The sequence below is a fragment of the Gymnodraco acuticeps genome, unplaced genomic scaffold, assembly GCF_902827175.1.
Source record: "Gymnodraco acuticeps unplaced genomic scaffold, fGymAcu1.1, whole genome shotgun sequence".
NCBI lineage: Eukaryota > Metazoa > Chordata > Actinopteri > Perciformes > Bathydraconidae > Gymnodraco > Gymnodraco acuticeps.
In genome coordinates, this window is record NW_022990909.1 from 13,646 (window position 1) to 85,734 (window position 72,089).

The following is a 72,089-nucleotide window of genomic DNA, read 5'->3' on the forward strand; positions in this document are numbered from 1 at the left end:
TCGGTCCTGCGGTAGTGACCCGGAAATTAATTTCAGCGCGCCATGTTGAAGGACATCTCATTTCTCTAAATGCACTTCACGGACCGAGGATCGAGCGTCGAGGAGGCTCTCTGGAGGAGCTATAACCGAGGATACACTGATGGGTCCTCCACGGTCCTCCACAGCTCCTTCGCGGATGCATTTCCGGGAACAGAGATGTTTCAAAGAGTCGTGACACACGGCCGGACTTATCTCAGCCAATGACAGCTCTGCATGCATCCCCTAGATATTATTTTAGTAACTGCTCTCATGTTTACAGTGAGAACAGCTGTGGGGTCCGTGCAGAAAGCAGAGCCGTGTGTATAATATATATCACTCAGTAGAACAGGCCTACTCTCTTTATTTGCTTTAGTTTAGTAGATATCTACAAACAAAGAGTCCAGATATTTCTAAGACCATTTAGTGCTTCACAAAATAAAATACACAACGGCTGCAGCCTGATGATGCTTTAGGAGCTGTAGGTGTGTGTGTGTTGTACAGTGTGTGCGTAGATGCAGCGGACAGACAGGTCTTAGTTGGTTTGGTGTCCACTGCTTACTTTCAATACTTGTAAATAAAACTTTTGGCCCGTAATTTATTTTCCTCATTGCAGCGACCAGAGAGGGGGGGGGGGGTATATCCAGTCTCTGATAGTGTTACGTTATTATGAGAGTGCTCTGTTTGATTCTGAAATTGTATATATTTATATAAATATATATATGTGTGTCTGTGTGTGTGTGTGTGTGTGTGTGTCCTCATCTGCAGCCTGTTATTGTCTCATTATACCGCACTGTGAATGAATCAAAGTAAATATATAAGTGGTCATGAACACATCTGTCCATCAGACAGAGGGCTGCTGCCTCCTGTCATCATTAATGGACGTCTCTTTAAAATGACCGCTCAGAGGAGAGGAGTTCTCATTTCTCTAACCGCCTGCTGCTTCCCCTCCTCTCTCCTCGGTTCCCCTCCTCGGCTCCTCCGCTCGCATCTCCTGTGGGCGGGACTAAGTATCGAGGATAGGAGTCGAGGATAGGAGTCGAGGATAGGAGTCGAGGAGGGGAGTTAGAGAAATGAGAAAGGGCCCTGGTGTTCGTTGTCTCGCATTCTTGCAGCCTGCGCACACACACATTTTCTGCATAGACTTCCTTCTCTCCGGCCCCCTCCCCCATCAGTTCAATACACACAGCTCCACACACCCTTGGCATGTTTAAGATATAGCTGTTTATAGTTGGCTAATACAAGTAATACATGTAAGTTACTTTAATATCAATAATAACGAGGAAAACATTACCTCTGCTCTTAAGCAGTCTCACAGCCATGCTTCTGAAATAGTAGAACTTTACACAAACAATAGGACTCTTTGACAGAACTAATAGTTAGCTAAAGGCAATACAGTTGAACTAGTTAGCTCATTATTAGCTAAAGGTACTGGATATACGGTTAGGAGTTGTTGGTTAAGAGTTATAATAAACAACCCAAAACGTTGGCTTAAGTAAGGGATGAACAAGTGCACTGTTAGATAAAGTTAATTGATTAATGGTCAGAGTTGTTAGCTGAATGTTAGCTAAGAGTATTAGATAAACAGTTAAAACAGTTAGTTAGCCATTAGTTAGCTAAAATAAACGTTAGCTCATTATCGGCTAAAGGTTTAGGTTCAAAGATTCAAAGGCTTTATCATCATATGCACAGTAGAGCAGTGGTTCCCAAACTTGTTGTGCCCAAGGCACACCAAAGGACAAGTAAAAATCTCAAGGCACACCTATTGTGCAAAATAGCCCTTATAACCAGGGCTGCACATAACTGGTGCGCAGGTGCGCATGCGCACCTCCGCCAAAAAAAGAGCACCGGGTCATTTGAAACAAAGCGCATTTGCATACCAACATTGAGAGAGGGAGAGAGAGAAGGGAGAAGAGAAAAGAGAAAATAGAGGAGAGAGAGAGAAGAGAGAGAGTTGCATATGAACCATGATATGAACTCAGGGCCGGCCCGTAGCGCTGGCTAGATGTTCGCCTAGGGCGCCAGATCTGGGGAGTCGCTGCGCTGGCAGTTCTGGGAGGGAAAAAAACATTTTGACTGTTGGGGCTCTTCCTAATTTTCGGCCTTGATGTAACAATATTCATAATTAAGTAAATGTAACACCCTTTTCACCCCGGTTACACGTTTCATTTGCCCTGTACGATGGGTGCTGTAAGTGATGAAAATGGGGGATGTTGGCTTATCTGGCGCCCGCAGCTCACAGCCAAACTGCGAGTGAGCGAGGGAGAGAGGGAGGGTGCACCGGTACCAGCGCTGTTGTTATTAGAATCTGGTGCCATGCTAGCTGCTCTAACGGATATAAGAAGAAGATGTTTCTACAATAATGTGGAGGGAGAGTCCTCTCCAGTCAGACTGAGAGGCTGATAAGTTAACTACAGCTCAGTGAGGTAAAGGACTCTGAGTCTAAGTTCAAACGGTTTGGTCACAATTTATGTAAACACATATTTCCAAGGCACTCCTTTATAATTATTGGGATAAACAGGTTTGAAATCATTCCAATGTATACTATAGGACAGTAACCAAAAATATCCTTTAAAACTGGAGATTAAAAAAATGCATAAATAAATAAATGTTAAGGTAAAATAAGATATGAATGAACAACACAAATAAAATAAGTTACATTAATTTGTTATTGGCTATGGTAGGTTATTGGTTATGTTCACATACTTATTTGATTACATCCACTTTTCTAAGATGACAACAGAGACTTTCGACCCAAACCCAGCTGTTGACTTGTGGATGCAAGCAGCTAATCGCAGACTCAACCAGAGAGGAAGAAGTAGGCCTACATCTTCAGCTACATGTCTGACAGAGAGGAAGACAGTGAGGAGAGCAGTCAGGAGGGTAGTGATGACAGCTTGTAGGATTACTGCTCGTGCTAATGTTGTCGTGTGTTCGCCTCTGCATGTGTGTTCTGTGTTCACCTCTGCATGGGTGTTTAGTGCCGTGTGTCTGGCAAATAAAGACCCCCTCAAAAGTTACGGTTTATTTCATTTTAAGGATGAGCACCAAGCAACATCTCCAGGTGCTCCTTTGAGAACCAGGGCAAAAAAGTTATGTGCACCCCTGCTTATAACACGTGTTATCACTCATATCATGTAAAATATCTGTAAATGTGCATAATTATTTACTAATGCTAAATAAAATGTGACAAAGACAACTATATTAATCATGAAATATTTATTAACGAAATATTTCAGAAATTAATTTGAAACTTTATCAAATTAGGCTTCATCAAAGCAGCAACACACTCATTTAAACCAGACAGGTCACAAAATAAAAAATGAGGCAAAGGAAACTCAGCAGAAATTCAGCACAGAGAACTGTCAATGCAAGGAAGCTGCACTGCATGGTCCTGAACTACAAATTATAAATGTAACATTTCAGCAATCAGCATATTTTGCCGATATATTACACTTCTTCGTTACTATCTACATAAAGTAACTCGTTACTTTACTCGCCGAGCACATGCCTGAGTGGCAATAACTTTCCTTACCAGCAGGCGGCGGTAGTGTGTATTTGTCATTCAAAACAGCAACCGGAAGACAGAGAAGAAGAACAGACTACGTGATATCAACAAACAACAAATAGCGTGTGCGGTAGCTTCACCTTAGCATGTGTTCTTTGCAGGTGCTTGTTGAGGTTTGACCACGTGGTGTTTCCAGCAGTGGAGAACAGCTTCTGGCCTGGACACAGTTTGCACCTCACCGTCACATTCCTGTCTATTCGTCGGACGAACTTAAAGTAATGGGCATACCTCCACCCCTCGAAAGTTATCGCTGACTCAGCCATGTTTATGCAGCACTGCACGTTGAGATGTGGACGCGCAAGTCGCACAGATTACGTACATATAAACCTACAAAGTACTGATATAGTACATTAAAAAATAATTATTTTTGTGTAGTTGTATATTGCAATAATAATGTATGGTTGTCACAAAATCCCACGGCACACCCGAACTTGCCTCACGGCACACCAGTGTGCCGCGGCACACCCTTTGGGAACCACTGCAGTAGAGCAGTGTTTCCCAACCGGGGGTACGTGTACCCCTAGTGGTACGTGGGTGGTCCCCAGGGGGTACGTGAAAAGATTTTGAAAAGTAAAACATTTTCTTTTTTTTTTTCTTAACATTTTTACAGGAAAACTGTACGCAAATGATGAATAATGCATAATCTGTAATAATGTAACCAAAATTGGGCTATATATTATTATTGGCGCGGCGTTCAGCTTCCCACCGGACTATCAGGTGTTACATCATCATCATCATTGTAGTGGCGCGCTGGTTTTCTTGCTAGCTAGCAAAATATCAACATCCTATCAAGTGAATGCGCTGGTGTTTATTGAGATCAACATTTATGTTAACATAATCATTATGGATCAATGGCTGAGTCGAGCTGGTTCATCCAGAAACAACAGCACAGGTGATACTGCTGAATCAGGAGAACCCGTTCTCAAGAAAATGAAAACAGAGAAGGTGAAGAATCGTCAGTTTGGTGAACATTATGTGCTCTCCGGGTTTACGGTCACAACTACAGAGCCACCGCAGCCAATGTGTTTCATCTGTGGCGACGTGCTTTCTAATAATAGCATGAAACCATCCCATTTACATCGGCACCTTAGTACTAGACATCCCGCCTGTGTGGGTAAGCCTGCAGAGTTTTTCCACCAAAAGCTGGCTGAATTTAAGGGAAGCCAAGAAAAACTAAAGAAAGCGACATCGGTCTCAACCAAGTCCTTGGAGGCATCTTATGCCGTGTCGCTACTCGTTGCTAAATCGAAAAAGCCATTTACCATAGCCGAAGAGCTAATCTTGCCTGCTGCTATAATTCTCGCAGAAACTATGCTCGATAAGAAAGCAGCTGATGTCATGAAGAAAGTGCCGTTGTCAAATAATACTGTGTGCCATCGGATCGACGACATGGGAATTGAGATTATTGACCAAGTGGTGGAAAAATGTAAAGCGTCTGGTACGTTCGCTTTGCAGTTGGACGAATCAACGGATGTCAGTAGGGAAGCACAACTGATTGCGTTTGTGCGTTACAAAGACACTTTGGAGATGAACGAGCACATTCTGTTTTGCAAGAAACTCACGGGGAGAACTACCGGACAGGACGTTTATTCCTGTCGGAGCACACACACCCACTTGTGGCTATGTTCGACGACGCTGACTGGGTAGCTCGGCTGGGATACCTCTCTGATATTTTCAGCAAACTCAATCAGCTGAATCTCTCTCTTCAAGGTAAAGACACAAATGTTCTTAGCTTGTTGACAAAGTGTGTGGATTCATGATCAAGCTCTGGCAGAGCAAATGTGAAAAAGGGGATACAAGTTGTTTCCTGCAGCTGAACGCATACATTTCTACTGGTGAATGTGACAGAGCTCCAATTGTGAAAATAGTACACACACATTTGTCCAAGCTCAAGAATGAGTTCAACTCCTACTTCCCTGATATTGACAACAAGTCATCCACACTGGACTGGGTGCGTAATCCATTTGTGACGTGCATTAACAGCAGCATTCCCGCCAGACTGCAAGAAGACCTCATAGATGTGTCCTCAGATAGGAGCCTGAAGATGAGGTACTCAAACACACCACTGACACAGTTCTGGTGTGGTGTGGAGAAGGAGTATCCTGAATTGGGGAAACATGCCCTGAATGAACTGTTGCCTTTTGGGTCCACATACCTGAGTGAGGTGACATTCTCCGCCATGATCCACATCAAGACTAAACACAGGAACAGACTTAACTTGGAGAATAACCTGGTCACAGCTGTTGCAACAATCTCCCCCAGACTCACAAAACTGATGAGGGAGAAACAGGCTCAAGTGTCACATTAATTGGTGAGTTACCTTACTTTTTAAAAAAAGTCTTTAAACAATGGCTATTATAATGTATATGATTGAATATCATATATGGTTGATGTCGCCAGGGAAAAGAAAGTTTGGGGCTCTCTGCTGGAACTGCTACCCCCGCGACCCGACCACGGATAAGCGGGAGAAGATGGATGGATGGATGATTGAATATGATTTAAGTGTCACATTAATTGTCGCATTGGGTCACACAGACAAAAATATCCTCCTCTTCTCTATCTCTCCTCGTCACTTCTCTCCTTCTTCCACTCCCAGGTTTCACCTTAGCTACACACAGGGCCGTATCCAGGCCCCGCCCCCCGGCCCGGGTCTGATATGTGCTGCCACTGCACACACACGCAGACACACACGCAGAACACACACACACACACACACACACACACACACACACACACACACACACACACACACACACACACACACACACACACACACACACACACACACACACACCACACACACACACATTTGATTATTACGGTATATGGTTATTATATCCCTCTCACATTTTTCTCATCTTTTTATATTCAGATCTAATTTTATATTTCTTTCTTTCTGCTATTACCCTGCCCATACCTATACCCCCCTCCCCCATGCTATTGATGATATTATTTTAAAATGTTTTCCGGATTTCATATCATATAAACACCAAATCCCAGCATGTATTGCGGCTAAAACATCCAATAAACGAGCTTAAAACCATAGCTGAGGATCTTGGGTAATCGCTCGAAATGCATACGTCTGTTTCCGGTTATTTTTATTTTGAAATTCAGTTCCTGACGGACGCCAAAAAAGCCAGAGATTATGGAATTAAACCAATAAATAAAAGCAAGGATAATTGTGTGTTATTGGTGAGTAAATAACAGTGTGTTATTTTGAAAAGAATATCGAATTAGAAGGAAAAAAAGATTTAAAAATACAGATTTCCGTATTCTGAGGCTCTGAGCCCCATTTATTTTCCTCACAGACGGCAACAAAAGTCCGAAATTATACGATTTAAAATAAAAGCAATAACTGTGGCTTGATATTGAGTAAGAACATGTTTTTATGAACCACACAGCTTCAGGTCTTCCTCGACCCGACCAGAGAAAAAGACGTGCTGCAGGCATAGACTGTATATATAAATGGACGTAGGGTCCGTGACGTCACCCATAGGATTCTGCAGAGTTGCCGTGAAGCCCTTAGTAGGCGGAGTCGGCCACTAACGGCTCGACAGTGACGCCAGAGTTCAACTCCCACCTTCTCCAGCCTGCTCCAAATAAGGGCAAAGAGAAGGAGCCGAGGCGGGACCTCCTGCCACCGAGCTGGAAGTTCCAGAGCTAGCTGAAGCTACCAAGCTAAGCTAACATGCTCCCCATCTGCACGCTGCCGTCGCATTTTACGTTTCTAAGGTAAGCGGACATGAAACTATTCAGCAAAACTATAAATAATAATCTAAGTTATTGAGTTTTTAGCATAATACTTCAGAATCTTAAAACCCCTTAACGTTTGTATGCAATTGTGCTAAATTCAACACTGGAATCAAGCAAATATTAATATGTTTGCATGACATTAGTTATTTATATTTTGATATCACTTAACTATACGTTTAATACATTTAAGTCAAGCTAAGGTACATGTGATGGTAGCTAGTTAGCGCTCTTACCTGTGAGGCCTCCTCCAAACAGCATAATAACCAGACTATCATTAAAACTAAGTACCAGTTCTAGATCCTTGACTTTAGACAAACAATTCAAAAGACAAAATGTATTTAAAGACCAATCTTTATTTGAATGTGCCTCTTAACCTGAGATATTAGTTATACAGTAATAGTATTGACAATCTAAAAAAACTGAGCAACTCAACAGTCAACTTTATGTTTCTTATTGTCTAAAGCATTTATTATTTTCATTTTCCCCCTCTCATATTCAGTGTGGACGGATTGAGACAGCCTGGTGTCCAGAGAGCTGCAGAGACTTCAGGGAGAAACCTCCGTGTGATGTCCAGTCTGTTGGTTTGGAGAGGACTGAGGGTCTTTCCTCAGCGAGGAGGACCAGGCCTGATGGAGGAGCCCATGCTGGGCAAAGCTGATACCAATTGCACGGGCCTAGTCTGTCACTTTATTTGACTAAATGTGTTTAATACATTTAGTAGGTTTACACCTTCTGTCCATATGTGCTTTTTATTTAAAACATTTGATTAACTTTTGGTTCACATTTCAATAAATTGTATTTGCACTCCTTTTGTCCATTATTCTTACTGAAAATGTTAGATTACACATTCACATCTGACTGAAGATTGGCCCCATTTATTTGTGACGTTGCAAAACAAGGTACATGTTGTGAAGCTCATAAAGTGAGGCAAATAGAAATAATCAGGTGATGGAGTGTAGATGTGGAAATAGCTGCATTCAATCAGCTGACTGTTTTTACAATAAAAGTAGTTTCTTAGTGAATGTCCTGTACTGGTCTTAAAATCTCATAACATCAGCTTTTAATGTTCCTCTTGGATGTTCTTCTTGACCCTCAGAGAAGGAGAACATGTCGTGTCTTTCAGGCATGTCCTTTCCTAACAAAAATGACAGGAAACATAAAACATATTATTGCAGAACAAGTGTGTTATTTATGAAAGCGGTGTGTTTGTGTGTTTAGGGGCTGTAGATATAATTATTTTGTAATTGTAATGGTTTTTTTAAATTTCAACAATGAGCTACAAAGACAATCAGATTATGAATAAACAGTATGAAGTTCATCAACATTGAAATATGTTATTATCAAAATAATATGTAACTGTTATCAAAACGTAGTGCAACTGTAGAAGCTTGCTCTGTTGTCTCACTGAAAGAATCACTTTTACCACGTTTTTTACAGACAATATTGAGAGATAAATAGCAGCAGTTCTCACTATGTGTTAAATATCTTTGCCTTCAATACATTAAATTAGAAAGCTGACAAAGTCATATTGCTTGTTAACATCTAAATGTAACTTTTTGCATGGAAAAAACCCTCAACTTAACTGATGTGTAGGTGATCTAGTATTTAGTATTGTTTAATGGAATGTATATCAGTGTATTCAAGTCAATACTTCATTCATTTAAACCAATATCTTCTTGATTCTTGTACAGTATGAAAAAAGAGTCTTTGTACCTGAGCTGAAGTTCACTGCTGTGAGGAGTCCAGTTCTGTCTCTCACTCTCTGGTCCAGCCTGTCTGCATCACCTGGACACCTTAAACAAACAGATATATATGTAAAGTACCATGTGTACAAACAATATAACTGATTCTCTTCTGTTGAACATGTTGGATTGTGTATTGTCCGAGTCCTTTTTATTTTACTGTAACTTTGGAAGTTGTGTTACCAATGCTTACTGTTTATTTGATACCCATTTGGTAATGCAATTAATAAAAACAACAAGGTTTGGGTTCGTTCTTCAGATGACTGTGACGTTAACGTGTAAGCTCAATAATGCTCCAGCTCAACCAACCATATTGTAATATCTAAGTAATCATCTTGAAATATGACATTAATAATTGTAATATACACACATCTTATTGTGAGGTTGATTTCACATACACTACTTCGACATTAGCTTGTCTACATACTTGAGCATAGCCAATTTAAATTAACCTTAGATGCATACAGTTCTACCTACATAATAAAATATCTCTAAGTTACAAGGATGACCTTATTTTATCAACCTCAAACAGAAGCCGTTTGTTCAACAGTATTATCCCACTTAACACTTGTCTATTTCGTTTTAACCTTTATATATACAGTCTATTATTTGAACTTGGAGGCTACGATTACAATCGTTAGCACCGATGTAGCTACCACTAGCTTACATGCTAACCCAAGCCTTACCATTCATTACGTAGCTGATTAAAATCATTAACACATAAATAAAGCACTCGAATTTCACTTACCGCAAAACCGCATTCATGCACCGTCTGTTTTAACCGCAGAGCGAGTCACAATAGTCCGATATATAAGCATGAAGAACAAACAACCACGGCCGGCTACAAGTTGTGTTTCCTGGATGAGCTGAGCAGGCAGAGTCCCTGTAGCTTCACGGAGCAGCTAGCAGAGAGACAAGAAGCTAACAGCGGCAGGCACTTGACAGAGCCGTCACTCAATGTGACCACGCCCTAATTTATGCAAAAACGTTAAGACCTAATATAAATAAAAGGGTCGTGTTAGAAAACAATTCACTCACAGATTCATAATCATGAAGGTGGAATCTAACTATATCGACAATAATATTTATTGCATCCATGGGTAGAAACATGTTTTTTTCTGCTGTAAAGTTGGGCATTTTAACATGGGGGTCTATGGAAATTGCTCCTTTCTGCAGCCAGTCCCTAGCGGCCCATGTATGAACTGCAGTGTGTGGCACTTCCGTATTGGCGTCCCGGCTGTTCCCCAGAGTTTGCCGCTTGGCTGCAGGCAGTAGAAATACATTGCTTTTAAAATCGTGCTGTGCAACACGAAAAAAAGGGGCAAATCGTGTTGGTGAACACGAATCAATAGATTAAAAATCGTGTTGGTGAACACGAAATGCCGTGAGACTGGGTTGGGATATACAGTTGTAATTCTTAGCTACAGATAATTGATAAGGCCTAACGGTTAGAGCAGTGATTCTCAAATGGGGGTACGCGGACCCCTGGGGGTACGTTGGGGTACTGCAGGGGGTACGTGACATTAAAAAAAGAAAGAAAAGTTAATTAAAAAAATAATCTTAGTAAAATAAGTTAAATAGAAAACACAATTTTTTATAAAACACTCCTAGAACCACCAAGGGGGTCCTCATATAAACATGTCAAATGTGTGTATTGTATTTTATAGTTTTTCACAATAACATATTACTTACATTTATAAAACAATCTGTTATGTTATTTTTTTTCATGCATAAAATGAAAATATCCTTAGTTTGTTGTAATGCATACCACGAAGGAGTTAATACATCACACACTGAGGGAACATCACTATATTGTAATTATTTATATAGGCTTTTTCGATCAATTTTTTTTCGGGATTTACCAGAAATCAAAGAGGGAGTAACTTTCAGCGACAGGGAGCGGCTGCTGTCGTGTTTTCTGCTTCACTTGGAGAATAAATGGCTTCCAGATTAGAGGAAGGTTTCTGCTGTTCTGTCTGCCATGAAGTCTTTAAAGATCCTGTCCTCCTGTCCTGCAGCCACAGCTTCTGTAGAGACTGTCTGCAAAGCTGGTGGAGAGAGAAACCATTACGTGAGTGTCCACTTTGTAAGAGACGATCTTCACGGTCAAAGCCTCCTTCTAACCTGGTGCTAAATAACCTGTGTGAGAGTTTCCTACAGGAGAGAGATCAGAGATCTCCAGAGGCTCTCTGCAGTCTGCACTCTGAGAAACTCAAACTCTTCTGTCTGGACCATCAGCAGCCAGTGTGTGTCGTCTGCAGAGATTCAAAAACACACACCAACCACAGATTCAGACCCATCGATGAAGCTGCTCAGGATCTCAGAGCGAAGCTCCAGAAAGCTCTGCAGCCCTTTCAGGAGAAGTTAGAAGAATTTGAAGAACATAAAGGGAGGTTTGATTACACATTAAGACACATGGAGTTTGAGGCCCGAGACATAGAAAATCAGATTAAGGAGCAGTTTCAGAAGCTTCACCAGTTTCTAGAAGAGGAAGAGGAGGCCAGGATGGCTGCACTGAGGGAGGAAGAGGAGCAGAAGAGGAGGGTGATGGAGGAGAAGATGAAGGAGAAGATGGAGGCTGTGAGCAGAGAGATAGCAGCTCTTGAGAGCTGAAGACGTCTCCTTCCTGCTCAACTACAAGGCAGCAGTGGAGAGGCTGCAGCGCCCCCTGCTGGAGGCTCCACAGCTGCCCTCAGGAGCTCTGATAGACCAGGCCAAACACCTGGGCAACCTCAGCTTCAACATCTGGAGCAAGATGAAGGACATGGTGTCCTATTACCCTGTGATCCTGGACCCAAACACTGCCGGTCCAATGCTCGTCCTGTCTGAAGATCTGACCAGCGTGAAGGAAGGAGAGAGAGGGCAACGTCCTTATTATTTTGAGAGATTTGATCATTTTTCAATTGTCCTGGGCTCTGAGGGCTTCAACTCAGGGACTCACAGCTGGGACGTCCAGGTTGGAGACTATACAGCCTGGGGACTGGGAGTGTTAGTGGAGTCTGTCAAGTGGCAGAAGATATAGAGCCTGGATTATGGAGAATACGTCCTGATGGTGGTAAATACTCTGCGCTTTCCCCGTCACATCCAGAAACTCCTCTCCCATTAGAGAAGAAGCTCCGGAGGGTCAGAGTGAATCTGGACTGGGACGGAGGAAACACTGTCGTTCTCTGATCCTGAGACTAACACACACATACACACCTTCACACACACTTTCACTGAGAGGCTGTTTCCATACATTTACAATGACGATACTCGTCCGGTGCCGATTTTTACCAATGACGGTCTCAGTGAGGGTAGCACAGGAATATAAAATACACACAGCTGTTTATCATGTAATTCATAATGTAAGGTGTTTTTCGGTCATGTCAAAGTGTATTCTTCTGAATGTCTCACACACGTTTTAAACGGGGAAATAAAAGGCCTGAACACTGTTATTACTGTCATAATAAATACTTCATATCTTTGAAGACTTTATGTTATTAATGAACTTTGTGGGGTTTGGTTTCTACAGAAAGTAAAACAATAAAAAATGTTTAATTCTTATTTTGATGATGTATTAATAAATAACATAAAAACATTCCTTAAGGTTGATGAGCAATTAGAAAATGTGCTTTCTAATTAAAAACTAAAAGACAATCAATGCATTTCATCTTTTTAAATCATGTTTATTTTATTGAGGTATACCCTGGCACTTTAATATTTATTATAATAATAATAATAGGGAGAAAGGCAAAGGCACTTAAATAGGAAACATCTCAGAAAAACAACATAAACAAATTAAATATATGAAATAAAACACAATCCCTAATTAAAGCAGTTCTGAAAAGGAGAGTTTTGACCACAGGCTGTTTGGTTTTTACTAGTGCTGTCAAAATTATCGCGGTAATTAATTTTTGGAATTAATTGCGTTAAAATATTTAACGCATTTAACGCATGTGCAGAATGGCCCGCCCATACATGCCACCAGTGGCAGCGCCAGGGTATGGCTGGGGTAGGCTACAGCCATACCAAGAAATGGCTTAGCCCCACCATGAAAAATGATGTTAAAGTAAGCAAAATAAAGTCTGCCAACTCGCGGAGTAAATTGCACAGACAGCAGTTAGTAAGATTGATTTCAGTAGCCACGGTTTTCAAAACTTTTGTCACGTAGTGATCGTCTTCTCAATAGAACATCTTTGATAACGGCGTGGTGATGTTGCAGGAAGTCCCGACGGAGAATACTTTTGCTGTAGTACAGTGCGTAATCTGAAATGCGTACCGTCACTTGTGTCACAAAGCGCATTTGCGTACCGACGTAGGCTACTTGTGAAGCTTTTCCAGAAGGCGGTTAGATCACCGGACGACAGAGTCGGTCTCCGTGTGCACAGACAGGGCTGCTGTTAACGTCGGTCTGTACAACGGAATTGTGCCAAAACTACACCCACCCGGCTGCGGAGGGAGACTCCCCCCTTCACTGGAGAACTGCGCTAAAACAGCTGATCACAACGTTCACACTCTGTGGTCACGAAGTACTCCACTAGCCCCCCCCCCCCGTCGACTTTCCTGAAGTACTCCCCCGTTGATAGAAATCAACACGTAATGAATTAAGACCCCACGGTTTGATGATTGATAGGTGTGTGGGCTGTCTTTCATTTTGACACGCAGAAAAATGTTATAATAAACATAGATACTGTATGTTAAATGGATATATCCGCCTTCTTTCATTTATCTTTCCATTCCCACAACAATATACATAAATAAATGGCATATTTTGGACATAGTTCGAATGGTGATTAATCATGATTAATTAATTATTAAGCTGTGATTAATCTGATTAAAAATTGTAATCGTTTGACAGCCCTAGTTTTTACCTGATTTGATGTTCCTTTAAACTTTGATGCACCTTTTCTCTTTGTGAAGATGCACACGTGTCCTCCGGCCAGCAGGGGGCAGTGGGCAGAAATGTATTTGGATTGTCATCAAAGTAAAGATCTTTGTTGACATTTGGAATATAAATGATGTCTTTGGTTAGGACCAGAGCCATATAATAGAAGAGTTACGACAACGGAAGTCCAAAAACGGTTATCGTCACGTGGTTCATGTAGAAGAGGATCGTTCCCCGGAAGTTCATGGCGGGCAATGTGAATGCATTGATAACAGGAGATAGAACTACGATTTTTGGTAATTATTAGTGAATAAAGGTTTTGATTTGCAATATTTATACAACAAATCGATATGTGTATGTATTTACATCAATATGTTTTAAAAAATAAAATAGAATTTGCTAATATTAAGTGATAATATTAGGATTAGTGTGAACAACTAGTTTACATGTTAGGCTAACAGTGCCTTGGTTAAAGAGCCTGTTGCTGTTTATTTATAGCTTTGAATTCTTTAAAACCAATATTATCTTCTTAAACTTGTATGGTAGTCAGGAGCATCACTTTCTAATGTGTATTGATATATTTAGAGGGAGGGGATCTAAAGTAATGCTTTAAAATTCAGATTAGATTAATGTCTACCATTTTCTTAAAGTCATGGTAGTTTCAGTAACCATGGTAATTGAGGACACAAATTATCTAAATGACTAATGTCATCTTTATGGCTTTCAGAAAGGACAGGAGACCGACAGGTGACTATCAAAGGACTAGCAGCAGCAGCATGATGATGATGATGATGATGATGTTAAATGTGTTGTTTTAGGAACATCCATTGCAAATACATGGAATTCAATAAACATTGAATAGCATATCATACAGTTTGTCTGTGCCTTTTCCTCCGTGTTGTCCTGGTTTGCTGTGCTGCCTCCTAGTCTCCACCATGGTTTGCTGTGCTGCCTCCTAGTCTCCACCATGGTTAGCTGTGCTGCCTCCTAGTCTCCACCATGGTTAGCTGTGCTGCCTCCTAGTCGCCACCATGGTTTGCTGTGCTGCCTCCTAGTCTCCACCATGGTTTGCTGTGCTGCCTCCTAGTCGCCACCATGGTTTGCTGTGCTGCCTCCTAGTCTGCACCATGGTTTTGCTGTGCTGCCTCCTAGTCACCACCATGGTTTGCTGTGCTGCCTCCTAGTCTCCACCATGGTTTGCTGTGCTGGCCTCCTAGTCACCACCATGGTTTGCTGTGCTGCCTCCTAGTCTGCACCATGGTTTGCTGTGCTGCCTCCTAGTCGCCACCATGGTTTGCTGTGCTGCCTCCTAGTCTCCACCATGGTTTGCTGTGCTGCCTCCTAGTCACCACCATGGTTTGCTGTGCTGCCTCCTAGTCGCCCACCATGGTTTGCTGTGCTGCCTCCTAGTCTCCACCATGGTTGCTGTGCTGCCTCCTAGTCTCCACCATGGTTTGCTGTGCTGCCTCCTAGTCCCACCATGGTTTGCTGTGCTGCCTCCTAGTCCACCATGGTTTGCTGTGCTGCCTCCTAGTCCACCATGGTTGCTGTGCTGCCTCCTAGTCGCCACCATGGTTTGCTGTGCTGCCTCCTAGTCTCCACCATGGTTGCTGTGCTGCCTCCTAGTCTCCACCATGGTTTGCTGTGCTGCCTCCTAGTCGCCACCATGGTTTGCTGTGCTGCCTCCTAGTCGCCACCATGGTTTGCTGTGCTGCCTCCTAGTCACCACCATGGTTTGCTGTGCTGCCTCCTAGTCGCACCATGGTTTGCTGTGCTGCCTCCTAGTCCACCATGGTTTGCTGTGCTGCCTCCTAGTCGCCACCATGGTTTGCTGTGCTGCCTCCTAGTCGCCACCATGGTTTGCTGTGCTGCCTCCTAGTCACCACCATGGTTTGCTGTGCTGCCTCCTAGTCTCCACCATGGTTTGCTGTGCTGCCTCCTAGTCGCCACCATGGTGTGCTGTGCTGCCTCCTAGTCACCACCATGGTTTGCTGTGCTGCCTCCTAGTCTCCACCATGGTTTGCTGTGCTGCCTCCTAGTCGCCACCATGGTTAGCTGTGCTGCCTCCTAGTCGCCACCATGGTTTGCTGTGCTGCCTCCTAGTCGCCACCTTGGTTTGCTGTGCTGCCTGGGGATGCTCCAATCGCTCAGAGAAAGGAGTACGAATGTACAGCTTCCCCACTGACACAGAGCGGAGGAAGCAGGAGCAATTTCACGACCAACAGCAACAAAATATGTGATTTATATACAAACACTGCATTTGCACTTTTTCACAAAACGAAAACCACACCATTGGGAAAGCTTAATGTTTTGTTTAATACAAAAAACAGGGAAAGGCTTGAAAAACACTGAGAGTTGAGACTCAGGGTGCAGGGTGAGGGTCTCAGTGCAGGTATTCAGGCTCCATTGAATCCCCCTCTGGTTCTTGTGCTGAAAGAGGGAGTAACAGACAGGAGAAAGGGTTATACACACCTATATAGCACACCTATTGGATGGGAAATGGCCTTGGGGAGATAAGGTGTGGTCTTTGTTCCCAACTGAAGTTATGGAACTTTATTATTTGTGAGTTTAACAAAGTATGACAAATGGCATCAGTAACAGATGTGATATGAATTTCTATAAAGTTGTCTCACATTCTTGGTCATATTGTATATACAGTATGTAATGAGTATAACATGTCCAGTAAGTATAAAGTGTTTCCTAATACTGTGTATTCAACCACTATGGAATATGTATGTGGGCAGACAAGATTCAGACACAGTTGTTCTGTGTGTGAAGTAACCTCAAGTCACTCCGCAGGCACATTTTGATGCAGACCAGTTTGTCAAGACAAAAAAGGGCAAGACTAGGCTGAGAGCAGAGGCTATACCCACCATCTTCGTGCATCGCCCTGTGGTCAAAAAGAGACACCACGATTCACCCCGGGACCTGTATCTACAAAGCCCATAGCTCATGATCACAGCGATAGTGTGAAAGGTGACATAGGTATAATAAGTATGAACTCTTAGTAACAAAAGTAATATTTCTTATTTTTAAGTGGTATAATATTTTAAATGTTCGAACATTTACAGTGCCATGTCTTCTACTTACATTAGTCTCAAAGATTGAGGGAAGAAGGGAAGGGATCACTGCCCTCCACCTGCCAGCACCCAGCCAGAGGAGCGCAAACAACAAAAACAAGCAAGGTGTCCCGTCATGTACCTGGAAGTTTGGGTTGGCAAAATGGAGTAAGAGAGGGACTTGAAAACCCTTGGTGGCTCTCTACTCATGTTGTTACAGTTGTCTTGGTTACAGCTCTCACGTGTTTTTTGTGCCATTTCCACATCTTTAGAAAATATGAAAAAATTGAAGTGAAATCAACCTCATCTCTGGAGAACAAACTTTGATTTCTCTGTCTTGTGAGTTTGCAGTCTTGCAGTCTTGCTCCTCCACCTGTAACATCACTGCCCCTCCACCTGCCATACAGTAGGTTACTAACAAGATTACTTATATAATACAGTGATAGAATACATGTTTAGTATGCTTACTTATATAAAACAGTATTAAACTTACCTTGTGTTTTCACGCTCACTTAAGTCCCTCTCCCTTTGCCATCAATCCAAAATCAGCTGAGCTGCAACATTATACAGGCAGGTAATAATCAACATAATCACAAGGACACAATATGGCTCTGCTAAAAACACTCACTCTTACACGCACCAAAGTTATATTTATCTAATATTTAACTCCCTCCACCCCCGCATACAATCCCGTTTAGAAGCCCCTCTTCTCTAATTCAACAACGTTGGACCAAATGACATTAAGAGAACGGAATTTACAATTAAAAGGCTGTTCAACGTGTGTTGCTAACTTGCTTCGGTATCCTAGCTTGATCTGTTATCTGTAAACGTTCCCTAAATCTACTGATTTAGGGATAATCCACTGACATCCTTTAATACAAATGTTCATTTGAATCAGATGTACTGATAATATCCGCAATATAAATCTTTAAACTTCTGCTTACCTTTAAAAGTCCGTCACGAACGGTCTATTATGCTGCAACTCCACAGCTCTGCTAGCCTTGGCGCTAACTTCCGGGGAACGATTGAGAGGCTCCACGATCCGCCATTGCTGTAAAAAAGTGGTCCATTGGAGTGAACGGAGATGTCATAACTCTTCTATTATATGGCTCTGGTTAGGACCATCAGAGAGGAGAGTCCTGTTCCTTTCTGTGACTTAAGGACCATTTCTACAGCCCTATGATATTTCAGAATAACTTGTATTCTGACATGAAATGTTCTGGAACAGAATACAGCTTTGTGGAAGAGAGGAGGATATGTTTTGGGGGAAAGGGAAGCACTTTGGTAAATAAGGAAAAGTATATTTGGTTATTTATTTAAACGTGTGTGTGAGAGGAGTGTCTGGTGTTAGCGTCTCTGCAGCTCAACTAAATATAACACATTTTGACTTTAAAGGTCCCATGTCATGGCCATTTCCACTGATCATAATTCCATTGTTGAGGTCTACTAGAATATATTTACATTGTTCAATTTTCCAAACTCACATTGGTTTCGCATACAGCATCTCTGTATATGTATTCAGCAGTATTCACTCTCTCCACTAAACGGCTGGTTGCGGCTCTTCCCCCCCCCCCCTGTGAGCCCAGTGTGCTCCGATTGCGCGCTGAGCTCCGTGGAGGTGTGATTTCCTTGTTTAGTGATACACAGCGAACGCAGCCAAACTCATCCTGAGCACACACAAAGTCACAGCCGAAGTAAAAACAATAAGTGTGGCTTGATATTGAGTAAGAAAAGGTTGCTAAACGCTGTGAGAATGGGTCTGCAGAGAGAATGGGTCTGCAGAGAGAACGGGTCTGTAGAGAGAATGGGTCTGCAGAGAGAATGGGTCTGCAGAGAGAATGGGTCTGCAGAGAGAATGGGTCTGCAGAGAGAATGGGTCTGCAGAGAGAATGGGTCTGCAGAGAGAATGGGTCTGCAGAGAGAATGGGTCTGCAGAGAGAATGGGTCTGCAGAGAGAACGGGTCTGCAGAGAGAATGGGTCTGCAGAGAGAATGGGTCTGCAGAGAGAATTTCGCCGCGATCCCAACTGTCTGTTATCAGCCTGCAGACAGGGAGGAGAGATCAGCAGAGCTGCAGCACTGAGTGTGTGAGGAAGTCCGTGGATTGGTCAATTTGGACCAATCAGCGGGGGCTTAACATAACGGCTCCGCGGACGTAACGTAACGGCTCCACGGATTGGTCCATTTGCGGCCAATCCCGCTACTGGCCATTCCTAGATACGGTACCCAGGAAGTAAACAATGGACAATGACGTATCTCAAACGAGGCGTTTTGGGGAGGTATTTCTGTGTTAGTGTTTTACTCGCTACAGGGTGTACTTTGAGGGTTTTGACTCTGCACACCGTTTACATACAAACCTTCATAACACACAAGGGGAAGGGGAATAACCAGAAAAGCATGACATGGGACCTTTAACAAATACTTCAACATTTGGAAAACTATTAAAAACAATATTTAGGAAAAAGAGGATTTGGGGGAAAATAAGGACATTTTTCTCGTGTTGTAATAAGAATAATTGTGTGTGTGAGTGTGCTTGTGTGTGTGTGGCCTAGCATTACTATCCTTGTGGGGACCTAAATCTGTTCACACAGTCACGTGTGGGGACTGGCTCCCCTTATGGGGACAAAATTGAGGTCCCTATAAGGGGAATCATTCATTTTAGGGTGAAGACTTGTTTAGGGTTAGGGTCAGGTTATGGAAGAGCGTAGGGCTCCGGAGGATGAGTGTGTTACAAAACTCCATAAACATAAAAACCCTTTTATAAGTAACTCACAGTCTGCTGTTGGGCTCTAAGTGTGTGTGTGTGTGTGTGTGTGTGTGTGTGTGTGTGTGTGTCTGCTGTTGGGCTCTAAGTGTGTGGGTGTAGTTTTCTGTTCGTCCACTAGATGGTAGTCCAAGCTCTGTTTTCTCCTCAAGTCTTTTCTGTGATTTCCACCTGAGTGATGAACAGAGGTGGAAGAAGTACTCAGATCTTGTTCTTGTAGTAACAGTATAAGTATTCAGGTCCAATGAGGCTTCTGCAAACTCTTTTTATTTCCTGTTTGCTGATCCATCAGAGTTAGAGTCAAAATGGAGAGCCAGAGTGATCAGAAACAGCTGTGCAGAGACTCTCATCTGTACAGTAACCGCAGCTGTCTGATAAGTGTCGTGCAGTATAAAGTACAACATATACGTCTGAGATGAGTACAAGTATCACATAGCACAACATGGAAGTACTCATAGTTGAGTAAATGTATGAAGTGTTGGACACGTTGCAGACAGAGACGTTGATGCTGTCAGAGATGAGGATCTGCTCTCAGCTGTCAGAGTGCAGCAGGGAGCGGCTGGGGGTTCATCTTTAACTACAATATAAAGTCATATAGAGTTTGAAGTGAGAGCTGCAGCGTCACACTGCTTCATCAGAGTGCTGGACACAGAGGACTGATGAAGAAGCAGAGGAGTCACTGCTGATGGAGCACATGGTCAGATCAGCAGGAAACTCTTCTTCTTCACAGACCTGGTCCTCACAGCTGATGGAGTTCATGAGAAGAAACTGAGTGAGTGGGACTTTGATTCATTCAGTGTCTAATGTTTCAAACAGCTGCTCTTTGTGGGTTCATGTGTTCACCTCCTGTCTTTAGAATGACAGCTCTCAGTTTATCTGACAGCTGATGTTAGAGACTACAGCTCACTGTCTTTAAAGTCTACATGTAGAAACAGTTTGTATTTCCTGATCACAAACAAATATGAATGATATTAAAGTAATAATGAAGCTGTGTGTCTGTCTCCATCAGGTGGCTGCAGGCTATCACCAACATGGAAAGGTATCACACTCAACACTTCACATGATGTTTGAAACTGTTTCTGCTTCAACATGTTCTCTCTCACTGACTGGCTGTTTGCTGTCTCTGCTCTTTCTCCTGAACATTGACTCATAACAAACCTGTAAATTTATAAAACACATTCAGATTGAATTCTGATTCTGGACTGCAGTTTGGACTTTGATGCTTCTCTTATCTTATGAAGGCTTATATTCCATATTTATTGAGGCCTCTGTGGGTCAAAGTGCTCTCATAGAAAGAAGGATAATTTCTACTCTGTTGATTAATAACTCAGAAACAGTGTTTTATTATTATTATTATGGTTGAATAACAAGTGTTTGAAAAAAGTACCAATCAATGCAGAGAGATCTAAGGACTAGTTGCAGAAGTCTTTGGGACTAGTTACCAAGTTACGAGCTAGCCTCAGAGATCTAGGGCCACGATCCAGGGGTCCATGGAATAGATGCAGAAGTACCTTGGACCCATTGCTTGGATCTAGGGACTAGTTCAAGAGATCCTTGGGACTAGTAGCAGAGCACTAGAGACTAGTAGCAAATATGTTTCACTTTTCCTCCTGAATATTGACTCACAATAACAGGCTTCCCGTGGGGTCTTAACAAGTCTTACATTTGATAATCAGAATTTAAGGCCTTAAAAAGTCTTAATTATGATCATACAAATTAGAAAGGTCTTAAATATGATTTAAAAGGTCTTTGAAATCGGATTTGAAAGGTACTTCTGTGTTGCGATCACGTCTAAATGTGTTTTGGGGGAAATGTCCGGGCTGCAAAGTAACCAGTACGGTAAGAGCCTTTCAGTTCCCCCCAACAATTTGTATTGAAATAAATCAACATGGAACCAGTCATGGGACTAGTTCAAGAGGTCATTGGGACTAGTAGCAGAGCACTAGAGACTAGTTGCAAATATGTGTTTCCCTACTTTTCCTCCTGAATATTGACTCACAATAAACCTGTAAATCTATAAAACACATTCAGATTTAATCCTGATACCGGACTGCAGTTTGGACTTTGATACTTCTTATTTTACGAAGGCTCATATTCCATATTTAATGAGGGTCAAAGTGCTCTCATAGAAAGAAGGATCATTTCTAGTCTGTTAATGAATAACTCAGAAACAGTGTTTTATTATTATGGTGGAATAACTTGTCTCTGAAGTTAGAACCAATCAATACAGACAGATCTGAGGACTGGATAAGATGTCAAAGGAGTAGTTTCAGAGATCTATAGAGAACTAGATGGGTTTCTGGGACCCATTGGATGGATCTAGGTGTTAATTCAAGAGGTCCTGGGGACTAGTTGAAGAGCGCTAGAGAATAGTTGCAAAGACTACTTTCCCTACTTTTTCTCCTGAACATTGACTCATAACGTTGATACTTCTCTTATCTTACGAAGGCTCATATTCCATATGTATTGAGGCCTCTGTTGGTCAAAGTGCTCTGATAGATATAATGTTAATTTCTTCTCTGTTAATATTAACTCAATGACGAGGTGTTATTATAGTCAACGTTTTTTTTAAAAGGAACCAATGTTTGCAGAGAGGTCTTCGTAATTGCTGCAGGGATTTAGGTATTAGTTGGAGAGTTTCAGGCACAACTGCAGATATCTGGGAGGTCGCTGAAGTGGTCTAGGGTTTAGTTGCAGAGATCTCGGGACTAGTTGTGAGATCAAGGGTCTTTAACTGTCTGAAAACCACTGAAAGCAGAGATATAATCTTGTTGCTTCTGTGCATTTTCGTCTTTCTATTAGCTCGAAGCAGCAGAGAGAAGAGTCTCCTGAACCCAGCTGCGTGTCCCTGAAGAGTGATCGGTCCATAGGTCGTCTGATGGACTTCAAAGATGGACGTCCCTCCAATGACCCAGTGTAAGTATTTAAAGCCAATGATTTGTTGGCATCTGGTTTTAAATATGATGAATCATGATAGTATATTTCCCTCCTAGCCAATGAGCTTACAGGGTACGGCCATATGGCATTATTAATATGCCGTTTAGACCAATTATTTTAATTTGTTTAAACTGCATCATGTAAGTTGCGCTGACAGGTGAAACTTACATGGCACACTGATCACACATTTTTCTTTTTCAATGGCACTTCATATCAAAAAGGTTGCCGACCCCTGCTCTACATCATCATCAAATAGTTCTCTCTCCCCAGAATCATTTGAAGGCCCTCTGAGCAGAGAACCTTTTGGCCATCTTGATCAGTTGTGATAAGAACCCAAACTGGCAAAGCTTTATTTATTGTGTCTCGCCCTAAATTTGCAGCTGGGATAGAATGTGAAAAAAATTAAAACTGGTTCCCGCAAGACATGAAGCGGGAAAGTGAGAGCAGACAGGAGTCCGTGCTTGAATGTATCAACAATGTTGCAACCTGGTGCGGAAACGTCAGGGGGCAGAAACACAAAAGACACACACGGCCCAGACAGGTACACAGGACCTAGCATTTCCACAGTTTTGTTAGCCGCGATGCAAGGGGGGAGGGGGGGGGGGGGGGGGGGGTACAGTGAGTTTGAAAAAATAATTGATGATACCATTTTTCTTTCGACAAATAATAAAAACGGGTCCCACAGACCCGAACACCATATATTAAGATGTTTATTAATAATAGTGATGACCTGATGAGCTGGTTGTGTTTAGCATTAGCAGATATAACAGAGTTTTGTTACAGTGTTATTATAATGTGTGTGTGTGTGTGTGTATCTCTCAGACTGGAGAAGATGAGTGGTTTAAAAGATGAGGAAGAGGACAGACCTTCAGTCTCCGGCTGTCTGTCACTGAAGAGTGACCGTTCTAAAGGAATAGGTGAATACTTCAGAAATGAACCTGGACCCTCAGACACAAAGTAAGAGTTTCTGCTGTAAACTGACCTGAAGAGGATTCAGCTTTTATACAACCTAATATATTAAGGATATTTCAATATGCAATTATATTATCATTGTATATGTGGCATACAATCATTTTAAATGGCACAAATATTGATAAATACTAACTAAAAACTAAATATATATCGTCCAAAACATTATTCACTTCTTGGGCATGTTTATGATATGTATTATTAAGATGTTTATTAATAATAGTGATAACCTGATGAGCTGGTTGTGTTTAGCATTAGCAGATATAACAGAGTGTTGTGTGATTACATGTAGAGTCAATGCAAAGACCCAGATCTGTGCCTGGCAACACGAAGGAAGTGAAGAAGTGAAGTTCATGTCACCTGCGTTTCGTGCAGCGTGACACATTTCATCTTTGAGTGTAAAGTGACGCTCTGCCCATTGGAGAGAATCAGCTCCACTAATGCAAAGTGCTATAAAGGATGTGTTCATCTCCACAGAGGGCAGAGGAGAAGTGCTGCCAGTCAGACCAGAACTGTACGAGGTAAGAGGAACTCATGCAGCGTTTTATTCCTCTTCCTGGTTCATTTGTTTTTGATTAGGTATACTGTTGTAGAGCGTAGACATTAAGCTGTTTATAAAACATTACAACTCTGTTTCCTTCTCTTCCAGCAGAACGTGGTCTGCAGGAGGTTTTAGATGAACATAGGCTCAGTCTGAGGAGGAGATGTGAACGTGTGACTGAAGGAACTGATGAAAGTGAAACCCTCCTCAACAGCATCTTCACTGAGCTCTACATCACACAAGGCCAGAGTGAAGAGGTTAATACCCAACATGAGGTGAGGCAGCTGGAGACAGCTTCCAAGAAGAAGACCCTCCATGACACTCCAATCAAGTGCCAGGACATCTTTAAAGCCTTACCTGACCAACAGACTCACATCAGAGCGGTCCTGACCAACGGAGTCGCTGGAGTTGGAAAAACCTTCTCAGTGCAGAAGTTCACTCTGGACTGGGCCGAGGGTTTGGGGAACCAAGATGTCAGTCTGGTGATCCCGCTCTCCTTCAGGGAGCTGAACCTGATCAAAGGAGAGCAGTACAGTCTTCTCAGGCTGCTCCATGTTTTCCATCCAACCTTACAGAAGGTCACAGCAGAGCAGCTGGCTGTCTGCAAAGTGCTGCTCATCTTTGACGGCCTGGATGAAAGCAGACTTTCTCTGGACTTCAGAAACAGTGAGGTTGTGTCTGATGTCTCACAGCAGTCCTCAGTCAACGTGCTGCTGACAAACCTCATCAGGGGGAAGCTGCTTCCCTCGGCTCTCGTCTGGATAACTTCCAGACCTGCAGCGGCCAATCAGATCCCTCCTGAGTGTGTGGACAGGGTGACAGAAGTACGAGGCTTCACTGACGCCCAGAAGGAGGAGTACTTCAGGAGGAGATCGAGTGATGAAGACCTGTCCAGCAGAATCATCTCTCACATCAAGAACTCCAGGAGCCTCCACATCATGTGTCAGGTCCCAGTCTTCTGCTGGATCACTGCTGCAGTTCTGGACCACATGTTGACTACAGACCAGAGAGGAGAGCTGCCCAAGACCCTCACTGAGATGTACTCACACTTCCTGCTGGTCCAGACCAAGAGGAAGAAGCAGAAGTATGAAGAGGGACATGAGACGAGTCCACAGCAGCTGACGGAGGCTGACAGGGAGCTTCTTCTGAAGCTGGGGAGGCTGGCGTTTGAACATCTGGAGAAAGGAGACATCATGTTCTACCAAGAAGACCTGCAGCGCTGTGGTCTTGGTGTCACCGAGGCCTTGGTGCACTCAGGAGTTTGTACAGAGATCTTCAAAAGAGAGAGTGTGATCTTCCAGAAAACAGTCTACTGCTTTGTTCATCTGAGCATTCAGGAGTTTCTGGCTGCAGTCTACTTGTTCCACTGTTACACCAACAGAGACACAGGGGTACTGAAGGACTTCCTGAAGAGAGACTGGGACTATAAGAACAGATATAGCAGTGATCAGGATTACCGATCCCTGGATGTTCTCCTAAAGGGAGCCATGGAGAAATCCCTCAGAAGTAAAAATGGCCACCTGGACCTGTTTGCCCGCTTCCTCCACGGCCTCTCTCTGGAGTCCAACCAGAGACTGTTAGGAGGCCTGCTGGGTCGCACAGACAACCGTCCAACAATTATTCAGAGAGCCATCAACAACCTGAAGAAGATGAGCAGTTCTAGATCCTCTCCTGAGAGGAGCATCAACATCTTCCACTGTCTGACAGAGATGAAGGACCACTCAGTACATCAGGAGATCACAGAGTTCCTGAAGTCAGGGAACAGATCAGAGAAGAATCTCTCTGAGATCCACTGCTCTGCTCTGGCCTACATGCTGCAGATGTCAGAGGAGGTTCTGGATGAGTTGGACCTCAAGAAGTACAACACATCAGAGGAGGGACGATGGAGACTGATTCCAGCTGTGAGGAACTGCAGGAAGGCCAAGTGAGTCCAGATGTGATTAACTTTATAAACTAATGTGGATCAGGAGTTTAATTATTAAAATAAACACAATAACATGTCTGCTGTTTAAATACTGAGAGCAAAATAAACCGACACTGTTCTTCTATTTATTTATAATAATAGTTCAATTGAACCGTTTCTTTCTTCATATTGAGTGATGGAGGCGACATGTCAAACACATGAAGGACTTTAGAGGTTTCTCAGCATGTGATCACACCACACAGCAGGACTTACAGTTATCAGAGAAAGCTGTTATTACTTTCTTTATCATTGAACAGACACATTTTTGTCACAATGTGTTAGTTTAAAATCATATCTATATCATTTCCCACCAATAACAGAGTTATGTGTTAATGCTGATATACTGGGAACATCTGATGGTATTCAGTTGAAAATATTGAAACTTTATTGGTTTGTTAATTGTGTGTTTACATGTTCAGATGCTCAGAGAAGCCAAAACATCCTTCATCCACATCCAAATATGAATTAACATTTTAATATGTACATCTCTAATATTGTTTTATTTAATTTCTGTTTCTTTTGGTAACAGTCAGCGACAGCAGGAGCACAGACATGTGATCAGATCACCCTAACACATTATACTCTATTATTATCTTAAATGGACCAACAGCAAATGTCAATCAGAACATATGTCAAATCTTTTTTCATCAAATGCTTGAGTTTAATATAATGTTTCCTCTTTTTAACACATGTTGTAATGTATGTGTTATTATAGACTTACTGGCTGTAGACTCTCAGAGACTGACTGTGAAGTCGTGGCCTCAGCTCTGAAGTCTGACCCCTCCCATCTGAGAGATCTGGACCTCAGTTACAACGAGCTGCAGGGTTCAGGAGTGGAGCTGCTGAGTTCTGGACTAAAGAGTCCAAACTGCAGACTGAAGTCTCTCAGGTCAGTTCACTGACTGCAGTTCATATTGATCTGTTTGTGTTTATGATTTTCTGAATTTGAACAAATACAATGTTATTTTTATTTGTTCCGTTTTTGCTAATGACTGAATATTGATCAGAGTAACAGAGAGAAGGTGAATGTGTGAGGGAGAGTGTTTGAGCTTCCACAGACTCACTCTGCGCTCCATGAGTCAGTGGAGATGCTGTCAGTACTGATGAGCTGTGAGGGAGATGAAGGAGTTGTTAAACATCTGATCAAAGTTACAGGAACATTGTTTTATAAACTTACATCATGTTTTCTTTATTCAGTCTGAGGAAATGCAGTTTGTCAGAGATCAGCTGTTCTGCTCTGGCCTCAGCTCTGAGGTCCAACATCCATCTGAGAGATCTGAACCTGAGTGAGAATGATCTGAAGGATTCAGGAGAGAAGCTGCTGAGAGATCTTCTGGAGAGTCCAGACTGCAGACTGGAGACCCTCAGGTCAGTAAGGGGTCTCTGCTGGTTCAGCAGTATTGTATGAAACTCAGGGAGGTGTTTCTCTCACTGGGGAAACAGATCAGTGATGTTACCCACTGACTGCAGGCTCTTCCATTCTTCCATCAACTATAGAAGGCCAGCTGGAAATTGTAGAGTTATATTTGTATTTATTCATGTTAGCAAACTATGGATAAGCTTAAAATGGGAATAATTTGGGTAAAACTGTGAGCTGGATTTGGGGCCTGTTGACATGTGTTTTTGAGGACAAAGGAAGATGGGGGAAGGTGAGAGCATGTCCTGATTTGCATTCGACTTAGAACGAGCTACAGTGGTTGTGATATTAAGGGAGGTCCCTTGGGTTTCTCTGGTGGTTATCAACAGTAGCAGTTAAGTGAATACTGTTCAAACAATACCTGTGTTTGTGTTTTGTATTGATTTCTCTGTTTTATCCTTTCATAAATGTAAGGACTACAAATGGCTATAAACATTCTGGGCTGGTTGGAGTAAACAGGGTTTTATGGCTCTGTGGGGGAGGTGTAGGTATGCAGGCCTTGAGACCTTTTGTTGGAAAGTGAGCCTGTTTGGTTTCCTGCTGCGTTTCCTGCAGCGTTGCGTCTCCCAATGAGATGACCTGAAAAGATGACCAGCTGACCTAACACCAAACCCCTCCTTCTTACTCTGGTATATATCCGGTGGATCCCTGGCGTTCGGCCTCTTCTTCACATGCTGCCCTCGGGTGAAAGTAGCTCTGTAGTATGCGGACTAGAGCAGGAGTAAGCCGGCATTACTCCTTAAGCATTGCAATATAACTGTAATATATCATGTTGTATTGTAATGATTGTATTGCATTGTCATATTGCCATTAAAGTAGATTATTGTTAACGGTTACTTTGTAGATATGGAGTCCTTCCTGTATTATAACCAGCTTCATAGGAACGCGCGGAGATTTGAAAAGCGGACCAGTTATCCCTCCAAATCCCTAACAAAATGGTGACCCGACGTCTAGAGATAACGAAGCTGAGGAAGAATTCAGACGCTTTCAAACATCTCAGACAATCAGCAGGACTCTGCAACTTTGCAAATAAGGTAAGCAGACGATGAAAGTCGCCTGTCTGTAATTGGATACGCTAAAACTTTAGGATTGTCTGTAGGCGTTTCACAGTGTTTTTATAGTTTAAATGGAATATACAATGCATATTTTACTATGTTAGGAAAGTTATATACAAAACGTAAACGTGGATCGACAGGTAGACGAAAGTCCTGCGTGACGTAAAATAGAGCAGTTTGGCGCGGATCTGCAGGTGTTTATTCCTGAGTGGCGTAGAAATGGTGCAGTTTGTGTGAATGCGAGGTTTGAATCCTGCACGGCAAAACCTGAAAACTCGATATATCAGATCGAGTCGCCGTTTAAAACTGGGGTTTAAATAACAGACCAATGCTAAAAGCTTAAAGCCAGAGGTCTGTTATATATTAAACCAAGGTAGAGCGTTTCCCTTTGTCTGGAAACTTCTGCTGCTGCCATCTAGTGGCTGAAAGGGGGTATCACACCCTTGAAACTTCTGCTGCTGCCATCTAGTGGCTGAAAGGGGGTATCACACCCTTGAAACTTATGCGAGCTTAGAGTTTAATCATTACATTGCTGGCCGGTATTGTTTGGTAAACTGGTACAAAACAATAAGGGATTGAACATTTTTTACAACGACAGCACCAGGAGATGAGTAAACTCAAGAATCTGTAGAGTGTAAATACATTGTGCAAAACACATTTTACACTCGAACTGTTTGCAAATGTAGACAATATAAATAAATGTTCAGAAAGAAGACATAGGCCTACACTTGATTCAAATTTCATTACTGTGATCCGATTGGTGTGCTCTGCAGGTTTACTATTGTTCGAAGTAACAGTGGGATTTAAAATGAGAGAAGATATGGAGATGTTCTTTCATAGTGTGTGGAATATGTGATGCTGGAAACATGTAAGTATTTCAGAGTTGTGTTGGGTAAATATGTAACAATGGATGAAACAATTTTTGGAGTGAGTTTTTGTAATATCATAAGTATACATTAATTATGTTGTTTAGATGGCATTTAACAACTAAGACAGATAGTATGATTAGAAAGAGACAGAGTGGAAAGGGTTGGATTTATTTAACATCAGTGGGCTAGACTTCTTATAGGTAATGTGTACCGGGACCTGGACTCCCCCTCTGAGTTAGAAAGGCTTTGATCCCGACCCTCCAAGCAGACAACGAGACCTAACCCAACAGGAGACTCCTCCTTCTCCATCGTACAGACAGAGAACCAGAGCTGAACCAACAACAACAACAAGACTACATCAAGACTGCAGCCAGAACTATCTCCACCTGTGGCATCCAGAACCAAACCAGCATGCTGACATACAGAGAGATACTCTCATCGGTCCCTCAAACAGGACATGAAGTTCCAAACTGCGCCGCGAGATTTGGCACAATAGACATGAGAGCAGAATCCGCCCTCCATAAAAACAGCAGAGAGACTGTAAAGGAGGAGTGCAACAACAGTGGCATGATGGGGCTGCAGATGTGACTGGGCCAATGGCTGCCTACAAAAGTTACAGCGGATGGATTCAACAGCTGATGGACTGAAGAGAAGACAGAATCAGAGGAGTTGGCATGGTCGATTAGAAGTGAGGAGGCCGGGGTCACGGCTTGAGAAAACCAGGGGAGGAGAAAAGGAGAACGGGAATGAGTGAGTTACACATAAACACACTTATTCACGAAACGCACATTTAAATAACTTGAATTAACTTCATAAAGACAGAAAGATTTATTAATCATTTGGTAAATTAAAAATAGCAGTAAAGAGGAAAATATTAAAGTAAAATGATAATCATCCTAAAACACACTGACAGAGTAGAACCATATTCTTCAATATTTTCATCATGTTAACAATTCATTCTTTAAGACATTTGTATTCACGTGTGAATAAAGTAGTGATCTCATTGGTTACAATATTGATCACCATTAAAAGGATAGTTTTAGGAACCACTCTATAGGACAAATCTTTGTTTGTATTAATGGCTAGTGCCAAGCCACATATTAAATTCCAATCTAAAGTGTTGATTTCACCATTGTGGCATAGTTATTACCAGACTTCGGTTTTAAATCCTTGATAAAGGAGGGAGTAATTGTTGCATGTTCGGACACCCAAGGTTCCACACACTGCTAAAGAGTTTAACATCGTTTTTTAAGTAGACCAGAATTATAATGAGCTATGAAATGCAGAGCGACACAGATCCTAGTAATGTTTTGACTCAAGATAATAGTTATTGTACAAAAGTTTCTGAAATAGATCATTAGACATTTTAATTAGTAGTGGTACTCGAAGGAAGTGAGTTTTGTACCAAGTTTCAGGAAAAGTGGGAGGCGGAAGTCCCAATGACAAGTGAGAATCATCTTGAAAATTATAGTTGAAATCGTGACATATTTTTGTAGACAAAGGATACTGGCCTATGCTGAAATGTCAAAGTCTCTGCAGAGCACGACACATGGCCAAAAAAGACGGAGACCAACTGACCTTTGACCCTGACCGACAGTGTAACTTGACAAGGCACTGTGGATGACTGACTCTGGGGTGAACCTGACCAAACTTGACATGACAACCAGACAGTGTGAGTGTGAATGTATGCCGGCATGTGATCAGTGTAACTGCATGATTCTAAAACAATAACTAACCAAGCATGTTTTTGGACTAACATATTATTTTGGAGCTCCAAGGGAAACGAGAGGTTTCCTAAAAATTCCACAAAAAGGGGAAACCGCACATGTGATATTTTCCTCTCACATGAGTTGGCGGTTTGCAAATGTAAAACTACAATCTGAAGATTCTGTTTCTTTTAGGCCTGAAGGACGGAGAGGAACACTTCTTTTCACTGAAGTGTTCACTGTGGAAATAATGATAATAATGTTCGTTATGTCGCTAACCAATTACCTGACAGTTTTTGTTCCCCTCCCATTACAGGCTTTTGTTACACATGATTTCATGTGTAAAAGGGGGGAGTGAGTATAATGTATAAATGTTAACATGGCTGTAAAATTCAATTTACATTTTTATTTTAAGGATTGAGCATTGAATGTAATTAACCTGCTCCATATCTGGGGATAAGATACTGTTTGATGAATGTTGAGATGTTTCTAAATATTGATTTTAATTATAACAGGTAACACAGAAGCAGTGGCCAAGGGGCTACTGTGAAACCGAAGAAGTTGACCTGTGATGGTTAAACAATGTTGTAATATTTTAACAGACATTAGAGTAACTGAGGTTTGAAATGTAGAAAGAACATATTACAGTTAAAGCTAAAACATAGTAGTGTATTGAGACAGAATTTAATTTAGACACCATCATGTAACTAGCCTGGTAAAGAAGTAAAAGCCATAGACTTTATTGTTTAGGTCATTATGGGGATATACATTTCATCTAAATTTAGAATAGAAAGACATTTGATGACAGTTTGTTGGAATTCTGTATTCATTTTTTCAGCGTGATAATATCTAAGCACTGACAGGTAAGAGCAGTATCACCAGGAAATCATTCACTTTGTTAGTATTGTGATTTTGGTTGTTTTTGAATCCATAACATTAGTGTGTTTCTTTACCAGAAACATTAGCAGTTCATATTATGTTTGGATTTTAAATAGGATTTCATTTAAAAATAAACACAGATGCTTGTCAGAAATTCAGAGCTATTGAAATATGTTATTTAGTTTACCTAAAGATGTTGGGGGTTCTTATTTAGTTGGCACAATCCAAGTATTAAGATTCTGAAGCTGCACTGGCAGATAGGAGGTCTACAATTAATTTAGAAAACCTGTTCACAGACGTCTGTTGTTTCAAGACACCCCACCAAGAGGCTCCAAGTGGGGCAAAACAGCTGAGCGTAGGCTTGAGGGAGTTGTATCAGATTTCTCCACACAGGTCACTGGCGCCAAAAGGGGGACCCGAGAAGCACGAGGACAAAGTGGCTCAACCCCAGGCTCTCCGACCCCGACCGAGTGACCCAGCGGACCTCTTATGCCGTCTGCCTGGGAGAAAAGGGGGACAGCTCGTACCACGGGAGCCAGTGTGCGGCGGGGAAACCACCTACTAGGACCAGGGGACGACATCAGGACGGACGTGGCCCTGGCAGACGTGGACTACTCGGAAGCAGCAGACTGGAGGAGCAGGACCCTGGAGACATCCTTACAGCAGACGACCCGGGAGGCATCATCAGCGGGCCGGAGAAGGAGGACCCTGGAGACATCTCTACAGCATCGACCTGGAAGCCGCCATCAGCGGGCCGGAGGACGAGGAGGAGGAAGACATCTCTCTAGCAGGCAGCCCAGAAGCTGCTGTCAGCGGATTTGGGGGACAAAGACACGGCAAGCCAGGACGGCACAGGGAACTTGTCGAGGCAGCAGAGGAGTCTACTTCGCTCTGATCAGTTCTACCCGTGAAGGGCAAGCTGCATCTCCCCCTCCCTATTAGCTGTCCTTGTGGGCTATTCCTCCGGGGGGGGGGGCTGATGATTCTAGCACTCAGCTACCCCCTCATGGTTCCTTCACTGCCATGGAAAGTGGTGTTCTGTCTCCATGAAGGTTTCAAGTACTCTAAATACCAGCTTCGGATGGATTTACGGACACAGTAGAAAATAATGACAGTGGGTATATTTCAAAATGCCTTGTCTAAGTTTATCTCTGGAGAAGGAGATAAAAAGGGGGATTTGTAGAGTTATATTTGTATTTATTCATGTTAGCAAACTATGGATAAGCTTAAAATGGGAATAATTTGGGTAAAACTGTGAGCTGGATTTGGGGCCTGTTGACATGTGTTTTTGAGGACAAAGGAAGATGGGGGAAGGTGAGAGCATGTCCTGATTTGCATTCGACTTAGAACGAGCTACAGTGGTTGTGATATTAAGGGAGGTCCCTTGGGTTTCTCTGGTGGTTATCAACAGTAGCAGTTAAGTGAATACTGTTCAAACAATACCTGTGTTTGTGTTTTGTATTGATTTCTCTGTTTTATCCTTTCATAAATGTAAGGACTACAAATGGCTATAAACATTCTGGGCTGGTTGGAGTAAACAGGGTTTTATGGCTCTGTGGGGGAGGTGTAGGTATGCAGGCCTTGAGACCTTTTGTTGGAAAGTGAGCCTGTTTGGTTTCCTGCTGCGTTTCCTGCAGCGTTGCGTCTCCCAATGAGATGACCTGAAAAGATGACCAGCTGACCTAACACCAAACCCCTCCTTCTTACTCTGGTATATATCCGGTGGATCCCTGGCGTTCGGTCTCTCTTCACATGCTGCCCCGAGCGAAAGGATCTCCGCAGCATGCGAACCAGGGCAGGAGTAAGCCGGCATTACTCCTTAAGCATTGCAATATAACTGTAATATATCATGTTGTATTGTAATGATTGTATTGCATTGTCATATTGCCATTAAAGTAGATTATTGTTAACGGTTACTTTGTAGATATGGAGTCCTTCCTGTATTATAACCAGCTTCATAGGAACGCGCGGAGATTTGAAAAGCGGACCAGTTATCCCTCCAAATCCCTAACAAAATGCAAAGCCACACTTTAGTAATCAGCTCTCTAACAGACAGATGGGGTTTACAGAAGAGAGGGAAAGGTAGTCTGTTTTTTATGTGATGTTTTTTAGTTGTAAACTAATGACTGGTACATCATCACATCTGTATGTCATCATGCTACCATGAGCAGCTGGTTAGCAAACAGATGGGGGAAAACAGCTGGCCTGGCTTGGTCTGTTTTTTGTTCTTTATACTTCAATTTTCACACAATTGTTAATTTGAGCAATGCAAACTTTAAAAATATGAAAATTAGGATCACAAGAGAAACAGACAAGCTGACTTTCCTCCAAAATATGGCTTTCTATCCATTATGAATAATCACACAAACATAACATCCAGTAAAATGATGTTCTCCTCAAATGCATGGGTCTATCCCCCAGAGAAGGACTTCTAGCAGCTCTGCAGTCACAGTGCAGAATAAGGGAAACCATGCCTCCCACGTAGCCTACCACAGTTTGCCTATGGTGTGTGATTGCGTATTGAAGTTATTCCCCTTTTGGTTATGGACCAATCTTGGTGCTCCTTAATATTCAATAAACTATGAATGTTTTATATCCATGTAACGGGAAGAAACTCAGCTAACTAATCTTTTTTTTTTTTTTAAACCCCACAAAGCTAATGCTGAGCCTCGGAATTAGCCATGAGCGGAAAAATGCTAACGCATTACTGCACAGAAACTCACTCATAACACCCGTATTACTTATCGTAGCTGCACGTCCAACACATCGACTAGCATCGTGAGAAGACACAGAATCGACCGGTACCTACCTTATCACTCCATGATAAGAACTCGCAACTTTATAAACAAAAACAGACATCAAAACATATGGCGCAAGGTAGCTAAAACGGCAAAATGGCTTACCTGTGTCGTAGTCTGGTCAAAAGTGGTCTTCAATTGCATTAAAACGATAACAACGCTGCCGAAGTTAATCCAGAGGTTAATCCAATGTGTCTGTGTCCCTTTGAAATGATTTCTGATAATCCATAAGCAATAAACCTGCTTTTCCGTTTCTAGATGTCAGAGCGTGAGCTAGGTTCGCTCTCATGCAAAACTGCATGCGCAAAGCCCCCACTTTTTTTTGTTAACGTGTGTGTCTATGTGGAAATTCCCCTTCGATTCTATTGGCTCTAACGGTTAAAAAGAGATGTCAATCACCAACATCGACCAATGGGTTCCAGAGAAACGGTAAAAACGCCCATTTCCACCCAAATCACCTCAGAGATGAAGTTATTTTTGCTAAACCTCTCTAAAAAGGTCAAATGTCACTTGTTTTGCATCAATATTGATTGGGCACTTATTATATGTTGTACTTTGGATTCCTAAAGCTTTTAGCTACCATACCATCATCCAAGGGCAGGGACGTGCACAGACATTTGGAGGGGCTATTGCTCTAAACTGGAAAAAGCCCCCCCCCCCCCAAAAAATAAATAAGACCAAAACGATTATTACATTAACTAATTTGAACAGTAATTCACATCATCATCTCATAACAAAATAAGCTAAGGCAATTACTTGCATTCGGTGACTTGATTTTTAAAATGAAAACCAGTGACATTTTTTGTTTTGCGGTCCATATCTCATTAAAATATCTAATGTTAGTAGCTAAAGCAAAAATGGGGACAATTCAATGTAGTTTGACCATTGTAACTGCAGTGCAGACATTCTGATAAAATAGGGCTTCTATAGTTATTAATGAAACCAGTTCAATACGCATTATTCTTATTCTTCTCATTCTTTATGAGCAGAGTAACGGTAAGGTATCTAATTACTTATTTATTTAGTATTCCATAACTTAATAACAGAGGTGGCCAAATTTAAAGTAGAGACATGGCAGAAATCCTACAATGAAGCGGGACAGTGAAGTGTTCTCCTGTGAGAGGGCGATCAAGAGAAGAGAGCGAGCGGTGAGGGAGTTTACAGATGAAAAGACACAGAAAGACAGAAGCACAATAACAAGTATATGTAGGTGTTTTTTTGTAAATAACCGACGGTGTCAAGAGGAAGTAAAGTCCCTGCCATGAGAAAACTCAAAATCCATTTTCCAAAATCCGACACTAGAGGTGGTCTTAACGCACCGGCACCAGCCTATAATAAATATTATATATATAATACGTAACATGTGTAATCACACACTTAGCGATATAGAACATAAATAATAAAAACGTAGGCCTACGTGGTTTAAAACAGTTTTGTGGTGTCTGAAAACGAGTTCTTCATTGAAAATGTCGCAGGCAATTACGAAGAAGAAGAAGAAGAAGAAGAAGAAGAAGAAGAAGAAGAAGAAGTGTTTCCCGCAGCGAGACACTAAAATACTAATTGTGGGCTTATCATGTTGATTTGACAACAGAAAGAAAAGAAAACCTCTCGCTCTCTCCAGAGGGACAGGTCAGCCAAAAAGGGAAAACGGGCTGTTGCCCGGGCAACAATAGCCCGTACATGTGCACGTCCCTGTCCAAGGGTAGTTTTCACTATAAGTAAAACATATTTTTTGGACGGACACTATAATTTAAAGTTTTTTACTATGTTCAATCTGAATTTTCTTTAAAATAAAAAACATCTATATTGATTCTAACTTTTCTACATCCAACTCAAAGGTTTATCATTACTTTCAGAAAAAAGATTATTAATGTAACCCTTTTAGAAGGGAAGATATGGTCATTTGTTCTGGGAATGTCATTTTCGAGCCTGAGACCTGAAAAACAGGCTCGGGGTTTACCAGGTTTAGAGGTAAGATGAGATATAACAGACTCACTCTGTGCTCCATGAGTCAGTGGAGATGCTGTCAGTACTGATGAGCTGTGAGGGAGATGAAGGAGTTGTTAAACATCTGATCAAAGTTAAAGTTCCACATTATCAATGGATTGTTTCTACATCATCTCTGACATTAAAACCCTGTTTAACTGATCAGATTATTAAACCTGGAGTTATTTCAAACAGGAACTTTGTTTTCTAAACTTACATGTTTTCTTTATTCAGACTGAGTGGCTGCAGTTTGTCAGAGATCAGCTGTTCTGCTCTGGCCTCAGCTCTGAAGTCCAACATCCATCTGAGAGATCTGGACCTGAGACAGAACGATCTGCTGTTTTCAGATGAGAAGCTGCTGAGAGATCTTCTGGAGAGTCCAGACTGCAGACTGGAGACTCTCAGGTCAGTAAGGGGTCTCTGCTGGTTCAGCAGTATTGTATTAAACTCAGGGAGGTGTTTCTCTCACTGGGGAACAGATCAGTGATGTTACCCACTGACTGCAGGCTCTTCCATTCTTCCATCAACTATAGAAGGCCAGCTGGAAATGCAAAGCCACACTTTGTAATCAACTCTCTAACAGACAGATGGGGGTTTACAGAAGAGAGTGAAAGGTAGTCTGTTTTTAATTGTAATGTTTTATGTGATGTTTTTTAGTTGTAGACTAATGACTGGTACATCATCACATCTGTATGTCATCATGCTACCATGAGCAGCTGGTTAGCTTGACTTAGCAAACAGATGGGGAAAACAGCTGGCCTTGCTTGGTCAGGTTTTTGTTCTTTATCCTTTAATTTTCACACAATTGTTCATTTGAGCAATGCAAATGTGACCGCGGCCGTGCACACGGTCTAAAGTTTAGCTGTTCTAATGATCAAATTTCCCCTTTAACTCAAATGTATCAAACAGCAAAAACTCCACAGATTCAATTAAAAAACACGATACAGTTGGCAGTCAACAAAAAGGTTCAAGACAATGATTTACTCCCAAGAGTATGATATGTAACCATCAATATTACATTACATTACATTGCATTTAGCTGATGCTTTTATCCAAAGCGACTTACAATAAGTGCGTTCGACCAACAAAATACAAACTTGAAGAAAACAGAATCATATAAGTACATCAGGTTTCATAGAGCAAAAACATTTAAGTGCTACTCAACTGGCTTTAGATAAGCCAGTCCTTTATTAGTATATAAGTGCTTTGTTAATAGTTCTATCGCTCGAAGTGGAGTCGAAAGAGATGAGTTTTCAGTCTGCGCCAGAAGGTGTGTAAGCTTTCTGCTGTCCTGATGTCAATGGGGAGCTCATTCCACCATTTAGGAGCCAGGACAGCAAACCCACGTGTTTTTGCTGATGGGAACTTGGGTCCCCCTCGCAGCGAGGGCGCAGCGAGTCATTTGGCTGATGGAGAGCGTAGTGCACGCGCTGGGGTGTACGGTTTAACCATGTCCTGGATGTAGGAAGGGCCAGATCCATTCGCAGCATGGTACGCAAGTACCAGTGTCTTGAAGTGGATTCTAGCAGTTACCGGAAGCCAGTGAAGGGAGCGGAGGAGCGGAGTGGTGTGGGAGAATTTAGGAAGGTTGAAGACCAGACGAGCCGCTGCATTCTGGGTGAGCTGCAGAGGTCGGATGGCACATGCAGGTAGACTAGCCAGGAGGGAGTTGCAGTAGTCTAGGCGTGAGATGACGAGAGCCTGGACCAGAACCTGCGTCGCTTTCTGGGTCAGCTGGGGAAGTATCCTCCTGATGTTGTAAAGCGTGTATCTGCAGCAACGGGTTGTAGCAGCGATGTTTGCAGTGAAGGACAGGTTGTTATCTAGGGTCACACCCAGATTCCTTGCAGTCTGAGTCGGGGAAACAACTGAGGTGCCGATGTTGATAGTCAGGTCAAGAGTGGGACAATCTTTTCCCGGAAGGAAAAGCAGCTCAGTCTTGTCAAGGTTGAGCTTGAGGTGATGAGCAGACATCCACTGAGAGATGTCAGCTAGACAAGCAGAGATGCGTGCGACGACCTGGGTCTCTGAGCGGGGAAAGGACAGAATTAATTGGGTGTCGTCAGCGTAGCAGTGGTATGAAAAACCATGCGGGCTAATGACTGATCCGAGCGAGTTTGTGTACAGGGAGAAGAGGAGTGGACCAAGAACAGAGCCCTGAGGGACCCCTGTAGTTAATTGACAAGGGTCGGACTCAGACCCTCTCCAAGTTACCCTGTAGGTACGGTCTTTCAGGTATGAGGTGAGGAGGGAAAGTGCAGAGCCTGAAACCCCAAGTTTTTGGAGAGTGCGAAGGAGGATCTGATTGTTCACTGTGTCGAATGCAGCAGACAGGTCCAACAGGATGATGACAGAGGAGAGGGATGCAGTTTTGGCAGTGTGCAGTTCCTCAGTGACAGCAATGAGAGCAGTTTCTGTGGAGTGACCTGCCTTGAAACCAGACTGGTGCGGATCCAGAAGGTTGTTCTGATGGAGATAACAGGAGAGTTGTTTAAAGACAGCGCGTTCAAGTGTTTTAGACAGGAACTGGAGTAGAGAGACAGGCCTATAGTTTATAACATCAGACGGGTTGAGAGTGGGTTTCTTTAGGAGAGGGTTTACTCTTGCCTCCTTGAGACTGTTTGGAAAGTGACCAGAAGTTAGATAAGTGTTGATGAACTGGGAGAGAAACGGTAGAATCAGGAGCGATAGTCTGAAGGAGGTTTGAAGGGATAGGGTCCAGAGGACAGGTGGTAGGGCGGGCAGAGGTAATGAGGGTAAGAACCTCACTTGGAGAGAGAGGGGAAAAGGAGGTTAGTGTGTTGGTGGAAGGAGGGTCTGGTGACCCAGCGGTGAGTAAAGGTGAGTCAGAAAAAGATGAGCGAATATCATCAACCTTTTTTTCAAAGTGGATAACAAAGTCGCTTGACAGAAGTGAGGAGGGGGGAGGGGCTTTTGGAGGGTCCAAGAGGGTGGAGAAGATGGAAAATAGTTTTTTGGGATTGGAATAGGAAGATTGGATCTTATCTTGAAAGAAAGTGCTTTTTGCCTGAGAGATCGAAGCAGAGAAAGAGGAGAGGAGAGCTTGATAGGTTAGGAGGTCGTCACGGTGTTTGGATTTCCACCGTTTACGCTCTGCTGCCCTAAGGACGGTTCTATTAGCACGCAGTGCGTCATTTAGCCAGGGAGCAGGAGGGGACTGACGAGCCTGCCGAGATGTGAGAGGACAGAGAGAGTCCAGAGAGGATGAAAGAGTAGAGAGGAGAGTTTCTGCAGCAGAGTTTGGAGGCAGCAGTTGGAACAAGTCAGAGGAAGGGAGGGCTGAGAGCACCGATGAGGCAAAGGTAGAGGGGGAGAGGGAACGAAGGTTACGGCGGACAGGTGCAGGATGAGAAGAGATTAGTTTGTTATGTTTGGAAAGGGATAGAGAGAATGAAATGAAGAAGTGATCGGATGTGTGGAGCGGGTTTACAGAGAGGTTAGAAGTAGCGCAGTTCCTTGAGAATATGAGATCAAGGACATTGCCAGCTTTATGAGTTGGTGGGGAAGGAGACAGTGAGAAAGCAAAGGCGGTTAACAGGGATGTTAGTTCGTCTATCTTCCCTGTCTGGAGGTTGAAGTCTCCAAGAAGTACAGCGGGAGGACCAGTTTCCGGGATGTGTGAGAGGAGATTATCTAATTCCTCCAAGAAGTCCCCCAAGGCGCCTGGTGGACAGTAGAGAACAACAATGGTTAACTGTATAGGATGGGTTACTGTGACGGCATGGAATTCAAAGGTGGAAGGAGTGAAGTTAGGTAGCTTGAAGAGGGAAAAGCTCCATTTGGGAGAGAGCAGGAGACCAGTGCCACCTCCTCTGCCAGTGGGTCTGGGTGTATGGGAGAAGGAATATGCAGTGGAGAGAGCTGCTGGGGTGGATGTGTTGGATGGAGTAATCCAGGTCTCAGTGAGAGCAAGGAAATCCAGAGACTGCAGGGAAGCGTAGCCAGAGATGAAGTCAGCCTTAGGAACAGCTGACTGGCAGTTCCACAGGCCACCTGAAACTAGATGTTGGATCTCAGTGGAGCGTATGGGATAGACGAGAGCAGGCCGGTTATAGCGATTAGGAGATACACAGGGCCAGTGATAATTGCGATTAGACACATGAACAGGAATGGAGAAAATACACATGATTATAGCATGAGGGGCTAGAAAACTAAAGAAAAGAAAATAGGACACCAGCTCAATCAGAGTAGGATTTGCCTCCTCTTTGCCTCCCTCGTGACTCCCGCAGGACTCCAATGTCTTTGTCAGTCTTACTCCCACAGGACTCCAATGTCTTTGTCAGTCTTCGGCTGTCCGACGCTGAAGCTGACGCTGCAGGAAAGAGCTACCTAAAATGGACGCCTGATTAATGAGTTCTCACAGCTGATGGGCGACAGCAGACTGTTTACAAGCACGTTTACAAGCAATACTTTAACCAGTAAAAACAACAATTTATTATGAACTCATCTACACCAAGAATGCTATTTAAATGGTATCCAGCCTATAAAAACTGACTAAATTACATTACATTACATTGCATTTAGCTGACGCTTTTATCCAAAGCGACTTACAATAAGTGCGTTCGACCAACAAAATACAAACTTGAGGAAAACAGAATCATATAAGTACATCAGGCTTCATAGAGCAAAAACATTTCAAGTGCTACTCAACTGGCTTTAGATAAGCCAGCCCTTTATTAGTATATAAGTGCTTTGTTAATAGTTCTATCGCTCGAAGTGGAGTCGAAAGAGATGAGTTTTCAGTCTGCGCCAGAAGGTGTGTAAGCTTTCTGCTGTCCTGATGTCAATGGGGAGCTCATTCCACCATTTTGGAGCCAGGATAGCAAACCCACGTGTTTTCGCCGATGGGAACTTGGGTCCCCCTCGCAGCGATGGTGCAGCGAGCCGTTTGGCTGATGCAGAGCGTAGTGCACGCGCTGGGGTGTACGGTTTAACCATGTCCTGGATGTAGGAAGGGCCAGATCCATTCGCAGCATGGTACGCAAGTAACATTGTCTTGAAGTGGATTCTAGCAGTTACCGGAAGCCAGTGAAGGGAGCGGAGGAGCGGAGTGGTGTGGGAGAATTTAGGAAGGTTGAAGACCAGGCGAGCAGCTGCATTCTGGATGAGCTGCAGAGGTCGGATGGCACATGCAGGTAGACCAGCCAGGAGGGAATTGCAGTAGTCTAGGCGTGAGATGACGAGAGCATGGACCAGAACCTGAGTCGCTTTCTGAGTCAGCTGGGGACATATCTTCCTGATGTTGTAAAGCGTGTATCTGCAGCAGCGGGTTGTAGCAGCGATGTTTGCAGTGAAGGACAAGTTGTTATCTAGGGTCAAACCCAGATTCCTTAAATGAGCGCAGACAGTTACTGTTGGGAGGGGGAAGCAAGCAGGTACGATCTAAATATCACACACTGTACAGACACAGCAACTGAAAAGAAAGTGATACATTAAGAAAGGTGCACAATTAACTAAACACACACACACACACTTAAGGGGCAGTGAAGTGCACGTGAGGGCCTAACACCGCCGAATCCCAACTCAACAAAAGACACAAAACACAACAGTATATCACTTCATTGGATAAGATTCATACAGATAATAAAAACACTAATACTCTTGGGAGATTAGGAATTGGAGCAACAATGTAAACAAACGAGCTACTATAACAAACCAAAATAAGGTGAACAGAACAGTAAAACAAAACAGCAGTGGCGGACAATCTATAAAAGAACATGTTACAGAAATGCCGCCATAAACATTAACTTTGTAAAAACCATAATCGCTCATACCGTATGTCCCTCGGAACACACACACACACACACACACACACACACACACACACACACACACACACACACACACACACACACACACACAACACACACACACACACACACACACACACACACCACACACACACACACACACACACCACCACACACACACACACACACACACACACACACACACAATACCGCTGGTCTTGTCACCGTCACGGGCAAAGCTACAGTCTGCTGGAGTAAAGTGTAAAAGTCAAACACCCAGATTCTAACATGCCACTAACTCGATAATTGTGGAGACTTACCGGAAACGTCTCGGTCGAACGGGAAATAACTATCAGGTATCAGCTGTTTAAATATTGTTTACCAAGGCCGTTTCTCAATCTCGAGGAAACTGGCTTCCAAGCCAATATTTCAAGGATGCTACGTCATCGAGTGCCGCCGAAGGACTGTTCCAATCTCCAGCATACTTGGAATTCCACCGAGTCCGCGTCCTTGGTTTGGGGATAATTTCGAGGCTGCACATAGGTAGACTTCGCGTCCTTCAAATCCCCACAATGCTTTGCGCACGGACCAATTTCCCCAAATCTGTGGCAGAAAATGTAAGGCGGGGGGCCTCATATGACGCACACCTGCACACTTGCTCGCCTGTTCCACTCTTTGTTTTCCGAATGCCAGGAAGGATTCTTGCCTAGCTTCTGAAGCAAGTGACTCGGAAGACATGTGCTACCAAGCAAGCATCCTCGCGATTGAGAAACGGCCCAAGTGAAGGGAATGCGGAAGTGGGCGGTACCTCTGTAGCGCGATACACCGGTGGCCGAAAAGTGGTTTACCTCTATGGTCGGCTGCACAAACTTTAAAAAATATGAAAATTAGGATCACAAGAGAAACAGACAAGCTAACTCTCCTCCAGAATATGGCTTTCTACCCATTATGAATAATCACACAAACATTACATCTAGTAAAATGATGTTCTCCTCAAATTCATGGGTCTATCCCCCAGAGAAGGACTTCTAGCAGCTCTGCAGTCACAGTGCAGATTAAGGGAAACCATGCCTCCCACATAGCCTACCACAGTTTGCCTATAGGATGTGATGCGTATTGAAGTTATTCACCTTTTGGTTATGAACCAATCTTGGTGCTCCACCCCTTTTTTGCCAGTTGTGTACCTGAGCTACCAGAAAGGCAACCTTAAGAGATAAGATGAGATATAACATGACTCACTCTGTGCTCCATGAGTCAGTGGAGATGCTGTCAGTACTGATGAGCTGTGAGGGAGATGAAGGAGTTGTTAAACATCTGATCAAAGTTAAAGTTCCACATTATCAATGGATTGTTTCTACATCATCTCTGACATTAAAACCCTGTTGAACTGATCAGATTATTAAACCTGGAGTTATTTCAAACAGGAACTTTGTTTTCTAAAGTTACTTCATGTTTTCTTTATTCAGTCTGAGGAACTGCAGGTTGTCAGAGATCAGCTGTTCTGCTCTGGCCTCAGCTCTGAAGTCCAACATCCATCTGAGAGATCTGGACCTGAGAAACAACGATCTGAAGAATTCAGATGTGAAGCTGCTGAGAGATCTTCTGGAGAGTCCAGACTGCAGACTGGAGACCCTCAGGTCAGTAAGGGGTCTCTGCTGGTTCAGCAGTATTGTATGAAACTCAGGGAGGTGTTTCTCTCACTGGGGAAACAGATCAGTGATGTTACCCACTGACTGCAGGCTAGGGCTGTGCGATTATGGCAAAAATCATAATCACGATTATTTGGGTCAATAATTGATATCACGATTATTTTGACGATTATTCATTGACCATTTATTGAACTTTAAAACAAATAATATTTTATCAATAAACAAGATCAACAAATATGTTGGAGCGCACTTCCAAAACCATACTAAACATATATTATTAATATGATACATAAAAATAAATTAGACCAAAATAAATGAAATCAAATATGTTGCAGTGCAATGTCACAACCTACTGAACACTCCTTAACATATAGCCAACATTTTGGTAAAACATATTCAACATATTCCACTCAGTTAAACGTTGAAGGCTGGCCCACCGTCATGGTCCAGAAGTAACAGGAAATAAATGTTGAACTACAATTTAAGACCAAATAAAAATGTTTAGGCCACCATGGCAAATGCTGGTAGGGCTGCTCATGTCATCTCTTAAAGATTTTTTGCAAGAAACACCAGGCTGTTGACATGGTCTGGTTTCAGAGATGAGCGCAGGCAGGTGACGATATTGCCACCTGTACTGAAGACCCTCAGCCACACCCCGACACATGGGGTGACGCCGGCCAATCACAAAGCTTTGATGCGTTCAAGTGCATTATTCTGGCACAGGAAGATTATGTTACAGGACATTAACGATAAAACAGAATATTGTTGTTCTATTTTTATACACATCTCGCGATCGACTGGTTGGGCACCCCTGGGCTAGACCATAGGTCTGTTGTGGTCGCAAATTAGTCCGCTGAAGCCACATCTCTCTCAACTTCCCCACGGCATTTGTCACATAGTGCAGGCAGCGCAGACCTGCTGAAATAATACCGAGACGGCATCGCGTAACGCTTGTCCAACGTGTTGACAAGTTGCTTAAAGCCCTGGTTGCTAACAGTGCTAACTGGGCACATATCTTTAGCGATGTGAAATGTAATGGCACCTGTAATATCTCTGTGTCTCTGCGAGCTCGTCGCGTAGGCCGTTGCTCTGTACAATGCGTCCTGAATCGATGACTGTGATGATGTGGTGGATGAAGTCGAGCGGGCATCTGCTTTTTGTTGTATTACTGCCCGGTCGTATTGCACTTTGTGGTTTTATTTCAGATGATTAAAGAGATTGGTTGTGTTAGCGTGTGGTGCCAACACAACCTGGTAACAAATCCTGCACTGTACTTTGTTTTGCTCCACGTCGGACTCCTGAAAGCCAAAGTACTTGCAAATAGTGGAAATAGTTTGACCCTTCTTTTTAACGAGTTGCTGCTCTTGTTCTGACATCTTCGCTCGCGCTGAACACTCACAACACATGTCACTCCCACGTGGCCGAGTGGGCTTTTAGGGAGGGGCGAAAGCGCACCCAGCAAAATAATCGTATTTTGTCAATTATGCTGTTTTCATAATCGTCGCAAGCCATAATCGTAATCGCGATTAAAATACGATTAATTGCACAGCCCTACTGCAGGCTCTTCCATTCTTCCATCAACTAGAGAAGGCCAGCTGGAAATGCAAAGCCACACTTTAGTAATCAACTCTCTAACAGACAGATGGGGTTTTACAGAAGAGCGGGAAAGGTAGTGTGTTTTTTATGGGATGTATTTAGTTTCTAATGACTGGTTACTTCCTGTCATGCAGCAGAGAGCTGAGGCAGTCAGTCGTAGTGTTTGCAGAGAAGATATGATGGGATGTAAAGCATGAGATCAGGACTCTGAAGCTGACTCAAAGAACAAACACTTATTTTAAACTGGATCTAAAACTGTTGGATTGTGTTCATCTCTACAGGATCAGATATAATGAGACGATCAGAGCCACGATCCAGAAGACCTGTGAGTACTGAAACCATGTCCTCCATTCATCAACTCTTTAATGGAGCATGAGCTCAGAGGAAAACAACACTCTGGTTTCTCTCTCTTCATCATTCTGGCTGTTTCTCTCCATGTTTTATCATCATCATTATTCTCTCTCTCTCTCTCCCTCTCCTCTCAGGTGACAGGAAGTGAAGACACACAGAAAGGTGAGAGGTCGCACCGTGTGAACTGTATTTATTGAGGTGTCACTACAGAATCAAATGTAGTTATTGCTCAGTGTTTTCTGGGATTCAAGACAAATCTAAAAGCTCAGGTTTGATTTGTTCAGTTTATTTATTACGGGGCGAGTTTGAGACGTAGAGGAGCGTGGAGGCATTTAGGAAAATATGAAAGAAGGCTGCAGCTGAGACTTCCTGTTGGCTGTCCTCAATATGAAAGGAACAACAACAATCAATTGTACTTACAGCTTTTCTTAAGAACAAAGATGTGTCACCATAACTCTGCAAACGCATCAGATTTAGGATCCAGTTTTTTGCCAATTACATTTCTCACATTGAAGGAATTCTCTTTGGTGTGTTGTCACAAAGAGAAGAAACCTGAAAATACATGTTTAAATGAAGAAATATATGTAATTATATATCAGTTCATCTGCTGTGATCAATGTCTCACGCTCTGCTGTGATTGGCTGGTACTGCAGTCACATGTTAACTCGTTAATAATCCTTTGGAAATGGACAACGAACTCAGAGGTTCCCAGTGATCTGAATATTTAGCTTTGGTCTTTGGATGTTCTGTTATTGTAGTTTGTGTTCGTTGAGCTGGAGTTGAACTTTATTAACTCTGTTTCATAACTCCAGGCTCCAGTGTTCTTCTCACCTGAACACACACCTGGATCTTCATACAGCTGATCCTCTAACACGACCAAACACTACTTTAATAATATCTTTATATAACCATCCTTCTTTCATGTCATGCCATGTTTGCACACGTCTGCACAGCCCTCCAATTTAAAATACAACTCTCTGTAGTTTTACATATATTATCATATTTACATAAGTGTTGTAGCTTTTAAGGTTCTTTGTATATTTACATTTAAATATGGTGTAAATATTTGTCTAATTCTTTTTTTAATGGTAAATAGTTTTCTTGAAAATACTTATTTTTATTATCTTTATATTAGTGCTGTCAAAATTATCGCGTTAACGGCGGTAATTCATTTTTTAAATTAATTGCGTTAAAATATTTAACGCATTTAACGCATGTGCAGAATGGCCCGCCCCATACGTGCCACCAGTGGCAGCGCCAGGGTATGGCTGGGGTAGGCTACACCCATACCAATAAATGGCTTAGCCCCACCATGAAAAATGATGTTAAAGTAAGCAAAATAAATTCTGCCAACTCGCGGAGTAAATTGCACAGACAGCAGTTAGTAAGATTGATTTCAGTAGCCACGGTTTTGAAAACTTTTGTCACATAGTGATCGTCTTCTCAATAGAACATCTTTGATAACGGCGTGGTGTTGTTGCAGGAAGTCCCGACGGAGAATACTTTTGCTGTAGTAGGTGCACATAACTGGTATGCAGGTTATGTGCGTAATCTGAAATGTGTACCGTCCCTTGTGTCACAAAGCGCATTTGCGTACCGACGTACTTGTGAAGCTTTTCCAGAAGGCGGTTAGATCACCGGACGACAGAGTCGGTCTCCGTGTGCACAGACAGGGCTGCTGTTAACGTCGGTCTGGACAACGGAACTGTGCCAAAACTACGCCAACCGGCTGCGGAGGGAGACTTCCCCCCCCCCCTTCACTGGAGAACTGCGCTAAAACAGCTGATCACAACATTCACACTCTGTGGTCACGAAGTACTCCACTAGCTGCCGCTGCCCCTCCCCCCTGTCGACTTTCCTGAAGTACTCCCCCGTTGATAGAAATCAACGCGTAATGAATTAAGACCCCACGGTTTGATGATTGATAGGTGTGTGGGTTGTCTTTCATTTTGACACGCAGAAAAATGTTATAATAAACATAGATACTGTATGTTAAATGGATATATCCGCCTTCTTTCATTTATCTTTCCATTCCCACAACAATATGCATAAATAAATGGCATATTTTGGACATAGTTCGAATGGTGATTAATCATGATTAATTAATTTTTAAACTGTGATTAATCTGATTAAAAATTGTAATCGTTTGACAGCCCTACTTTATATATGTAACCTTCCATTGCAACTTATTTTCTTATGTTGTTTATGTTCGCACCACCAGATACTAAATCTACTTCCTTGTGTGTGTAAACGGACCTGGAAATAAAGGTGGTTCTGATGAGGGACTGCATTCAGAAGAACCTCTGCTCTACAGTAAACTAACCTAGGATGGTGTCAGCCTAACATAAACATGACTGCGTTCAGATAACAGGTTCAACCAGCAGGGATTCTGAACCAGAGGCCTTTAAATACTCAGGTAGAGTACAAGTACATCAGCATGGTACTTTAGTACAGTACATGAGTATATATACTTAGTTCCTTCACGCCACTGTCTGTATATACAGTACACAGAGGTGAGAGCAGATCAGAGAGTATTGATCCAGTGAGAACAAATACTCTCCTCTATCAGTTGAAGAAGGTCGTCTACAATCTACTGTTGGTTTTATAACCAAAGTATTTCCCTGTTTCTCTTCCAGGTCCCAGAGGGTTACCCGTTGACCCGTGTCCATCTCAAAATGGTCCGCAGGCATCCCATAATCCTGCGTTTGGGGGGAGAGACGTTCTTCCTGTAATCAGAGCACTGGGTTCTCTTGGAGACGCTCTCAAAGTCTTTGAGGACAAAGTCAGAAAAAGCCAAGAAGAAGACATTTGTTGAGCTCTTCTTTGTCTTCATCACCCCGGGTTCATTAATGTCCAATCAAATGTTCCCGTTGATTTGTAACTCTTCTAAAGGAGCTCTGCCTGGTGTCATTGAAACGGTGGTAAAGGTTTGTGTGCATGTAGTGTTTATGAAATGTGATCAGATATTGTTGTAACCTTTAAAGGTCCCCTATTATGCTATGTTTAGCCATATATTATGGGTCTCAGATATATATAAAAAATATATCTATAATGTGTTTTGCTCAAAATACCAAACAGATCATGCATTTTAGAAATCCCTCATATCCCTCTATTTTAGCCTGTTAGAGAAATGCTGATTCGGGGTCCTTAGTTTGAAATAAAACCAAAAAGAGGAGGGGGAGCTTGTGCCTGCTCAGAATTCTACGGAGATAGAGCTGAAAAACGATGGTTGTTACCAAGTGGCTGAATAGGGCTACAGAAGTTGTGGAGGACGTTGTACGTCATTACGCCGAACACGTAAACACTCCCGCTAAGTTTGTTTGCCCCTGTTCTGCTTGAAAGCAAGTACCTGCCTCCTGCAAACTGTTAAAACAAACGCTTGAACTTGTACAATTTTGAATCTGTATTTTTGAATATGGATCTTAAGTTCGCGTGACGTTGAAGTCGTGCTGCTGTACTCAGCTGTAGTTCCTTTATAGCATAACGTTAGCATTTTGCTTCTGGCGGTTAGATTTATGATTAGAACATTATAAAAGTAGGGTAGACATGTGGAGATTATCCGGCTGAATAAAACGTGCATTTCTCAAACAGGTTTGTTTTCCACAGACCTTATTTCGAGCTATTTTCCAAAATCCTATGCAGAAATCCCGTTGCTTTTTTGTCGAGGGAACCCATGCAGCTTACTTCCGGGTAAATACGTCATCCCTGCACCACTCTATTTCCTGCTTTTTTACACATACTTTCTCCAGTACAGGTTAGCTCTGATTGTTAGCGATGCTTGCTTATGTAAACAAAGACCATATTACGTCCAAAACAGTCGGGCATTGTTTCTGATAGCAACATTTCTGATATTACGTCATATTGGATGCAAATCTGGATCAGATCCGTCGTTCTCCCGTTTTTAGAGATATGGAGGAAAAGAGAGAGGGCTTTATTTTCTGACAATTTGTGAGTTCCCTGACACACCGGGGACACATGTTTATGTATAAAATACATACAAAAAGTGCCTTTTGCATGATAGGTTCCCTTTAAAGATGTGTTCTCTGTAAAAAAAATGATGTATAGTTAACATTAAGCTGTCTTTGGCTCTTTTCTGCTGTAACAAATATAAATGTCCCCTCCGTGGGACGAATAAAGGTTTTCTGATTCTGATTCTGTGATGTCTTTCAAATGAAATGCATGAGCAGCTGTGCAGAGAGTGGATTCGGTTTATTGACGATTGACGGGGATCTGTGTCCACAGCAGAGGCCCTGCAGTGGCTTATAGCCTATACCTGAGGGCTGGATCAAATGGTTTCACTGGTATAGAGAATTGTAATGTAAATTAGCTACAGGAAATGGATAATTGGTTAAGTGGTTAGCTAGTAGCTCCCAAGCGCCTTTTTTTCTAGGCGCAACCAGGCGCCAAGAGTTGAAAATATTTCTACTTTTGGAACGGAGCAGCGTGCAACGCTTGTCATGTGACGAGGAACAACCAATCACAGCCGAGAGATATCTTTACTTTTATGGCTTAGTTGAATACTCGATTCTGATTGGTCAATTCAGAACACGTGACACGTTGATAATCCAGAACAGACAGACCGCTGTCAAGGATTTATTGACCGTTGTTAAGGACGCTCACATCTGCAGAAAGAAGTTCGGTCGATTTAACTGTATACAGTTTGGCCGAAAAGCAAACTGCAGGCATTTCAAACTGGGACAAGAAAAACAGCGGAGAAGTAACGGGCAGAAACCCTCCTTTTTACGCAACGGTCCAGACATAGACATCAAACGGCGACACATATTCAGTTGCCAGTTACTTTGGCATTAGGGCAGGGATATCTAGATACTTTCCAAGGTTTGACATCATGAATTGTGCTACTTTTAAAGCAAGCAACGAAGTTTTCAAATCTGTAATCAAAAAGCTCCTCAAAAACGCTATCGAAGCAGTTCCTGCCGTTGCTACGTTAGTTCAAATAGTAACAACAGACTATTTCTCTTAGCGGATGCATGTCATTTTAAATAAATAATAGCGTACTATTTTTTAAATCAATACAAAGATTTTCTAAATCTATAAAAGCATTTCAATTAATATTGGGAGTCATATCGTTACTTTGTTGAGAATGTGGCCGTGTGATAAGCGGGATAATGTGCAGCGACTTGGTCATTATGGGGAATACATAATACACAGCTGCAAACACTTACAGAAGGTTAATGGGCAGATAGAAGGTTAATGGGCAGATAGAAGGCGGCGGCCGTAACACTGCATTACTGCCATCAGGTAAGCACACAACCATCCATCCATCCATCCATCCATCTTCTCCCGCTTATCCGTGGTCGGGTCGCGGGGGTAGCAGTTCCAGCAGAGAGCCCCAAACTTTCTTTTCCCTGGCGACATCAACCAGCTCTGACTGGGGGATCCCAAGGCGCTCCCAGGCCAGCGAAGAGATATAATCCCTCCACCTGGTCCTAGGTCTACCCCTTGGTCTCTTCCCAGCTGGACGTGCCTGGAACACCTCCCTAGGGAGGCGCCCAGGTGGCATCCTAACTAGGTGCCCGAACCACCTCAACTGGCTCCTTTCGACGCGAAGGAGGAGCGGCTCAACTCCGAGTCCCTCCCTGATGACCGAACTTCTCACCTTATCCCTAAGGGAGACACCAGCCAGCCTGCGGAGAAAACCCATCTCGGCCGCTTGTATCCGCGATCTCGTTCTTTCGGTCATGACCCATCCTTCATGACCATAGGTGAGGGTAGGAACGAAAATGGCCCGGTAGACAGAGAGCTTTGCCTTCTGGCTCAGCTCCCTTTTCGTCACAACGGTGCGGTATAGCGACTGCAGTACCGCTCCCGCTGCTCCGATTCTCCGGCCCATCTCACGCTCCATTGTTCCCTCACTCGAGAACAAGACCCCGAGATACTTGAACTCCTTCACTTGGGGTAAGGACTCATTCCCTACTTGAAGTGGACAGTCCATCGGTTTCCTGCTGAGAACCATGGCCTCAGATTTGGAGGTGCTGATCCTCATCCCAGCCGCTTCACACTCGGTTGCGAACCGATCCAGTGAGTGCTGAAGGTCGCAGACCGATGAAGCCATTAGAACCACATCATCTGCAAAAAGCAGTGGTGCAATCCTTAGTCCACCGAACTGCAGACCCCCTCCCCCATGACTACGCCTCGAAATCCGATCCATGTATATTACAAACAGGATTGGTGACAAAGCGCAGCCCTGGCGGAGGCCAACCCTCACCGGAAATGGGTCCGACTTACTGCCGAGGACTCGGACACAGCTCTCGCTTTGGGAGTACAGAGATTGGATGGCCCTGAGTAGAGACCCCCTCACCCCATACTCCCGCAGCACCTCCCACAGTAACTCCCTGGGAACTCGGTCATACGCCTTCTCCAAGTCTACAAAACACATGTAGACCGGATAAGCGTACTCCCAGGCCCCCTCCAGGATCCTTGCGAGAGTAAAAAGCTGATCCGTCGTTCCACGACCAGGACGGAATCCGCATTGTTCTCCTCAATCTGAGGTTCGACAATCGGCCTGACCCTCCTTTCGAGTACCTTAGAGTAAACTTTCCCGGGAAGGCTGAGTAGTGTGATGCCTCTGTAATTGGCACACACCCTCTGATCCCCCTTTTTAAAAAGGGGAACCACCACCCCGGTCTGCCACTCCTTCGGTACCGTTTCCGACTTCCACGCAACGTTGATGAGACGTGTCAACCATGACAGTCCCTCAACACCCAGAGCCTTCAGCATTTCCGGGCGGATCTCATCCACCCCCGGGGCTTTGCCACTGTGGAGTTGTTTGACGACCTCAGTGACCTCCCCCCGGGAGATTGGTGTTGATCCCCCGTCATACTCCAGCTCTGCCTCTAACATAGAGGGCGGAGTTGTCGGGTTCACACAACCACAAAAATAATATTCTCAATGACAGCCATGCATTATAACTGTACAACTCTCAAGCAGGAACAAACATGCTCCTTACTGTTTTAATTTATATAAGCTTGATATGTCTGCCAGCAGGTGTCCCTCGTTTCCCACTAATCTTGGGTTATGCTTCTCATTCTCTGTTAGATGGAGCAAAAATCATTCCTGAATTATGTATTCAGCACATTTAGTGGGATTATTTTCAGTAATACTTTAATAGATTGTATTAAACTATCATTTATATTTCTTCATTAAAGTGATTTTTCCTCCAGTTTCTGAATTTCAATCTACAATGCTTTTTGGTGTAGGGCATGGGTCGGCAACCTTTTGGAAAAAATGTGTGATCAGTGTACACTCTCTACCACTGCTTACCTCTAATGAGCCTTGGTAGAACTAGTGTCCGAGTCATGGGGTCCAGAACAGACTGAAGACATGTGGAACAGAGGACAGGCATGGTTCGATGTACAGGGAACTGGAACTTTGAACAGGTGTTTTCATCTTTTCTGCCTGAAGATTCACAAGTTCTTGATCAGGTGTTTGATGTGGGCTGGCATGATCCTTTCTGCATCGATGAATAAAGAAAACAAAGAAAACGTTTTTAATAATAGTAATGATGGTAACAACAATAATAGCAGTATAACTATTTATATAGCACTTACACATTTGCAAAGTGATTCTCACAACAAAAATAAAGAACAAAACAATATCAACAATAAAAGAATAGGAATGTCAAGAGACAAAGAAGAGGCCGACTACAAAAGGTAGACTCAATGGCTCTTGATGACATCAATGAGCAGTCCCAATAGATGCTGTTGTATAAAAAGAAATAGAATAGGTCCAGATTTCTTCTATTTTGTGTTGGATAATTTGTTTTATTGATTGCTGATGGATGTATATATATAGGGTTTAATCAACAGCAGTAAAGCATTAAGTTGCTAAATGAACGTACACTGAACTGTAAAACAACTTACCACTATTTAGGAAAGGCTCTGATCAGGAGGGTTTACTAGTAGGAGAGCAAAGAGGTGGAGGAGGTCTCTGTCATGTACAACCATTGGTAGATGTTACACCTGAAAGAAAGATAAGGAAATAAGAGAAGACAGGAGGACAAACATCCTCTTGAGTAAAAGACCAATCATGTCAGGCCTGTTTTTTCAGTCTTTACAATGCTCTGTTGGAAAATACATTCCAAAGGCTAAATTCAAACTCAATACCATAAATAACTGGGTACCAAAGTGCTTTACCTGATAGAACACGTTACACATGGAGCAGCAACCATACGGCTCGGCCTTTTGCTGCATATCATCTCCTCCCTCTCCACTGTTTCCAGTAGATCTCTACTGTTCAATAAAACTGAAGTTCCCCAAAAAATCATATTAAAAAAGTTAAAAACAATGACTTGCTGTTGGCATTGAAATGGATTAGAATCTCACAATTTTCCTGGATGTCAGGAAGGCGTTCCCTTCAAGTCCGCAACCAGTCATAGGGGTTCAAATGCAAAGCCTAAACAATGACAAGAGCGGGAGACTTACATTTTGCAATTATATTTTTAATTCATACCAGAGCAGTGTGTACATAGTACACATAGTACCTGTACGACATGCAAAAACAGATCAAATCCCCTGAAAGACTCACACACTTTGGTGATGTCCTCATCTGATAATGTTTCATTTTTTAGCAGCAAAGTAACATTACTCAAAGTATATGTCGGACCCAACTCATTTACAGTATGTTTTGCATCTCCTCAACAATGGTCTGTATCATTGAGTAGAAAAAAACTGTCCCTAAAATTTCAGGTAGATTAACACACATTTGTAAGAAAAGTTCACAATGAAGCACAAAAACCCTTTTTGTATTAAGCTAGCTGCCACACAAAGTACAGCTTAACATGCTAACCTTTGGTAGAGAGCTACAGTTAGCTAACTTCATGTTCAACACAAAACCTCTAATGGCATTACATTGACGATTTTAAACAAAACGTAACTCTCTCAACTTGTAAGATAACGTTAAGTTAACTTACCCTTAAATAACTACATCACGTTTTTCAGGGGAAACACAAACTGCAGAAAACTTTAGCTGCTAACTGTTGTTAGCTAAGACAGCTAGCTTCCTAGCAAACGTAAGGTTAAGTTAACATCAACGTAACGTTGTAAGAAAGCAAAACGAACCTTCGAGAAAGCTTTTACTCTCAGAATTGGTGAAATTGTGTAGTGTTGCTTACCGCGTTTCCCAGTAGACAGAGTTGTCAGAGCGGTGCCTCTCAGAAGAGCAGCCGCTGGGCGGAGTCACAGAAACGCTCAACTGATCTTCACTCCTCGACCGTTAGTGCCAGTCAAAACATACCGCTTTGTTTCAACCACTGCCGTATCGCCGTTCCCCCGTGTCATCCCCTCTCTGTCTGTCTGTGTCTGTTTCGCCAGCAAGACTGCTGGTAGACCAGCATAAATACCAGCTAAAACCAGCATAGACCAGCATGACATCCATGCTGGGCTATGCTGGTTTAACTGACCAGACTGGTCTTGAACCAGCAAGAACAGCCTGACCAGCTTGTCCAGCCTGGTAAACCAACTAAACCAGCCTAACACCAGCTAAAACCAGCTAAAACAAGCAACCATCTTAAGCTGGTCTATGCTGTTTTTTTCAGCAGGGAAGTACGGTTGAAACAGTTAGCTATTATATAGCTATAAGTAGAGTTGAAACAGTTAGCTAAAATGTAGGCACTTCTCCACGGCCTCCACTGCGAGAGGAAACTGCAGCCTTTCTCTCCTCACTACCTTCTGTCTGTAACATTACCGCGCCATTTAATTAAAGTACCCATTTGAACCTTTCTCAGAGACTCCATTGTCTCTTACTTTTAAAGCTTCTCTCCTGGACGTGAGAATAACGAATACCCTGATAGTAGCTCTAGGTATGGTTGAAACAGTAAGCTAGCAGTTAGCTATAAGTACATTTGAAACAGTTAGCTAATAGGTAGCTATAATAATGGTTGAAACAGTTCTCTAATATTTAGCTATATGTACAGTTTAAACAGTTAGCTAACCGATAGCTATTAGTACAGTCGAGTCAGTAAGCTAATAGTTAGCTTTAAGTATGGTGGAAACAGTTAAGAGTAAGTTAAAAGAAGAGTTGAAAAAGTTAGCTAATAGTTAGTTATGGGTACGATTGAAACAGTTACCTAATAATTAGCTATAAGTACAATTGAAACAGTAAGATAGCAGTTAGCTATAAGTAATGTTGAAATAGTTAGCTAGCAGTTAGCTATAAGTACGGTTGAAACAGTTAACTAATAGTTAGCTATAAGTACAGTTGAAACAGTTAGCTAATAGTTAGCTATAAGTACAGTTGAAACAGTTAGCTAATAGTTAGCTATAAGTATGGTTGAAATAGTTAGATAATAGTTAGCTATAAGTATAGATAAACAGTTAGCTAATAGTTAGCTATAAGTACGGCTGAAACAGTTAGCTAATAGATAGCTATAAGTATGGTTTAAACCAGGGGTGCCCAACCTTTTTTGAACCGAGAGCTACTTTTAAAGTTGCCAGTCTGCCGAGATCTACCAGTCCAAATAGAGAGGTGTAGCCATTACTGACAGCCTACTACCAGGTAAATACACACTTCTACTTGTATTAAACTGACCTTTGTACGATTAATACTTCATAAAATACTGCAGATCCTTTATCTTACCTCTTTCTAATCTACACACATACAAGTATTTAACTGAAGCTACACAACAGTGTTGTTGATACAGAGTTGGAGTTTATTCACACGTCACACTACAGTGGGTAATGTTTTCAAGAAGCATTGAACAGTGCTGCCACATATGACACAGGACAAAAAGAAAAGACTCCTTTCTTTGCCATTATATAAAAATAGTGTTGCTACAAAAGTATAAATTAGGCTTACTAATAAGACAACTCAGATCTGAAGCTACACAGGAATCTGCTGCCAAAGTGCAATAAAAAAGACAAAATTAACAGAATCAACCCTTTTTTTGTTGCATTTTAGTAGAGTATAAAAAGAAATGCCTTTAAAATAGGATGCAAGCAACACTAGTTTCTTAACCTGAATTGATAATAGACTATATCAATTTAAACAGAACAGATCTTAATGTTTGCATTCTTATACCATTTTGTACAATAATTATAATGCATAAGTTCAAACAAACTAAAACTTTCAGCAGATTAATAACGATATCTAACTTGAGTTTTTATTATATCAAAAACCTGTTGAAATGCTACTGTTATTTTTACTGTCCCCAAAAAGCGCGTCGGCAGCCTCCAGGAATGCTTCTTTCACAACTTCGCCGTCTTTGAAAGACTTCATGTGTTTCGCAAGAACGTGACTGACACGATAAGATCCTATGGTAGCAGCCTTGCTCTTGTTGTTGGGCCTGGTGGAAATTGACTGCTGTGCATTTAGCTGTCCTTTCAGGCCCCTCCCCTTTTGGAGCGTAGGGCAGAATTAGGAGGGAATTCCGTCTCGTAGCGTTTGTGCACTGTTTTGAAATGCCGCTCCTAAATTACCCTTCTTCGATAAAGCCACGCTCGCATTGCAGATGAGACAGATGGACTTTGAATTGGAATAATCATCCTCCCACTCGAGTGAAAATGATATATTTGGGGCTTTTTTGCTTCTGCCATTGCGGTCTTGTGTGTGTGCGGACTGTCACTCCTGTTGACACGGACAACGTCAGCTAACTAGTGCCCACTGCCCACAAGCCACGCCCCGACACATGGGGTCACGCCGGCCAATCACAAAGCTTTGATGCGTTCAAGTGCATTATTCTGGTACAGGAAGATTATGTTATGGGACATTACCGATAAAACTGAATATTGTTGTTCTATTTTTAGACACATCTCGCGATCGACTGGGAATCTCCCCGCGATCGACCGGTCGTATCGACAGGTTGGGCACCCCTGGTTTAAACAGTTAGCTAATAGTACGTTAAAAGTACAGCTGAAACAGTTAGCTGATAGTTAGCTAGGGGTACGGTTGAAGTAGTTAGCTAATAATTAGCTATAAGTACAGTTGAAACAGTTAGCTAATAATTAGCTATAAGTACATTTGAAACAGTAAGCTAGCAGTTAGCTATAAGTAATGTTGAAACAGTTAACCAGCAGTTAGCTATAAGTAGGCTACGGTTGAAACAGTTAGCTAATAATAATTTAAAAGTACAGTTGAAGGCCCGCCACTTAGCTCACCTGGTAGAGCTGGTCCACGTATAGGGACTCAGTTCCCATGCGGAGGACCCAGGTTCGAATACGGCCTGGAACCATAAACGCATTTCATCCCCTCTGTCTCCCCCTTTCAACACTGTCATCTCCAATAAAGGCTAATCTGCCCCCAAAAATGATGTACAATTGGAACAGTTAGCTAATAGTTAGATATTTGTACGGTTGAAACAGTTAGCTAATAGTGAGCTATAAGTATAGTTGACACAGTTAGCTAATAGTTACCTATAAGTACAGTTGACAGTTCACTAATAGTTAGCTATGAGTACCTTCGAAATGGTTAGCTAATATTTAGCCATAAGTACAGTTGACACAGTTCGGTAATAGCAGGGCTGCCAACCCTCACATATTGAACGTGAGAGTCACGCAATTAACACATATATCACGCACTCACGCCACACATGCCTTTCCTCACGCTAAGTTTTCGTCCAAAATAAATGTATATTAAAATAAAGTGAAGGAACAGTACACCGAACAGTCTGCGAAATGAAACTTGCTGTTTGCGTCGCCTGACAACCGCGGTCTGTAGCACTGTCGCCTAGCAACCTGGACAGCGACACCCTGTTGTTCATGTTTTACAGGGCACAGGTGTGGGCCGGTTTGATAGACTCTCCACGAGGGTTCGAGACGTTATGACAATATGCCTGCACTCAGGGACGTAGTGCTTCCGCCGGACAGCACCTTAACGCCGCTCCGAGCGAGAGAGACAGACAGAGCGCAGCGGTACCTGGCATTGTTGTTGTTAGCCTCTGGTTATTGTTGAGATCTTCATATGAAGTGAATACTTAAAACGAAAGTTAATTGAGATCATGGTATGAAGTGAATACTTAAAACGAAAGTTAATTATAAATCATACATGATCAATCATATTCTTGTATAAACCCATAATGAGAATGCTTCTTGACGGTTTTTGAATATGTATCTATGCTTACAATTTTTTCTGTTGCTATTTGAGAACTTTGCGTTTTGAAAAGAGGGTGTTGTGAGTTTTCATAGTATGTTTAATACTTAAAAACGAAAGTTAGTTATAATCAAATATAATCAATTATATTCTTGTATAACCCACAATGAAAATGCTTCATATTTTAGGTTTTCTATAGTTACAGTATAAACAAAACAAAGTGGTGTTTAGGTTGAGTTTTCTTCCTCTCCTCTGGCAGCAGTCCACAGGGAGGGGGGGGGGGGGGGCTTCACACTAAGGGGAGAAACATTAAGAGGCCAAAGAGAGTTCATGTCCTTTTTACCTCATATGAAAGGGTGTCTTATCCCATAACAGCTGTGGAACATGTTGGGACATGTTCAGCCTTGTACATTATGCGCATGCGCGGTTTTCAACTGAATTGGGTGCAAGAGGAGGAGTTTGTTTTTTTGGGTTTAGGATCCAGTTTTTTTAGCATAAAGAGACTGGTTTTTTGAGAGAGCGCGAGAGAGGGGGGGTGACCCCTGGTAGACTCTCTCCGGGTAGGCTGTGTGCTTCAGAGCTGGGTTAATAGCTCTCGGTAAGGTCTTTCTAGACGGGGTAAATATCTCTCGAATTTATTGGTTGTTGGCTGAGTGGAATGATTTGATGAGAGAAAGTGTGTGAACCTTTATAAATACCGCGACCTGTGGGGAAAACATCTGGTCCCCCGAATTTTGCGGATAGGAATGTGTTTTTGAAAGGTTAATCCGCCGTCTGTGTCGGAAAAAGTGTTTGAAAATTATAAATACCGCGACCTGTAAGGACCTTCCTTCGAATTTTGCGGTAGGAATGGGTTTTTGAGTGTTAATCCGCCGTCTGTGTCGGAAAAAGTGTATGAAAACTGAAGTGAATAAATGGGTGAATGAAAAGTTGAATGCGCTTTTTATTGTCACCGGTCTTTTTACGAGGAAATACCTCTAAATTCTATCGGGAGAATTTTAAAATGTCACAACTGAAATGGGCAGTTGAAATTAAAACATTTTGGTAATAAATGTAAGACTGTGAATTAAAGTTTCATTTGAACATGATCACAGCACGGTTTTTTTGTTAGGATGATTATAATGTTGTAAAGAGAGAAGGTAAAAACCCTGTATTAGTTTGGACCTATTTTTCTTCAAATAAACTGAATCCCACCTGTTGGATTGGGATCCTTTAAAAGACACCTGTGCCCTCCTCTCCTGCGTCAAAGGTAAGATTGCACCCTGCCACACACACTTAGGTAGGAGCACACTCCATTTACTGATATCAAAATCCTTCGGGATCGCTTAAACAGATTAAAAAAGAGTTGTCTGAATTGAAACAGCAGTTAATTGAAACCTTGGTTCTTCGGGAAGTTAATAGAGGTGAGATCTTGCTGACGTTGGTGGATCTGAGCCACGCAGCAAACTTACATAGACTCAATAATCTTCGGAAAGGTCAATTAGGAGGTCAGAATAATTTGCCGGAATAAATTATCAGGACCTCTCAATACTCTAAACATGGCGCCCAACGTGGGGCTCTGTGAAAAGTAATATTTTTACAGAGTCAAAATACAAGAACCAAAACGACCTAGTGAAAAAAGTCGAGGAATACAAATCAGCGAAATACAGGCTGAAAGTCTTGTTAAAATACCTACCCCAAATCCTAGAATATATATAATTAAACCTGAAAGTGTAGTAATTTAAGTTAATACTATTGCACCGGACTGAGGGTTATATTATATTGGATATAGCTGTCTGATTAAAGAAGCTAAAGAAGGTTCATTTTCCCCTAGTCAAATTGAGAAGCCTGTGGTCCCTTTAACACAGGTTTAGGTGGCTAAAGTGAAGTCAGCCGTAGGAGCACTGCTCAGTACTTGTCCAATTACTTTGAAACTTATAGGTAGGACTTGACCAAGAGCTGCGGTTTGAACTTTTGCGTTAAAACATAACGTGGGGAAGAGTTAATGGGAGATTTAATAAAGATAAACATAGGTCTAAAGGTACCTATGCTGTTTAAAAAATTCGAAGCTCGGTAAATAAAACTCTTAGCTGAGGTACCCGCATGTACTAGCTGAATCCAGAAAGAGAACTTAGAACCAAGTGACGGTATAGTCGGACTGATCACCCGTCGAGAGTAAAGCCTAGGAACTTGCATGTGTATAAAAGAGTGAACTTGAAGCCTTTAATACATTTTTGTGTTGTTTTTTAAAACAAACAAACAAAAATAAATGGCGGACGAGGTTAGAACGCAGTTTTTAATGACTCGGAGCCAACCACACAGGGGGGATACACAGAAGCAAAATCCGGAGCTTCTGCCCGCCCTGGTCAGCTTAGCCCAGACCCACGGGCGTACCGCGACCAAAATAAGTTTCCTGTCAGACTACCGTTTGACAGAGAGCAACAAGCAGTTGGTATAATGTTTGAGACCCTATCTCCACCATACAGGGATAAAAGCTCAAAAAATGCCATTTAGGAGTATCCCATCTACTACTCCTAGAAAGAAAAAAAACCCCACATTGTTAGACATGATATTCAGGAAAAAGGAATGTTGGAAAATAATAATGTCAAATATTGAAAATCTTAAACTGGATCAACAAACCATGTTAATAAACCCTGCTAATAGGAAGCTAAAACATGCAGGAGAAATAGCAGTAGCTCTGGCAAAGAGAATAGGTCCTAGCATGCAATAACAGTGTGATAATATGATAAGGACTATTAAACTGTCAGAAGGCAATGTGGTGATCAGATGATCCACAAATAACGGTTGTTTTGAATGTACTTTTAAGAAAAAACCTATGTGGGAACTATCAGCAGATAATCAAGCCCCAAAAATATCTTCAAAACTAATATGAGAAAGTTTTTGCGAAGCTAAAGCTCAAATACTTTACCAAAATCAACTAAAGTATTTACTTTTGACCCCTGTTTGGGAATGGGATTTTCCGTTACACAACGGAAAACTCAATTCAAGCCTTAAAGAACGCTTTAAAGACAAGTCAATGAGAGTTAAATGTGGTGCTATTTTTCTCATGAAGGAGAATGCATTTTTGGAAAAAAGGTTTCCTCTTTTCTCTGCTCCCGAGGTGCTGCAGAAAACACGCAGCACACAGGGTCAAAGACAGGCGTGACCTCTGGAGGGGAAGAAAATTTGAGCAGACCACGAAAGACCATTAAAAGTTGTATGGCCTCAGCACAGAGGAAGATCTGGAGATTTTAAGGAACTCTCCCAAAGCAAGCTACCCACCCCCACCCCAGCACAAGGGAAATAGTGTTCCTCTCACCAATGAATAAATCAACTCTTAACCAAGTCGGATCTAAAATAGACATAGCTCCAGTTGTTAAGAAAAGAGGGAGATTCAAAAAATTATCTTAACACCAGAACAATAATATCAAATATCATAAACCAAAATAGTATGTTGAAACCCATTCTCAGAAACTAACAATGTGGAGATAAGGAACCAGGGTGATAGAAAATCTGTGTTATTCATGTCCATGACTTGATCAGGAACAGAGGAAAAATTATCACCTGAAGAGAAGCATCTTGCACTTGTATTAAAAATGTATCCAGCCCTGAGGGAAATGTCTCAAGGTACCAAAATGTGCATATACACTCTTTATTTTTCAATATCTGAAGCTACTAAACAAACTGTTCAGGGAGCAAAAATAATGATGAGTAGATGAAGAAAATGGAAGATGATAATGTCTGATCCAGATGTGGGGTGCAGAGGACCACAGGAAGTAAGCCACAAAGGGAAACATTGAAACCCTTACAGAAAACCGCTACTCCACAGATAACACTGTTTACAGAGGGGAGTTTGCGAAAAGGTGACCAAGCAGCCACTTGGGCCTTTATAAAGAAAACTAATTCAGGTGAAGTACTTTGCAAGCAAAAGGGTGCAATACCAGGTACAGCCTGCTGAGGAAAAGGCCATTTGTTGAGGGACTTCCTTTTGCTAAAAAAGGAAAAATAGCACACATCCGTATTATTACTGATAGTGATTATTATTAAAAAGCGGGTAAAGAAGAGCTTAATAATTGGGAACAAAGGCAGTTCAAAAATGTGAAAGGTGAAGCGCTTACACCCCATCTATTGAGGGTCTTATTGCAGAGTTAAAGGCAGGCATGTAGAATGGAATCATGTCCGTAGCCATATAGATAAGATATCATTTAACTATCAGGGTAATAGAGAAGTTTTACCTTGCTTAAAGCACGGGACGAGTTAACCACCTGACTGCCATATTCCCTAGAATATGGAAAAAGGGTGGAAGCATTCACGTACCACCTGAAGAAGCTCCTCAGGTTGTGCGTGAATTACACAGCAGTTTAGGCCATGTGGGCCTATTTCAGATGAGAAAATATTGTCTCCACAATAAAATCCTCTTACCAAAACTGCGATTGCACCTACAACACACATGGTCAACATGTCTTCAATGTGTAGAGGTGGATGGGTTTAAGAAAGTTCATCCTGAGCATCTTAAAATAATAGAGGAAGGACCACTAACCATTTTTAGTGCTGACATAAGCAGGTCCTTTTCTGACCCGCACTCCCAGTGGGAATAAGTATTTCCTTGTGACCTTTGATAACTGGAGGGAGTCATAAACATGTTTATCCTCTGACCAGAGTAACTGGAACACAGTGTCTGCTAAAATGGCGGAACATATAAGTATTTTTCCTAAAAACTGAGAAAATAGGAATGGATAATGTCACTCACTTTAAAAATGAGAAAGTTTTTGTCACCCTTGCAGGATAAAGAAATCACACCTATCTGGTCTTTACCATAGAAGTATCAGGCGTTAGAGCAGCCAAAGAGTGGAGTATAAAAAACTGTAAGACAAATTGGGACATTCCAATCAATTTGACAAGGCTGAATATATTCCTATAAGTATGGAAAAGCTACCTAGGGCAAAGGTGAGGTCATATCTAACTATCACACCTTTTCCGTTAAATTCAGAAATCGTGTATGGGTGACCAGAAAGGGGCAAAGTCCAGAGAAGGGTTAGCTTAAAACTAGATCAGAAAGTTTGGATACAGTGAAGTCAATTTTCTGGGAAAGTAGTTTCACTCCAGAAGAGAGGACCGGTTCACCCAAGCCAACTGAGTTTAGAATCCAGATAGGAATATGACTGCGGCCTACCCATCCACTATTGATGCGATCAGTCTCACATCACATGACATGTTTTGCACACACACGTGGCAGTTAATGTGCTTTTTTCCACAGGAGAGGATGGCTTTTTGTGGGATCTTCTCGCAATAAGTTAGAATTTGTCTTGGTAAATTCTGTACCAAGGGATATTTTATAGAGCAAAAGAGGGAATTTAAATCTGAGTAACAAGCAATAGCTCCAATGCAAAGGATTTAGCAGTAGAACTGTTAGAATCTATAGTGAATTATGCAGAAAGATGGCAAGACGAAACTCTGTCTATTAGCATATGGATCATTAGAGCTTGGATGGAGAATACCTCAGTATCAAAGAGGAAATGGAAAATAACCTTTATATTATTTTTCTCATTGTTTTTTAACTTTACACTATTAGTTTTCTTTTCAGTTATTTTTAATTGATATACGCTTACACCCTAAAAAGAGTATTCATTTAAATTTGATTTTTTGAGCACATCTCTCCTTCTTTTTTGCTGGTTCTCACACAGCATGAAGGTGTAGGGCTGTCATGTCGTTAAACTGATAAGAGTAGATTATGGCCCAGTGCTTTCTGCCATTAGAGGCCAACTGAGTAAGAGGAGAAACAATCACCTTGCTGTGTATAGAAATTACAGAGCAATATGGAATACACGACCCTCTTGAGAAAACCCTTGGGGAAGTTTTTATTTTAACTGAAACAACTTTTTATGGATCAGAGAAATGATTTAAACTTGAGTTTAGCTATATTGTTGAGATTAATACCTCAGCAATCTACCAAGAGGATTTGAACCTGCCTAGCGGGGAAACTTCAGTCACAGTGCCTCAAGTGAAGCTAAGTAGACTCCTGGACCCAGGAAACCTGTGCAGAAGGACCGGAAGGGGCAAGCGGTGAAAAGGAGGAGACTCGTAAGAGAAAAAAGTGATCTGATTCAGAGGTCTCCCCGGGTGCCCAAGCCAAAAAGATGTCCTTGCTGTCAATAGACATTCCAGAGGAACATGGAGTACCAGACCCCTTGGAAGGATTCCTGGGGGAAATTGTTTCAATTTAAACAATTATTAATGGATCAGCGGCTGAGTCACCTATGACCCCGCCAGAGAAGGAGGATGATTCTTCCAGCTCTGTGGGACAGGCTGCATCTCTACCCGCTGAGCCACTCAGATCGCAGTGGATTTCCCAGGAAAGGATGACGACTACCTGATAACTGCATGGTCAGATATCAGACGCCAGGTAGCAGCAACCCTACCTACCCCCTGCCACTGGTCCACTTCACCATCTCCAACCCGGCGACTTCGTGCTGGTCAAGGACTTCCGGAGAAAGAGCTGGAAATCCAACCATTGGCAAGGTCCCTACCAGGTGCTCCTCATCACCCAGACAGCGGTCAAGGTCACCGAGAGAGCCACATGGGTCCACGCCAGCCACTGCAAGGTCGTAGTCACAGGCCAGGAGAGACGGTAGAAACAGACGACAACAAGTGATGTGTCCTAGTCACCAACGAAAGACGACAACAAGTACCACCAGCACCACACTGGCACCACATACACCTAATCTCACACTACACACACAGGATGTCATGAGCGAGGGCCAGCTAAGCTGTTTCATATGCCTCTGATTCCTCGTTTGTGCTATCATTGTGTGGGGACTCATTGACCTTGTCACAAAGTCATGAGCGATTATTGACGAGGTCTAAAAAATTCATAACAACTGTCGACCGAGTTATCTGGTTTTCGTTTGGAGATGTCGTCCAGCGAAAAACTGCAACCCCTCCATGGTCAGGGTCAAGGATATACATCAGATAGCAACATGGATTTAGGAGTCTACAACAGATGGGCCCCTCGCCAAAGGACATTCCTGTACGGTACTATGTTTTCGGTGTTTTTTCACACCAGGTTCATCAAAGGGTCGTCCTGATTACACATACTGAAGAACTTTTCATGATATTGATGCGTGGAGTTTTACGGATGTAATATGTATGTGTTTTTACGATTTTATCTGTTGATATTTGAAAACTTTGCGTTTGAAAAGAGGGTGTTGAGATCTTCATATGAAGTGAATACTTAAAACGAAAGTTAATTGAGATCATGGTATGAAGTGAATACTTAAAAACGAAAGTTAATTATAAATCATACATGATCAATCATATTCTTGTATAAACCCATAATGAGAATGCTTCTTGACGGTTTTTGAATATGTATCTATGCTTACAATTTTTTCTGTTGCTATTTGAGAACTTTGCGTTTTGAAAAGAGGGTGTTGTGAGTTTTCATAGTATGTTTAATACTTAAAAACGAAAGTTAGTTATAATCAAATATAATCAATTATATTCTTGTATAACCCACAATGAAAATGCTTCATATTTTAGGTTTTCTATAGTTACAGTATAAACAAAACAAAGTGGTGTTTAGGTTGAGTTTTCTTCCTCTCCTCTGGCAGCAGTCCACAGGGAGGGGGGGGGGGGGGCTTCACACTAAGGGGAGAAACATTAAGAGGCCAAAGAGAGTTCATGTCCTTTTACCTCATATGAAAGGGTGTCTTATCCCATAACAGCTGTGGAACATGTTGGGACATGTTCAGCCTTGTACATTATGCGCATGCGCGGTTTTCAACTGAATTGGGTGTAAGAGGAGGAGTTTGTTTTTTTGGGTTTAGGATCCAGTTTTTTTAGCATAAAGAGACTGGTTTTTTGAGAGAGCGCGAGAGAGGGGGGGGTGACCCCTGGTAGACTCTCTCCGGGTAGGCTGTGTGCTTCAGAGCTGGGTTAATAGCTCTCGGTAAGGTCTTTCTAGACGGGGTAAATATCTCTCGAATTTATTGGTTGTTGGCTGAGTGGAATGATTTGATGAGAGAAAGTGTGTGAACCTTTATAAATACCGCGACCTGTGGGGAAAACATCTGGTCCCCCGAATTTTGCGGATAGGAATGTGTTTTTGAAAGGTTAATCCGCCGTCTGTGTCGGAAAAAGTGTTTGAAAATTATAAATACCGCGACCTGTAAGGACCTTCCTTCGAATTTTGCGGATAGGAATGGGTTTTTGAGTGTTAATCCGCCGTCTGTGTCGGAAAAAGTGTGTGAAAACTGAAGTGAATAAATGGGTGAATGAAAAGTTGAATGCGCTTTTTATTGTCACCGGTCTTTTTACGAGGAAATACCTCTAAATTCTATCGGGAGAATTTTAAAAATGTCACAACTGAAATGGGCAGTTGAAATTAAAACATTTTGGTAATAAATGTAAGACTGTGAATTAAAGTTTCATTTGAACATGATCACAGCACGGTTTTTTTGTTAGGATGATTATAATGTTGTAAAGAGAGAAGGTAAAAACCCTGTATTAGTTTGGACCTATTTTTCTTCAAATAAACTGAATCCCACCTGTTGGATTGGGATCCTTTAAAAGACACCTGTGCCCTCCTCTCCTGCGTCAAAGGTAAGATTGCACCCTGCCACACACACTTAGGTAGGAGCACACTCCATTTACTGATATCAAAATCCTTCGGGATCGCTTAAACAGATTAAAAAAGAGTTGTCTGAATTGAAACAGCAGTTAATTGAAACCTTGGTTCTTCGGGAAGTTAATAGAGGTGAGATCTTGCTGACGTTGGTGGATCTGAGCCACGCAGCAAACTTACATAGACTCAATAATCTTCGGAAAGGTCAATTAGGAGGTCAGAATAATTTGCCGGAATAAATTATCAGGACCTCTCAATACTCTAAACATTATCTAGCTGCGCTAACGGATATAAGAAGCTGTTTGTTCTACAACAAGGTGAAGGGAAAGTCCTCTCCTGTCAGACTGAGAGGCTCAGGTGAGCTAAAGGACTCTCTGAGTGTTTAGATAGTTCACTTTAGTCTAAGTTATCTCAGTGGGTTTCAAATGGTTTGGTCACGATTTATGTAAACAATTATTTCCTAGGCACACCTTCATACTACTGCAACTCCCTCCTGGCTGGTCTACCTGCATGTGCCATCCGACCTCTGCAGCTCACCCAGAATGCAGCGGCTCGTCTGGTCTTCAACCTTCCAACATTTTCCCACACCACTCCGCTCCTCCGCTCCCTTCACTGGCTTCCGGTAACTGATAGAATCCACTTCAAGACACTGGTACTTGCTTACCATGCTGCGAATGGATCTGGCCCTTCGTACATCCAGGACATGGTTAAACCGTACACCCCAGCGCGTGCACTACGCTCTGCATCAGCCAAACGACTCGCTGCACCCTCGCTGCGAGGGGGTCCCAAGTTCCCATCAGCAAAAACACGTGGGTTTGCTATCCTGGCTCCAAGATGGTGGAATGAGCTCCCCATTGACATCAGGACGGCAGATAGCTTGCACATCTTCCGGCGCAAACTGAAAACTCATCTCTTTCGACTCCACTTCGAGCGATAGATTTATTAACAAAGCACTTAACAAAGCACTTATATACTAATAAAGGACTGGCTTATCTAAAGCCAGTTGAGTAGCACTTGAAATGTTTGGCTCTATGAAACCTGATGTACTTATATGATTCTGTTTTCCTCAAGGTTGTGTCTTCCTGGTCGAATGTACTTATTGTAAGTCGCTTTGGATAAAAGCATCAGCTAAATGCAATGTAATGTAATGTAATATGATCATTATAGTTATAAAACAATAAGAGAATACATGAAAAACAGGTATGAAATACTATATGACAGTAAAACAAGAATACAGTTTAAAAGGGAAGTGATTTGTAAAATATCCATAAAGAAAAAGAAAATCTGTTTACAGTTCTGTTTCATCTGGGTGTTGAGAGATGTATCCATAGATCTATTAATTTTGCTCTCAAAGTGCACCAGATTGATGCTTTAACTTTAATATTAAAAAAAAAAAAAGGTTTCTTTTAATGGCTGTTTTTTTTATTTTGAAACACTTGTTCAGTTAAACAATGTAGGTTTTTTTTCTGATAACCTTACGTATTTTAGTTATTTGTTCTGCTACCAAGATACTTTTTTTGATACACTTTTATGTAGGAACATTTTACAACTGGTAGATTGTCAATTACTTACTCAAAACTGCATTGTCTCTCTGAAACAGCCCTAAAAATCACAAACTGCCTTTAAAGAAACCGAATTCCTTACAAAGTACTTCATATTCTACCAGTTGTAAAGTGTTGCACACTTCAAAGTGTATCTAAAAGTATCTTATTAACACAATCAAAAGCAAAACAAGCATTAATGTTAACAAAACTCCTGAACTCCTTAATGTTCCCCTAACAGGACACTTAGACTATTTCCATCATCCAGGGAAACACAACTTCAAAGGGGCTTCCTTATAGTTAGTAAAGTAATTAAACAATAAAATGTCATATAACCTTATATTACCATAAAAGAGTCACTAAGTAATATTTACTCCTATTAAACACTATCTTATAGAAGGCCATACAACCACCACAGGTGACCAAAACAAGTCATACTATCATACTATCTGGTTTTATCATTGACAAATAATGACCTACTAAGACACTCTAACAGGTTTCACATCAAAAAGTCTTATCACCCCCTTATTGTGCAATATCCTTACTAGGGCTATAAACAAACAAGTCGTAAAAGATAAGAGGGTCAAAGGTCAGATGTCAAAGGTCAGATGTCAGAGTGACAGGTGCCACTTCAAAGGGATTTGGAGGCGGGACTAAGGTTTATGAGGGTCATAAATCACTCTCTTATCAGGTACTTAATCTCATTCTGACACAAGCGGTTGTCTTATTACTACTACCCTCATAATATCTAGTTACTCAATTATTGTATTTATTCATGATGAAGTGGTGGAAAAAATGTATGATTTAGTCTTGCTGCCTAAATGTATATATATAATACCTGGTCGCTTCAGTGGAAAACTGAGAGGAGCGAGGATAGCAAACTCTTTTAATCAAAGACGAAGAGCTCTCTGTCTTGGCTGCCTCATGGAAGGATGACGCAGTAACTCTACCTGCTCTCTTCTCAAACTAGACCCTCGACCTACTCTGTTTCCTGGTCTTCTCCTCAACTAACAAACACTCAAAAAGAATTGAACTATCAAAAGAGCTGTAATTATCAGAAAGGAGTGAAGTTATTCTTAATGAATTTAGTGATGTTTAGGATTTAGCATTGTGACACGCTTTTATTTTACAGTAAGCCATTTCTATTTCTCACCTGCTCTGGTGTGAGATTCAGTTGGCAGATCCAGTTTGTTTAGAGTCGGAGAGGTCCTGATAATTTATTCCGGTAAATTACTCTGACCTACTAATTGACCTGACCGAAGTTATTGAGTCTATGTAAGTTTGCTGCTTGGCTCAGATCCACCAACGTCAGCAAGATCTCACCTCTTCCTAACCCCCCCGAAGAACCAGGTTCAATGAACTGCTGTTTCAATTCAGACAACTCTTTTTTAATCTGTTTAAGCGATCCCGAAGGATTTTGATATCAGTAAATAGAGTGTGCTCCTACCTAAGTGTGTGTGGCAGGGTGCAGTCTTACCTTTGAAGCAGGAGAGGAGGGCACAGGTTTCTTTTTAAGTTATCCCAGGTCCAACAGGTGGGATCAGTTTATTTGAAGAAAAATAGGTCCAAACTAATACAGGGTTTTTACCTTTTAACACATTATAATCATATGTAACATATCATGCTGGGGTTATATTTGTATCTAAAACCTTAATTCATATTTCTCATCTATCCAAGATCTAAAATAAAGCCATTAGTTATAAGATTCCCGTACGTCCTATTAACGTCTTCCGGGATAGATCTAAATAAAGTTATTAGTTCTAAGATTCCTGTACGTACTAATAACGCCTTCCAGGATAGATCTAAATAAAGCTATTAGTTCTAAGATTCCCGTACGTTCTATTAACGTCTTCCGGGATATATCTAAATAAAGCTATTAGTTCTAAGATTCCCGTACGTTCTATTAACGTCTTCCGGGATAACCTTACCGAGAGCCATTTTACCCTGCCCTGAAGGACAGAGCCTACCCGGAAAGAGTATACCAGGGGTTTCCCCCCCCCCTCTCTCTCGCGCTCTCTCAAAAAACCAGTCTCTTTATGCTCAAAAAACCGGATCGAAACCCCAAAAACACCTCCTCTATCCCCAACCAACATCCTCCATTGGCCATGGCCTAAGACACACCTTCCCATGTTTGTGTAAAAAGGACATGACCCCTGTAGGACTTGAAAAATATTATTCTCAGCTATGACATAACCATTTTTGAGGCCTCAATGTGTTTCTCGTTTAAGGCAGGAGCCCCCCTACCTGTGATCTGCTGTGAGAAAAAAGGGGAAGAAACTGCCCTCTTCCTTATCAGTGACACCCATAAATCATAGACCTTACACACTCAACCTAAACAAACCACTTTGTTTTGTTTATGCTGTAAATATAGAAAAACCCAAAATATGAAGCATTTTCATTAAGGGTTCATACAAGAATATAATTGATCATATATGATTTATAATTAACTTTCGTTTTAAGTATTCACTTCATATGAAGCTCTCAACAAGTTGTACAGTCTTTGGTGTGTATCTGTGGGAATGGCCTTCAATGACCGACAGGATAGCACTTTTCTTGGGCTTTGTCTCTTGTTCTTCACTTTGGTGGAGTTGTTCACAGAATAACTTGAAATCATCAGCAGATGGTCTCATGTACTGAAACAGGTCTTCGGTTTGAAC

At 42.1% G+C, this 72,089-nt stretch overlaps 1 protein-coding gene and 1 long non-coding RNA gene across 2 annotated transcripts; one reads left to right on the top strand and one right to left on the bottom strand.

The window, feature by feature from the left end:
* The first annotated feature begins 20,069 nt into the window (after nt 1-20,069).
* On the top strand, nt 20,070-49,191 carry LOC117557904 (NLR family CARD domain-containing protein 3-like). Its single transcript, XM_034233898.1, has 12 exons — nt 20,070-20,152; nt 20,774-20,803; nt 22,567-22,680; nt 23,524-23,658; nt 24,046-24,191; nt 24,323-26,135; nt 26,890-27,063; nt 27,372-27,542; nt 44,122-44,292; nt 46,182-46,225; nt 46,386-46,413; nt 48,888-49,191. The coding sequence occupies exons 1-11, from the start codon at nt 20,070-20,072 to the stop codon at nt 46,397-46,399; spliced, it is 2,895 nt and encodes a 964-aa protein (XP_034089789.1). The 3' UTR covers nt 46,400-46,413; nt 48,888-49,191.
* A 3,958-nt stretch (nt 49,192-53,149) lies between these two features.
* On the bottom strand, nt 53,150-55,570 carry LOC117557911. The gene is made up of 5 exons (XR_004570767.1): nt 55,382-55,570; nt 54,594-54,663; nt 54,405-54,513; nt 54,132-54,230; nt 53,150-53,722 (listed from the first exon to the last, which is right to left on the bottom strand). It is a non-coding gene; the product is annotated as an uncharacterized LOC117557911 (long non-coding RNA).
* Nucleotides 55,571-72,089: the final 16,519 nt, after the last annotated feature.

Bases quoted from the DNA above. Each gene is read 5' to 3' on its own strand.
- LOC117557904 (XM_034233898.1), top strand. From the start codon at position 20,070: ATGGAGAGCCAGAGTGATCAGAAACAGCTGTGCAGAGACTCTCATCTG. The intron at 20,804-22,566 runs GTATCACACTCA...TCTTTCTATTAG, and splicing joins GCTATCACCAACATGGAAAG to CTCGAAGCAGCAGAGAGAAG. The intron at 27,543-44,121 runs GTCAGTAAGGGG...TTCTTTATTCAG, and splicing joins TGCAGACTGGAGACCCTCAG to TCTGAGGAACTGCAGGTTGT.